We start from the raw sequence: 70,251 nt of genomic DNA, 5'->3' as shown, positions 1-70,251 counted from the left end.
AAAAAGCTTTGCTGTAGATACAATAATGCTAAATTGAAATTAACTTAACAAAGTCCGCCGTTTTTTATTTTTTATATTGCGTGTTCAATTCAAAACAAGTGTCACTGAGGTTATCCAGAACAAAAGAGCCTAGTAAAACAGAACGGTTTTTTGCTTTTTTGTTTGTTTTTAAACAATGAACTAGTCAAAAACAGTTGTTATATTACATAGCTCGTTGATTGAAAAATGTTTATCAGGTGTAATAGAATTTATAAACATTACACTTTATATCGTATATATAGAAGTAATAAGCAAAAATATCAATTCGTTATTAGGAGTCAGTCATTATTAGGAAAATAGACAACCCACAATGTAAGGAATGTATCAATCAATACTCATATTTTTGTGAAGATCACTGACTTTTTTTTGGAACGAAGTTCCTTACGGCAGGCTTGACATTTGGCTGGGTGACCAAACTGAAAAAAATTGATGCTAAAACCGTAAGAAAAATATATAACGGAAGTGACGTAATATCAGTCACACGACTGTATAATATGTAAACTAAAATATTATTTAAATTATTTATGTAATTTTATACTAATATAAATAAAGACACATGTTTTTTTTATTTCACTTAATAGTTTGAATTATTATTATTATTATTTTGTTTGATTTATGTTATTTTACGGTATTTGTTATTTTCTAAAATACTAAATTTCCTAAAAACTTTTGTGTAATTAATTAAAAACCAATCAACAAAATTAAAAAAAATCAAGAACGAGAAAATATATATAAAATTCAACATTTTTTTTTTCAAATTGTGTTGCTTCTATACTATCCGAAGGAACTTCGTTCCTACCTGGTGTCCCATGACACCACATATTCTAATACTATAACTGTTATCATAAAACTAATAAATTTTTATCTATTAGTTAAAATTATGTAGAAAAATAATCTCCTCTTTGTTAGAATTTAGGTTAAGCGACACCAAAAAGGTCAAATCAATACAATTTACATATTTATAAAGATTAAATCTGATCTGCATACATTCAAAAACAAGTTTCTAAATGTTATTTTTATTAACTTTTGATATGAGGTAGTATAATGTTTAAAAAATTCGAGTATTGTTACAAACCTTATTAAATTATGAAAACGTTAACTAACGCGCTCGTCACTAGATGGCGTTTACCTTAGTTACATCACGTTACCAAAGTTATACGGAAGAATGAATACTAATTCCCGACTTCTTTATAACTTCCCGACTACCAATTGTCATTATGAGTACACTAGTCTCTTAGGCTTAGAGGATACACGAACCGGTTGCTCTCAGAAAATCTAACCTCACTGGAATAAATATATTTCTACGCAAATCTTCGTGGCGTCATGCCGTCATGTTGTATCCTCATCATGTCTTCGTACCCGTGTCATCATGTCTTTGTGTCTTCGTGTCATCGTGCCGCACCAGCATCACCGACATCTGCCCTAAGGCACTTTGTTAAAGTATCTAATTAAACGATGTACAAGACAAATATTCTTCTTAACATGAGTGTTTTTTTTTTTTGTTGAGAATAGATTAATAATAAATAATTTACTCTCAAAGGTCAATGCATTTTAACGCACTACAACAAAACAATATTTCGCAGCCCGTTTGACGGCAGTCGACTTCGTGAATCCGAACTTTTATGTCGTGTCGACGGTAATTTTATTATCACGTAAATAAGTTATTTGCCACGCATAATACTTATTAATAAAAGTGAATAAATATCATGTAGTAAGTGCTGTTTTTGATTGTGTTATATTTAATAAAAAATAATAGTAATATTTAAGTTTTTCGAAAGGAACCTAAGCAAATACGTGTAAGTAAAATGTTTTTTTTTTTTAATATTAAATTAATGTACTTTTTGTATAATCAACGTATAAGGTTTATACTGATTAAAAAAAGTTAAGTACTTAGAATTAAATTCATCGTAATTGCTTCACGAATATATAAACAATTAAACAAAACTATAGATGAGTTTGAACTTTAAAAATATACGTTTATTTTTAAAGGATATTTAAGTAAACGAAATTTAATCAAATAACTGAAACTACCAAAAAATTATTGTGCAAAAACATTTTACAAAAACACGTATTTTCCTTAATGATACGATCTATTTCGTTTCAAGAGATATCTACACATTAATTTTTGTATTAAGAGCATTTGAGAGAACTTGAAATAAGGTAACAAAAGTAATATTCGGTCGGTTAGTATATTAAGTTTGCTTGTTTTTGTAGATATTAATCAATTATTGTGTGTGATATTATTTATTGAAGTTCAGTTTGATAACGATCAGACTTAGAAGTTACCGTAATCATACTAAAAAAATAAGTTTCACTATATTCTTAGAGATACAAACAAACACATACGCACTTTATTGTTGCAATTTTCGCTTGCCATAAAAGGTACCATATTGAAGCACATAAAAAAAGTAATCTTGACAATAAAGACAGGTATATTAATTGAATTATTGACAGACAGTTTTATTTGAATGCTCGAAGGTTTTTAACCGACTTCCAAAAAAGGAGGAGGTTCTCAATTCGACTGTATTTTTTTATGTATGTTACATCAGAACTTTTGACCGGGTGGACCGATTTCGACAATTTTTTTTTAATCGAAAGGTGGTGTATATCAGTTGGTCCCATTTAAATTCATTTGAGATCTAACAACTACTTTTCGAGTTATATCTAATAATGCGTTTTTACTTGACGCTTTTTTCGTCGACCACATAACTTTTTACTGGATGCACCGATTTTGATATTTTTTTTTTGTTGGATAGGAGATATCTCTAGTTTTGTACCATGATAAGGAAACCAGGATTTGATGATGGGATCCCAGAGAAATCGAGGGAAACTCTCGAAAATCCGCATAACTTTTTACTGGGTGTACCGATTTTGATAATTTTTAATTTAATCAAAAGCTGATGTTTATCACTTGTTGAGTAATCTTTCATAACGCGTATTTACTTGACTATTTTTTTTTCGTCCTTCGTTGTATTACTTTTCGATGTAATTGAAGTCAGTTTTTTAGTTTGCGAGCAGAAAATAGAGAGAGAAATAATTATAACATGACTTCATTCAAAAATAATTTATATATATATATATATATATATATTGTCATTAGAATTTTGGTTTCTTTAACAATAAAATCAGATATTATCTTAAGTCAAATAAAGTATTTGGATGATTCTCACAAAGATAAGTTACTAAAATGAAGACGACAGTAGAAAAATCTTTAAGCTTTCAGGTTCACTAAAACTATTGTTTAGACGTAAAAAGTATACTTACTATGTTTTTTCTTCAATATGATTCACGATATTTTAGCTTTGTTATAGGCACTCAAGTGTAACTGAGACCAACGACAAACAAGATAAATGTCTCGTTTTACGTTTCGAAAATTGACAAGAGAAAAATTGTATGATCTCGACTCTTTCACGCTTCAATTAACAGCGTTCATCGAACTTATAATCCATTCATCTGAGCTGGAGACAAAATTTAAACAAAGAACACTGTTTTTAAAATGTTTATTCCATTGTTATTATTTTTATTTAATTTAATGTAGGGTTCCCATTTGTGTATCTAGCAGGTAGCTGTAATGTTAAAACAAGTCTCACAAACGTTAAACTCAAGGCTCATAAAAGATGTCATACGGAACGAGTCCATCAAAGTAGCTCGTATAGATAAAGTAAAATTTAAAAAAGTGTTCAGATTTTTTTACGCGGTATCTGTTCTATAATACTCACAGAAACCTACATTTGAAGTAACGCGGTTAGGAGTCGAATACCCTAAATATAGAAGGTGATCGATTTAGCCAACACATGTACTAAATGGTACAATAACATTTCTGTGACTTTGAAATCCCACTACACGTAAAAGCGTGTCACGGTTAAGCACATATATATTTAGCCCATAAAAAATGGTGCTAACGAACAATTACCAATAACGGTATCGGCATTGTTATATTCTGCTCTGTAAGAATCTTGAAAGATGTAATAATTGCAAAATTCTTTATACCACTAGGAGGGTTACGTTATTTCAAATTTGACAGAGAGGTAGTTAATAGTTAGTAGACGTTCACTAAGAACGGGCTTTTCGAGAGTGTTGCACTAAAGAGATCTAAGGGTTCACGAATTTTTTTTAAATAAGTACAATATTTTTAGTGCTACAAGCTTGAAATTTGACATAGATATAGATTGTCGTTGGTAAACGTCTACTAGGATCAAATTTGGTGACAAAGCCACATTAAGTAAGTACTTGAATAGTTTGATGCTTCCAATATTAGACTACGCAGATGCATGTTATCCTGATTTATCGGAAGAATTGACCAATAAACTTGACCGCCTGCAAAATCTCTGCATTAGGTTTATATTTGGACTCAAAAAATTCGATCATGTCTCGCAGTACCGCTCAAAACTCGGATGGCTCCCAATAAAGCACCGTCGTAACCTCCCTGTCGTAACTCTCCTTTATTCCATTCTTTTTCGTACGTCTTCCCCGCTATACCTTAAAGAGCGCTTTTCTTTCCTGGGTAATCCTACATTTCACCTAAATCTTCGCTCTCTAAATGATAACAAGTTAAGTTTACCTACATATAACACGAGCACATATTCCAGTTCTTTCTCAGTAAAGGCGGTAAAACTGTGGAATGCCCTTCCTTCTAAAATCCGTCAATCCCCTACTATATCTGTCTTCAAAAATCGAGTTAAGAACTTTTACAAAACTATGACTTGATTTCTTACACGCATACATTTGCCATTATTTTCCCAAAACGACTTATAGTTGTACCCAATTAAGTATTATTTTTTTATTATTATTATTTATTTATTTATTTATTATATTATACATTTAATTATTTTTTATCTATTTATACTTTTTAATACTGTGAGTATTGCGCATGTGTGGATATATGTATAATATATGGATTGTATATATTATTTAATTATAGATTATATTATATTCTTAAGCTGCACAAGCCCTTAAATTCAACAAGCTCCTTTCTGGTGGGTTGTCTGGAAGAGATCACTATCTAGTGATAAGACCGCCCGTTGCATGCGACGTAATTATTATTTTTTTTCCCTTTGAGCTTTATACTTATGTAATTGTTATATGTTACTGTGCAATAAAGTTATTTATTATTATTATTATTAAGTCAGTCTAATGTCCGAAGGATTTTATAAAAGTCCATTTTTTAATGATTCATCATTATCATTACAGCCTATACAGTCCACTGCTGGACATAGGCCTCCACAAGTTTACGCCAAAAATAACGTGAACTCATGTGTTTTGCCCATAGTCACCACGCTGGGCAGGCGGGTTGGTGACCGCAGTACTGGCTTTGTCGCACCGAATACGCTGCTGCCCGTCTTCGGCCTATGTATTTCAAAGCCAGCAGTTGGATGGTTATCCCGCCATCGGTCGGCTTCTTAAGTTCCAAGGTGGTTGTGGAACCTTGTTATCCCTTAGTCGCCTCTTACGACACCCACGGGAAGAGAGGGGGTGGCTAAATTCTTTAGTGCCGTAGCCACACAGCACATTTTTAATGATTATAACTTTAAAATTGACACAGAGGAAGTTTATAATTATTAAGCGTTCGATAAGAACGGATTTTGTGATAGAACCGGATTGAGGTTCTAAGGGCTCTCACAAGTTTGTATAAAATCTATTCATTTTTTTGTGCTACAAATACTACAATTTTATAGTTAATAGACGTACACGAAAAATAATTTTAAAAATATTTCTCCAAGGGGTAATAGGGGTTTGAAAATTTGTATGACAAATCCGATATTTTATCCAATCAGAACCATGAGATTAAATTTTCGGACTTCTGGTTAAAAATGAATAACTTTTTCAGCTTGTGTGGATATTCTAACCCTAAATGGATGAAATAGGGGATGAAATCTGTAGTTTATGTTAATAAATAAGTGTTCCAGCGTTTTTGGAAATTCTCTATGGCTAAATAGAACATTAATTCCTATCACCGAAATCACCTAAAAATGTCTTGGAAAGACCTTAAAGAAGTATATTTTGTTGTCACGATGACTGTTTCACAAAACGTGATCGAGAAAGAGCTAGCTCTAGTTCTAGAGCATGAAACGTAAACCATAAATGTGATATTATACGTACTGTGTGGCTACGGCATTTAAGAATATGGCCACACCCTCTCATCCTGTGGGTGTCGTAAGAGGAAACTAAGGGATAACGCAGTTCCACTACCATATTGGAACTTATAAAGCCGACCGATGGCGGGATAACCATTTAAATGCTGGCTTTGAAATACACAGGCCGAAGACGGGCAGCAGCGTCTTCGACGCGACAAAGCCATCCCCGCGGTCACTAACCCGCCTGCCCAGCGTGGTGACTATGGGCAACACACATGAGTTCACGACAGTTTTGATGCGAACTTGTGGAGGCCTATGTCCAGCTGTGGACTGCAATAGGCTGAAATGATGAAGATGATGTGGTTTTATAAAAAGAGGCCCTATAATAATTATACATAACTTTAGCCCCTCTTTATTCCTCGTATATTATCAACTAGCCCGTTGGCGCAGTTTGTAGTGACCCTGCTTTCTGCTCCGAGGGTTGTGGGTTCGATTCCCACCCCGAGTCTGGGTGTAATATAAATATTTATTTATATATTTATATATGTATTATTTATAAGTATGTTTATCGAAAAAAAAAATATGTAGCTATATACCAGTCGGCTGTTACCTATAACACAAGCATTAAGTTGCTTACTTTACGAACAGACGACCGTGTGTGTATTGTGTAGATATTTATTTATTTATTTAACTTCTACGCGAGCGAAGCTGCGGTCAACTGCTAGCTGTAAATAATTGTTATAGTCAATTTTAATTGATCTTTTTTAAATTAATTAATTAAATTAGCATCTACATTTTATAATTGACTTTGATGTAATCTACTCAATAAAGTCATTTAAGCGAAAATTGACAAGAATTTATATCAAGAACCTGTTAAATGGAAAACTATTTGGCGTTCTGTAATAGACTTGAAGTTAATTTTATAACTATCTTGAGTAACTTAAATGAACGGTACTTAACAAGCTATTGACGAGATCACTCGTCACAGTACAATTTAAATATAACGTTCTTGTATCAGTTTTATGATACTTTACACGATTTCGGACTCAATTTTAGTATTCTATTCTATTCTCTGTCTTAACCTAGAACAAATAAATGAAGAACACTTTTTGTCCGTAATATAAATATGTGTTAAAACTCTATTTTAATATTATATGTGCAATATAATGAAGAAGTTTAAATTTATTTACATAAAAAAATAGATATAAAGTTTTTATGTTGCACTAAGTTAAGTAATTTAAAGAAGGGAAAACTACGATTGTAAACATCGAAAAAAATCAGTAATAAAATGTTTTCCAAATTCTTCTAAAGAACTATTCTATAAAAATATTTCGTAACTAGTACTCTTACCTAGTCGACTTCACCGTTTTCAAGAATTGAGCTAGCTTTGTGTTAAACATAAAAGTTTCTGTCTTGCAAGGCTTTTGGATCTAATGTCAATAAAATTATGTTATTTTCATTATCATACCATTCATTTTCTTTTTCTTTTTTTATTTTCATTATTATACCATTCATTTTCTTTTTATTTCAGTCTGATTATCGCAGATATACGTACAGTTTAATATAGTGGAAAGTATTATACATACTCCCTACTAATTGGAATTTTGTCAAATTTTTATTACAAGTTTGGTTAAAAATTCCAAATCGAAACATATTTTAAAAGCAGATACGTGTTTGAATTAAGAATATTTAGCCACATATGCAAAAAAATTTACTCGAAAGTAGTATCTTTAACCGACTTCCAAAAAAGGAGGAGGTTCTCAATTCGATTGTATTTTTTATTTATGTTACTTTAGAACTTTGAATAGTTGGACCGATTTCGATGATTTTTTTTTTGATCGAAAGGTGTTGCGTGTCATTTGGTTCCATATAAATTTTATTGAGACCTGACAAGTACTTTTTGAGTCATATCTAATAATGCGTATTTACTTGACTATTTTTTGTAGTCTACCTCATAACTTTTTACTGGGTTCACGGATTTTGATGTTTATTTTATAAATCAAAAGCTTGTCATATGATCCCATTTAAATATGTAATGGAGATATAATGAGTAATTTTTAAGTAATCTTTGATTAAGCGTATTTATGAGACGTCGCAGCGCCAGGTGTCCAACGCCATCTATCTGAATTAGGTAAAACTACTTCAGTGAATATCGATCAAATGATGTTACGTAGCCACATCTACTATAACGTAGTGAGCTGTATTAGCTAGGGACCAGTTTATTTTTTATAAATTATTTTGACGAGTCTTGTTTTAATCGAAAGCGAATGCTCGTCTTGTTGTCCAATTTAAGTATTATCGAGATATAATGAGTACTAATAGGACATAACAACTAAACTTAGTTTAGTCTATAATGACTTTCACTAAATTTGTCTTCATTTTGGACATAGCCGCACTAGAACTTATTGTTAGTCAACCAATTATAATGAGTTCCTTTTATAATATCATATAAATTTAGTTAGCTTCCCAAAACAAACGTCAGGTCATTTTCAATTCCTTTCATGTAAAACATTCCATTGGTTTGTTGTTTAGCTTAACATTATAAAATCCTAAAATTCGAATACTCATAAAAAACTCCTCAGGAAAGATCTTTTGAATTATGACGAGAGGTTGGCGCAATAATCAAATCGCTTGGTTTTTTTTTTTTTTCGAGTCACTGTACCTCTTGCAGTATTTTTGCTTCCATTCCTGTTTGTTCCAAATCCAGTTTCGTTCGGACACAAAGTGTGATTATTAAATAGACAAATTATATTCGCACACACACATATGTATACTACCTATTGGTATACGCTCTTTCGAAAATAATAAAATTTTCTTTAAAATAAAATGGTTGAAGTAATCTATGAAGTGGGTGTTTGTTATTTTCCAATATTTTACTGCAAAAAAATGGAAATAAATAAATTGCTAGCGAACAATCTTTTGTTCCAGACAACTTTCGTTTTATTTAAGTTTGTTATTAAAATGTAATTACAAATGGATTGTTAGGAATTTATTTCTTGTTAAATTGCTGTTGTGCATTTGTGCCGTGTGGTTACGAGTACCGCGTGGTTACGGCAGTAAAGAATATAGCCACCCCCTCTCTTCCTGTAGGTGTCGTAAAAGGCAACTTAGGGATAACACAGTTCCATTTTTTAGTTTTTAGCTTCTTCCATGATCTGAATAGCAATTAAAACTGAAATAATGTGTTAAGTAACTGAAACGTTTTGAGTAAACAAAGACGGGACACATCAGATGACGTCATCCAAAGCGCACGCTAAGTGATGGCTTTTGATCGGAGCAATCAATGTTTTAAATTTAAATTTGGAAAATAATTAAGATATTTTCAAGCCTATTAATATTTTTATCCTCTTAAAAAAACCTATGTGTGCATTTAAGACATAAAAAATCATACGTATTCCCAATTGCCAGGCCCCGGCGCGAGGTGTCGTATGCGGGTACCGACCGTTTCGCTGCAAAGGATTTTTTTTGGTTGCGTCTAATTTTAAATCTGTGATAACTTCTAAAGTATTCATTTAAATAAAATTAGGTAAAGGAGAATTTTGATATAAATTAAATGGCCAAGATAACTAATGTACTTATCTGGTTAGGAGACATTAGCTTTGCAAATAAATTAATATTTTTATATTACTTATTTTGAAAATACAGTAATATTTTAATTACTTGTTTACTGTGATTCAACCTTAGGAGATAGATATATACTGTCACATATTTTTTGTAGGCCTTTTTATGGTACACAATTCCGAAGTACAATATATTGGTGTATCTCATACAGTTTAGCCAGCATTCGCAATGTAAGCGTTCAAAAACTCGTTTTATTGACGGCTTCATTACAAAACATGGAATTTTCTCTGCTATACAAATACTTAATTAGAATATTTTGAAAATATAAACCATTGTGAATAAATTTTCTTAATAAAAGTGAAAACTGCATCAAATCCGTTGCGTGCTTTAAAAGAAGAAAGTATACATATAAGACAGAGGCGGAGAGCAACTATGTTTTATACGGTATGATGATATTCTGATATGACAATTTAATAATAAAAGTAATAAAAGTCTGTGAAGCCGAAGGATAAGGTTTTAGTATATGATATGTTGGTGATTACTTATTGTGTAATAAAAATAGGTAAAAAAACTTTTTAAGTTAAACGGTTTTATGTTAAACATACATTGCAATGTTTAAGATAAATGTACTAAAAACCAAAAAATAATAAAATAGATACAGTCGTGGGAATTATAAACATATGCATAGACTAGACTAAAATAAAACCGTGGGGCACGTCAATTGTCTACAATCGTTGATTAAAATGTTTGTTTTGTAATGTTACACTATAATTAGGCAGTTGTTCAACCGACAAAGATGGACGTGTGATAATTAGGGCTAGAATGTGGAAACAAGCTAGCAAGCTCGATTATAAGCGAGTTTTAGGGTTTCATAGTGGTGAGCGAGTAGTACTTTTATCATATGTTTTGTCGATTAAAGACAGACTACGAGCAGTGAAACGATTCCTCGCCAGCCAGCAGTGTGAATGTCCAACGATAAACTAGTTGAAACATCTCTTTTATTTACATGGAGTGTATAACTATTGGAATTTCCATGAGCAAGAAAATAGTAAGTAATTTCCTCACCGTCTGCGGGCCAACTGCCTATTTTAACGACGAATTAAACGATTCTTCTATCGCACATTAAGTCGATAATTTGTAGACAATTGACGTGCCCGGTGCCCCACGGTTTTATTTTAGTCTAGTCTATGCATATGTTTATAATTCCCACGACTGTATCTATTTTATTATTTTTTGGTTTTTAGTACATTTATCTTAAACATTGCAATGTATGTTTAACATAAAACCGTTTAACTTAAAAAGTTTTTTTACCTATTTTTATTTTCTAGTTTTTAGTTTTTATTTCGCATTCTGTTTAATTCATTTAATGCTTCATTATTGCAAGGCCCATCTTAAATATTGAGGTTGTATAGTGCACTGTATTCTTCTTGTCAAGCCCTTTTATTTGATACCCATATTGGTGGGATTGATAAAAAATTGTTATCAGACATTTGGTAGCGGCGGCCAGCTTAGATTTCAATTTTGCATAGTAAATTGTATTCTACTTGTTGAGACCTTTCATTTGATACCCATGTTGATGGGATTGATAAAACCTAAGTTATCCGCCATTTTGTAGAGGCCGCCATCTTGGATTTTAATTTTATATAGTACATTGATTATACTGGTTGAGCACTTTCATTTGATACCCATATTGATGGGATCGATAAAACCTACGTTATCCGCCATTTTGTAGCGGCCGCCATCTTGTATTTCAATTTTTTATAGTATATTGTATTCTGCTTGTTGAGCCCTTTCATTTGATACCCATATTGATGGGATTGATAAAACCTACGTTATCCGCCATTTTGTAGCGGCCGCCATCTTGGATTTCAATTTTTTATAGTATATTGTATTCTGCTTGTTGAGCCCTTTCATTTGATACCCATATTGATGGGATTAATAAAACATAAATTATCCGCCATTTTGTAGCGGCGGCCATCTTGAATTTATAATGATAATGAATAAACATAATTGTATTGTCACCAAAATCCAAAGTGTATACAAAATTTCAGATTAATCGGTTGACAGGAAGAGGGTGAAATTTGAATTACTAAATTTGACCCAAGAATAAATAATAAATAAAAAATAAAACAAACGGGGTGAGCTAAATAAAACCGTTTAAAAAAAATATGCACGGACAGAGGTCGCCAGTATAAATATATCGTGTGACTGTTAATAATATTAGTGAAACAAATTTAATATATAAAATTCTCGTGTTGCGGTGTTTGTAGTTAAACTCCTCCGAAACGGCTTGACCGATTCTTATGAAATTTTGTGTGCATATTGGGTAGGTCTGAGAATCGAACAACATCTATTTTTCATCCCCCTGAATGTTAACCCTTAATTAGGCGCATTAAGAAAATCACACAATTAGTCGCATGGGGTCTCGAGTGACCCCAAAAACAAGATTGAAAAAGGAGTGTATGAAATAAATAAAACAATGATTGGATTATATAAAATATTAGTGTTCTTTATTATCTTTAACTTTAATAAACACAAATATAGCTCTGACTTAAAATTTAAACAAAAAATGACAAACTTCTAACTACTCCTAAAACTACATAATTTTTGACTTAGCCGATGCGCTTATTTAAAAAAAATTAATAATAAGTCTCATTAGCCGATTATTTTTATCTACAATCGACGCAGTATACTCTAAAGTGTTATTAAGAAATAAATTTACAACACTTATGACATTTGGTTGGCACTTTTTTGTCGTTATTCCTAGGATACAATGAGCAACGTCCGCGCTTAGATATTGACTGATGCACCGTCTTTTTCATATCATGTGCTTCACGGAGCCATTTTTTTCTTGACGCAGGGACAGAAAGCTGCTAATACGATGCTTTTTGTGACTTTCTATAAGTGCTGCTGCCAATTTAAAAAAAAAAATCTGTCTTGTATGTGTAATATTCTAATTAGCATTCGATCTGAGTATGACAAATGCGTTGATGCCAGATAACTTTAGAAGATGACAAAATATAGCCAGATTTCTACTTCTCTTCCAAAATTATAACAAGTACAAAGTTGTTCATTGCAATCGACATCACTTTTGCCACCGATGATTCAGATGATATAACTTGACTATCTGCGAACTCTTCAATTTGACTACCAGAATCATATGGGAACTATTCACAGTGTGGCCGTTTACTAATTTGTCTTCCGAAGCAGAACTAGCAACATCTTGCTCATCGTCGGCCACCTCTAGCCATTCCAATAACTGCCTATTATTAGCCACTTAAAAAATCAATAAACTGAAAATAAAAGAAAAAGTCTGTGCAAATAAACACAAAAATAGGTAAATTAAATAGCCGGTATATAAATACATATATACTAATATAAAAAATTACCGATTTACGAATATAAACGAAGTAAAAACATAAAAATAAAAACTTACCTCCGCAAAAAAAAATCACGTAAGTGGTCGCATGGGGTCAGCGCTCTAGAGAAAAGCGACCAGTGCATATGCGTAGATGTTCTGGAAGCGGCTGATTTGCGTACCCTGAGGGAAGTTAGGAAGCTAGAGTGAGCGTGGGCGCGCTCAAATCTCTCAAAGATATATATTTTTCAATTTGAAATAGCCGTGACCCCATGCGCCTAATTAAGGGTTAAGGGTAGTCCACCGCTAATTTTTTTTTTTAATTTTTAGATAAATTATTTATTTTTTATTTTATTACGATTTGGCGTTGAAAAATACATACAACCCTAAATTTTCACCCTTCTACCACCAAACCCTATTTTTAAATAGCGTTTAGCGGCAAAACAACGTTTGCAGAGTCAGCTAGTAATATATTATATAAAATTATCTATCATATTATAAAGCCACATTAAATTGTTAGCTCTATTACAAAAATAATAACACATAGACAAAATAACATAAAACGTCACCAATTACTAACGACGACAAATTGGTAATGTTATCGACATTGGTATTGAATGGTGACGACGTCGATATTAGTATCGACAATCTCAATTCATATTTATTAGACAATTGTTTTAATAGATAATATGAATATTTAACTTAAGCAAGTAATTTTTATAGTTTGTTATTGTTTGATAGGTGTAGCTTTGCTTGAAGTTTTATATACCCTTTGTCGTAAGGGAAAAAAGTATAATTATGTGTTTTAAACCTTTTTTGGGGATTGCACCCAGTATACATTGGACTTCTTTATAAACAGAACGATACATTAAGATTCGTAAGATTAGTTAAGAATTATTTACTATTAAATAAAAAATATATCATACAATTAATTATATTGTGCTGTGTACCATCCCTAATAAAGATAATAAATTTTTATCTTAATTGCAATCGACTGACATTGTTTTGGTATGCAATTTAACGTCAAATTTACGTTTTATATTTGTGATGAATAAATCTAGCTAAAATATTACTACATATTTTATGGAATTCCATTATAACAAAAACTTGTATCAAAGCGGTTATGATGACCTTGAAACGTTAAAAACGAAATAAACAAGGTACGCTGATTAGGCACGGTCTTCATTCACATTAAACGTTAAATTATTCAAATTATTAACAATTAACGTTTTGTTAAGAGTTTATGGCGCTGTTATAAGCACCATATCTTAAAAATATTGAATTCAAGAACACAAGGAAAATATCTCTTACTAACTTACTTGTGTTGGATATATACAGTGATATACTGACGAAAGTCTGATTGACGTCCTAGCATATATTATAATAAGGTATTAAATCTTAGCGTTGAAATTTGGTAAATGTAATAAATTATTCCTTAATATAATACGGGTATTTCGATTGGGTAGTATGAATATGAAATATATAGCCTGATTGTTGAAACACACACACACACATATATATATATATATATATATATATATATATATATGTGTGTGTAATTAATATATTTTAGTCATAGTTATATTCATCATTATAGCCTATACAGTCCACTGCTGGACTTAGGCCTCCACAAGTTCACGCCAAAAATAACGTGACCTCATGTGTGACAAATGTGACATGTGACAAAGCCAGTACTGCGGTCACCAACCCGCCTGCCCAGCGTGGTGACTATGGGCAAAACACATGAGTTCATTAAACTTATATTAAAAAGAAGAAATATTTGATTTTTTATTTGTTTCTAATTGATACACTCAAACTAGTTGACCGATTTTTAGAATTCTTTCACCAGGAGAATGCTTGGTTACCAATGGAAAGGGTTGCATTAACGGGAGAAAAAGAAATAGCCATAATTATGTGTGGTAATCTATACGGACGAAGCTGTATTACGAAAAATAGTGGTACAAAATGATGGTTTACTTGTTACATTATATTAATTATGTTTGTGAGGATGGCCGGACAGTTGGATGTATGATAGTTAATCTTTCACGTAAAAACTACTGAATTTATTGTAATAAAACTTGGTATGTAGGCTAGCAATACAGAATAACATATAGGCTACTTTTTATCCCAAAAATACCAATATTATTTAATTACGCGAGAGAATTCGCGAAGCATAGCTAAACTGTGTAAATAAGAATTTTATTAAGCACTAAGTGTATTGCTAATTTCAAAGCTCGAGAATGGGCCGAAACGTCTAATTTTTTAAAGTACCCTAACACTATGTAGACCATTCTTAAGAAATGAATTGTTTTTGTTCACAAACAAAAAAAAATGACTTCAATTCACATCAACAAGTAATAAAATGAGAACATCATAAAAGTACACGGAGTCAATTAAGTACGTATTACTCGAAATTACTCAGAATTAGTGGTCAGATATTGCTTTAATTTAAATGAACTAGATGAGAAAAAGAGACATATATGTCAGTCCCGGTTTTTGTCAAGAACGTTTGATAGCATCATAGATCATTTAATATATTTTATCCAAAGATTTATTTGCACGTGTTTATTATTTGTTTGTTTAGCAGATAGTTTTAATATTGATAAATTGATATAATGCTACCTAATGCTACATAAATTAATTTTTAAATTAGTAATTATATATATGTATATATATATATATATATATATAAATACAGATGCCTAAACAAAAATATAGATATATACGCAAAAATTATTTAAAAAGAGATAGATGCGTACAGTAAAAATAGGCAAGTATAGACGTGCTGTTTAATCCAGAGTTAAGTAGAAGTTCTTTACACGTTTTTTGAAGACAGAGATACACGGGAATTGACGATGGAAGTGCATTCTACACTTAATTTGTTGTCCTTTTTGAGAGCGAAAGCATAGGTGAAGAGAAAGATTGACGAGGAAAGAAAAACGCTCTATAAAGTAAAGTTGTGAAGTAGGACAGAAAAGGGTTGCGTAGAGGAGAGACAGAATATGTAGGTTACGTCGATGTTTTACTGGAAGCCATTCGAGCTTTAAGTGATACTGTACAACATGGTCAAACTTCGTCAAACTGAATATCTGAATATCTTATACATGTTTTATTAATTAGTTCCTTCGTCAAGTCTGGATAGCATGCATCCGCATAATAAAAGATTGACATCATTAACGACTATTGTCTAGTGATACTGTAGTCTTAATCGGTAAATGGAAATTTGCATAAATTCTGCGACAAATTTCAGCGATTTGCGGACGCCAAGAAAAAGAACTGATAACAATAATCCCTAGCTTTTTAATCACGTTGGAGTAACATACAATGGAGCCATGGAATACAATGACAAGAACGTTATAACTATATACTTATTTTTCCAAACAAAAATAATCTCTATTTTATTGGATTAAATATATATATTTACATTATGTTCTATATTTAAAAAATTAATCTCTGTTTCCCTTGATCATGCCATAACTTAAAATTGGCGTAACCTATTTAATTATCTTTTTATAAAGAAGTTAAGTGTTTTGTAAGGGGGTAGTTAAAAATGAAAAAAAATGCGCAGCAAATTGTAATATTTCACAAAAACTTAACGACTATTTAGATAGGACTAGTCAGGAAAATGTCTGTTGAGTTAACTAGTACACGAATAAAATAAATAAATAAAATTTATTATTTTGGTAATAATAAATAAATAAAATTTATAAAATTGGTAAAATATATGTATGGCTATAATACAAAACAAAATGGTTGGAATAAACATATTTTAGACAATATAGTTAATAAGAACGTTATGGAAAAGTTATGTTAGATTCCGCTTTCCTTTCAACTAAAAAAAAACCAATAAACTTGAGAGACTTCGAAACGTCTTTATCTGATATATTTCAGAATTATGAAAAAGCTCTCCTTTAGTTAAATTCGTTAAGTCTTTGACTTTGCGGAATCAAGATAAATTTTACAAATGTGTTTGTATATTATTAAACTCGTCTACGCTTGTTATTTGAAGCATAAATTTGAATATCAGAAGCTGTTAAACAACACCTAAGATCCTGTAAAGTTTCCCTTTAATGGTCAACGATTGGTGTCAGGTATTGATGATAACAATACAAAACTGAATCCCTACTAATATTATAAATGTGAATGTAAGTTTGTTTGTTACGCTTTTACGCGAAAACTACTAACCGATCATCATGCAAAGTTGTAAACATATTCTTGGAGGTATTATTAGTAACATAGGATACTTTTTAATAATAATAAAAAAATCAATGCGAGCGATGCGGGTAAAAGCTAGTATTTCACATTTATGTGCTATTCGAGGCAGTAGGAAGACCCAAAAAACAAGATTGTGCCGTGAGCGGGAATCGTACCTACCACAAATGATGTTAAAGCGATCATTTACACCACCACACCAGAATGACTTTCGATTATTTTATATTTACAACGTATTTATTTCTATGATATGCTGAGAGTTTTTATAATTTAATATATAAAAAGTATTCAATATTCAACCTTTGTTCCATAAATGCAAAAAAATCGGTATGGTAAATTTAACTTAATCTTTTGTTTTAAAATAGGGGGCACCGGAGCAAAGATTCTACTTAAAAACTGGAAGAACATGACTTCGAAATAACTTTAACCTTACCGAAAATTACAGTTAAATATTAGAGCTATCCAATATTATTGTGTGTTTAGTACACCGTGGTTACCGCCAGATCTCCTGGGTGACTCGTGACTCTTATTCATAGTCTAAGGTAATAACTAGCGATCAGATATTGTACGTTTGATTGCTACCTAAGTAGTATAAAAAATCATATGGGCTTTACAAGCAATCGTATACCACGTCATATTTTCGTATTTCCAAGGACAATATACATTGTGCCACTAGAAAATTACAAAATAATTATGTCACCGCGACAACAAAGGTGCGTTCACACGCGCTCTTTCCACTTTTGCCCGTTTCATCATTACAGCCTATACAGTCCACTGCTGGACATAGGCCTCCACAAGTTTACGCCAAAAATAACGTGAACTCATGTGTTTTGCCCATAGTCACCACGCTGGGCAGGCGGGTTGGTAACCTATTTATTCGCCCGTTTATTGCATCGCAAAATTTGACTTTTATAAAATCCAAATACATTTTTAAAAGGATGAATACGGATTTGATGATGATAATTAACTTTTGTATATTTCATTACAAATTGATATGCAACAAAAGAAGATTAGTAATCAATTTGTAGTTTTGAAATCCTTCTATATCATTAAAATCAAGATACTTCGTACGGAGAATCGTACTAAGTATATAATATTATAATGGTCGAATAAAAAATTGTAATCAAACTTTTTTTGGATCTAACTCTAAGTGATTACTATTGAAACAGAACGACTAGGTTCTTTATTATTAAACATTATTTTTATACAATTTTGTTGGCAAAAAATCGCACGTTCGTATCAATTAGTCTCGTGATAGTAAAAAAAGGTATACGAAAATATTATACAGATACTCGTACCATGGCTGTGATGATTTTTATTTCATCTTCGTATATAATTATTTCATATACTTAAAAAAAGTATAAGAGATCTACCTATGAATGCAAAATAATTTACATAAGTGTGTTAGATAATCAAATAAAAAATCAATAAAAAATCTTTATAATATGTGTTATTTGTAACGAACGGATCAGATTTTTGAAGCTATGCTTCTTTTGGCGTGTTAGGAAAAAATTATGAGAGTAAATTTTTACGGTGCGTACACTGTCACGAAAAAACTGACACCTTGAAGTTAGCTAGTCAACGAAGAAGAAGTTAGCAACATGAAGTTAACTAGCCAATGAAGTATAACTCACTAGCATCGTATAATCACTGGCATAAGTACACATATTTTTTTTTTAATTTAACACACTTTTTTAAATATATACTTACATTATTATAATAAAATAACTCACACGTCAGTAATTCGTTGGTTGTTAACATTAATGATAATAGAGACATTATAATAAAATGAAAATAATTTCAATATTTTTTGCTATGTAATAAAACATACTCGTAAACCAAACTCCTAATAATCGCAATTACAGTTGCGTTTATTTCTGTAAGTTTTGTGTACAGATATTATGATCTTACCCTTCATATTATTTCTTGTCTCGCCTATAAATTTAGTTGTATTATTTTGAAAAATAAATGATCTTAAATGTTAAATATCTCAAAGATGTAGGGTACGACTTTTAGATATAATTTTTTTCACCTATTTTCTGGATAAGATTTTGTATTGAAGTCCATTATATAAAAAATATCAATCTTTATTCTTAGACCTAGTTAGGCACTGACTAAAAATAAACGAGTTAGTATTCCAGTACAAAATTTTTACGTCTCAATTTATTTTAAAATTGATGATAAAGTTTTACGCACGTAATTTCAAATGGGAACAACCCATCTTATATAACATAATAAAATTAAAGACGCCCAGCTGAGCCTGTTCAAATGATTCAAAGCTCCTTTTTTAACTGACTTCAAAAAAAGGAGGAGGGTACTCAATTCGACCGATTCGATATATATATATATATATTTTAATGTATGTTCGGGGATAACTGCGTCGTTTATGAACCGATTTTGATAATTTAATTTTTTCGTTGGAAAGAAGATATCCCTAGTTTGGTACTATGATAAGGAAACCAGGATCTGATGATGGGATCCCAGAGAAATCGAGAGAAACTCTCGAAAATCTAATCTCTCATCCTATCTTTGAGAGACACCGATATATCAAGTGCGACTCAGTGGCGACGATGACCGTTCATGTCCAAGACCAGAGAACAAGATCAATTTCCCTCCAGTGTGGGGTAAGACAGGGAGATTATACAACACCGAAACTGTTTACAACTGCGCTGGAGGACATCTTTAAGACCTTGGATTGGGGGGAACGAGGCATCAACGTCAACGGCGAATACATCTCTCACCTTCGTTTCACCGACGATATTGTCATCTTTGCGGAGACGTTGGATGAGTACGGCCAAATGCTGGCCGGCCTAAACGAGTCCTCCCGACGTGTTGTTCTCTGCATGAACTTGTACAAAACGAAAGTTATGTTTAACAACCGAATCATACCGAGACCGGTATCGGTCGATGGTACCCTTCTCGAAGTTGTTCAAGATTATATTTACCTAGGCCATACTATCCAACTAGGCCGCAACAACTTCGAGAAAGAGGCCGATAGAAGGATTCTGTTGGGCTGGGCGGCGTTTGGCAGGCTTCTTCGAGTCTTCACTTCGAAGATTCCGCTATGCTTGAAGACAAAAGTCTTCGAGTCTTACTAAGAAAGCTTTTTTTCTAGGAAATTTAATTTTCTTTAAGAATACGCATCAATTTTCATACGCTCAAATTTTTTCAGATTGATAATTGACGAGTTTCGACTCAAAAAATGCAATTACTGCTAAAAACCTATAGTCGTAACAATACCCTCCTAAATATTAATATATAATCTTTTTAATCGCCATAAATGATACTTTCATAGTATCTTAAAAAAAAATAGTAATTTTTTTGGGACAGTCTAATATATATATTAGACGGTGGTTAAGACACGTACATGACAGACGCATCACTACACTAGAGCGGAAACTAAACAAAAGCCGCTCTAGTGTGGTGATGCGTCTGTCATGTACGTGCCTTCACCGCCGGCGGTTATGCGGGTAAAATTCCTGCTCGGAATGGATATTTGTATTTGTACAAATATTTCCTTCCAGTTTGGATATCTGTCATCGTGGGTCTGCCCACTGTGTCTTGGAGAACATGTTAAGCTGTCTGTTCTGATTGTTACTATATACACCAGATAGCAATTGTTACTCATAGTAGGGAATATCCACCAACCCACAACGGAGTAGCGTGATGGATTGAGTTGCAATTCTTTTCCTACACAGAGAAAGAGGCCTATATCCAGCAGTTGGATATTACAGGCTGAATGGTTAAACATAAATCAAAACATTTACGTTTAAGTGATTAATGTAGTTTCAATTGTACTTAAAATCTATCATGGGTGCATTACCTCTAACTTTTTAAGGCAGTAGGTTAAAGTATAATCTATCACGCTGCTCTATTGGGATTTATCGTACATTAATTCTGATTTATACACGACACATTCGGCTTTTTTTACAAGATTATCTTCGTCGCATAATAATATACTTTTTTGATCCTAACACTTGAATACTTACTAACTTCTAGCCCGCATTTGATCTCGCAACCGTCATTCGGTTACGTTTTATCATTGTGTTATATTTAGCAGTAATTTGCTCCTTATATTTTAATTTACTTGCTAGGATCGCTAATCTTATTTTATGATTTACGTATGATAAAAATGGTAGGCGTTTATTTTGACATTAACTAAATGTTAATGGTTTCATTAATCATCGTATTAGTTATTTAATTTACAACGAATATATTATATATTTGCCCCGTGATGTCACCTGCGTTATTTAGAAGATACAACTTAATAAAATATTAAACTGATTATAGTCTTTCTCTAGAGAAGGAAAACTTCATTTGAAACCCGGAATGGGGTCTCCTCCTCTTGGGGCATTCGTGGCATAGCTCTAAAATGCGAAAGAGTCCTGCAGCCGAACTAGCTCCATACGTATCGACTCGTAGTTCCTGTGGGCCTAGCCATTGAGGTCGAGAGGGTGGCGCAGAACTTAGGCAACTCTGCGTTTTCTTGAAGAGTGTCCAAGGCAATACAGTGTCTTTCTGACACTTAACCTTAATCGTCTGCCATAGACGGATTGAGGCCAATAATGATTCATACGATATTAATAAAAAAAATCATCGTATTTTTAAATGTGCATACCGTATTTAATATCACTGTTGAAATAATCGATAGATGTAGTATAATAAAAGATGAGAGAGAAAACAATATATGATGTAATATTTTTATAAAAAATCTACAAAAATGGAATATAATTTTCTACTGAGAAGAGAATTAATTTGTTTCACTTTGATCTGTATATATTGCTTCTTTATGTACATTGTATGAATTATTGATAGAGCATTCATTAAAAGTGCTCTTGGTCAGGGCAGTAACTCAGAAATATAACGTCATTTGCAATACCCAGTTGTGTACTTATCGTAACTTTATTACCTACGGTCGAAAGTTCGGTACGGGTCCGATGTCGAATATATATTTTATCTTCTCCAATAATTCCTATAAATAACAACTATCCTCGAAAAGCTCAATGACAATTTAATGGACATGTTTCTTATCATTTTCCAAATTTGCGTCGAATAGTCTCACGGCTTAATGCAACTTATGATCTGATCTGATGATACTGGATCTTTAGATCAACTTTAGTTTAGTTTTTGTACGTGAACAAATAAGTCTAATTATTTCTTCTACTTTTCAAGCAGAGAAAGAATGTTTCAAACTATAATAATACTATTTTTATATTTATACATTACAAATTATATTTTGTCGTTTCATTTGTGATTATCTATAAATAATAGTGTAATAGTAACACAAAAATTGTCCGACTAATTTGAACGATACTGAAAAAGTATAATAAAACCAAATTTTATCTAATCTACAACCATAAATAATAGACAGAATAAGGTAAGTTATAATTTACGTAACACGTGGACTAAATTTTAAGCTCAGCGTCGGCGCGTAAAATCTATATGGTTAATAGAGCTACGGCGGTTGTAGCTACAGTATCGAGCCTGTAATTGTACAAATAAAACTAGTGCAGGCACATATAATTACATATTGAAGCCCTCCTTATTGGAATCTAACATACCAGTCTAATATTTCTTCCCCTTTCGAATTTTTCATACTTACTTAAATATATAAAAATGGAACAGAGCGTTTTCCACCAATGATACTTACAAGTTTTTCTAGGAAATGAGATCCGAGACTGATCACTCTAACACTAAATATTAGCAACAAATATTATCAATTAACAATCATGCTTTGTAAGCCATTGAATATTTTAGTAAAGCTATTTGAGTGATAACAATGTGTTTCCTAAACAGTTAAGTTCTGCACATAAACGCTATGTATTTTAAAACATCATTATTATGCAGATGTCAGGGTGATGAATAAAACATATGATTTTTTTAAATATCTAGTGTGGCAAACAAGCGTACGGTCCACCTGATGGTTAACGTAACTTAAGAGACGCCTACAATACCAGAGGCATCGCAAGCGCGTTGCCAAATCAATCCCTGACCAAGAACTATGGCAACCCCACTTACCACAAGATTACAACACTACTTGAGAACAGAGTTAGTAAGATATTCTATCCTACTTCCAGAGACGGACTGCTCCAGATTTTGATCGGGATATTTCCTGCTGTGCCCCAACTCAACGATGAATTACCTCAATGATTAACAAATAAACACGATCATTTATTCCTAATATGGGAAATTATGTTTATATCCATTTTTTTAAATAGTAGCCGAGGTGTATGTATATTAGCAATTTGAGACATGAATCGAACTGATAGCCCTGAAGTGAAAACCCACCACAAACTGTATCAATGGGCCAGTCAAAATAATACTGTCATATGAATTTTTAATATATCCATTAAAAAGATTATTATGAAGTATATTAATACGTAATTTACCAGTGACATTTTAACTAAAAATTTAAGCCGACTAAAAAAGAAGAAGATTCTTAATGCGACTATATATTTATTTGAGTTACCTGTGAGATAGTTTTTACTTGGGGGGGTAACCTGTTTTACACTGAAAGCTTGTGCTTGTAATGTGGTTTCCATTAAAATTTAATCGGGATCAGACGAGTACTTTTAATTTATCATTTATCCCTAAATAATGTGTATTTAATTGATTGTTTTACTACCTACGTTATATTACTTGTAGATGCAAATAAAGTCGTTTTATGGCACATTTAGAATTACATTGAATGAAATAACAACATTCTAATTAAAAAAAGATACAATGGCGGTCTTTTCACTAATTTATAGCGATTTCTTACAGAAAACTCTTATCAATAGAGAAAATATGGATAGGGGTTGTCTATAAGAGATTATCTATTTATCACAAAGTATCACAAATCTTAAAAACAAAATATAACTCAATAAATTTAGTGTATCGTATTACATTACACTACTTAAAAGTACACAAGAGAGGACACCAGCAAGATGGTCTGATGTCATCAAGAATACAGTGTGAGGCAGCTCGTACCGTACAACACATGCTGCTTACGATCGCCTTCAATGAAGACGTATCATTCGTGGTCGCGATCCTCATCATTGAGGAAATGAGGAAGAAGAAGAAAACTTAAAAGTAACAATTACTTTAATTACGTGTGTATTTGTAGCCCAACATTATTATTTTGATTGGATTGCGTAAGGAAGCATCTGAAATAATTAGTCTAATAATTACGAGTACGTCGCCAACCTGCTGACGTGTAAATTAGAAGTGATCGTAGAGCTCTTTGATACCCGATACACACGTGGTAAATTTTTCTGCTTTATATGTCGTGATAATAACGAAAATTACTATAATGATAATAATAAAAACTGCTCTTTTGTAGTATTTCGTGTGCCATGTACGCACCTAAACAGCGGTGGTATGCGGGTTCGACTCACACTAGGGATGGATTAATTTTATTTATTTATTTATTAACACTTACGCACACCAATACAAGATTTTAACAGTATTACAAATTATATAATTATATAATATATGTGCTGCTGTTTAAATGTTTTTGTTTATTATTATTAAACTATTATCGGACAAAAAGTGACAGACTCTCGTATTGTTACAGGTCTCAAATGAAAGCGTAATACATTTTAAATGTAGAAATATGGAGGACGTAGGCAGTAATGCCACATACGGTGGCCTACTTCGTCCGAACGAGCTTACAATTCACACGGGAACAGAAACTTGGTCTATAGAGAAATGTATGAAAGAAAACATTATAAACAGTACAGTGAACAGTGCACTAAACCTCGCTTACGTTTTTAATGGAACTCAAATAACATGCTTGGAGCATGCTCCTGTCCTGACAAGAAGCACAATTATACGAGCAAGTGTGCTCTCTGGTATAGCAGTTTTGTCGTTCTTTGGAAATTGTGCAACTATGATAAGTGTACAAATAGGTAAACGATGTAGAAGGCGAGCGAGGCCATCGTGGACGGCAATATATAGTCTCATATACCAACTCAGTATAGCCGATTTACTTGTGACCATCTTCTGTATAGCGGGAGAGGCAGGCTGGTCGTTTACAGTCCAGTGGTATGCGGGAACAGTCGCTTGCAAGCTGTTCAAATTCATGCAAATGTTCGCATTATATTTAAGTACATTTATACTCGTACTGATTGGAGTCGATCGCTGGTTGGCTGTTAAGTATCCAATGAAAAGTATGGCTACTTCAACGAGAAGTGTTAGACTTGTAATAATAGCTTGGGTCCTAAGTTTTATTCTAAGTATACCACAGGTTAGTTTATTTTTTATTAAATATTATTAAGCTCGTATATATCATTATGCTTATATTCTCTACATTTAATTGTTATTATTTATCTAAGCCCAATTCAAATTACTTGATATTACCTACATACATGGAATTACAGAGTACCTTACTTTTGTTTCTCGGCTGTAATAATGTTTGTATTAAGTAATACTGTATCATGTACAAACAAATTCATATTACAAAATAAGGTTTTGTTTATTTCGTCACAAACGTAGAAAGTTAAAACTTTTTTTGATGCTTTAACGATTCGAAAAATCATATAAAAGTCACTTGACAATATTATGTTTTAAATTTCCTGTGTATACTTTACCTTTCTTTTGTTGCGTATACATATTATTTACTTACAAAATCAAAATATACTATCTACTACAACAGATAAGCATGTTTACATTTACTGCATAAATGTTAAGCTTTCTACACTTTGTATCCTCCTCCTCGTTCTATCCTTAATGTGACTAAATGAATAAATAATAAATACATAAATAATAAACGCCACACACTCAACGGCCCTCACTAGGATTTAATCCTATGTCGGGGTCTGGAAACACACACAACACATATGCACAGGCGCCCAGACCACGGCAAACATCTGTATGATCAATACAAATTTTTACCATGTGCAAGGTTCGAATCCTTAACCGCCAGCGCAACAGCCACAAAGCAGTCATATTATGACCGTTACACCAATGCAACTTCACCGGGAATTGTCAAGGAGATGAATTCATTAATAAACTAGCTGATCCAGTAAGCGTTGATTTGCCATTTATATTATTTCTGAAATATTAAAATCGCTATTCAAATATAGGTGATGGTGGTAGAAGGGTGAAATTTTAGATGTGTATATATTTTTAATGCCAAATCTTAATAAGATAAAAATAAAAAATAAAAATAGCAAAAAAACGAAAAAAAAATTGGGGTGGACCCTTATGAATTAGAGGCTTAAAAAATACCAAATATGAATTAAAAAGATTCATAAGAATCCGTCAATCCGTTTCGGAAGAGCTTGGCCCCTAACACTGTGACACCAGAATTTTATATATTTGATTAGCTAATTATTAGAAAGTTATACGTTATATATTTGCGTGAACAGATTTATGTTAACTAAATTCAATGGAGCGAATTTCTAGTTCACAAGTGTTTGCTTAATGATGCTTATATGATTTTAAATTTATACGATGACATTATTTACCTATGTAAGTACATTTCATTCAGTTCAAAAGCTTAATTTTGTAATGTGTTAAAATAATTAAGAATATTCGCATGTTCACCCGTTAAATTGAATTGAATTATAAAAAACACAATACACATAATATAATCTGAAATATTATTAAAACAAACATTAAATATTGTACAAAAAAACATTATAATATGGTTGTCACTAGAAATATTATTGTGTTTGTATAGTAAATGTTAATATTCGATTTAGGTAGTATTTGTTTCAGGCCGTAGTCTTTCGAGTGGTGAAAGGTCCGTTTGTAGAGGAGTTCTATCAATGTGTGACGCACGGATTCTACACAGAGAGGTGGCAGGAACAAGCGTACACGACGCTCTCTCTCATACTCATGTTTATCATACCACTTCTAATATTAATATCAACATATGTATCGACAGTGAGGACTATAGCAAGTAAGTATAAAACAAATATAAGGAGCGTAACTCAAGTGTTACAGGAGATAGTACTCCAGATATAAATAATTATTACTTCCTTTTTAAAAAAAAATTATGTGCTGTCATGGGACACCAGGTAGGAACAAAGTTCCTTCGGATAGTATAGAAGCAACACAATTAGAAAAAAAAAAGTTGAATTTTATATATATTTTCTAGTTCTTGATTTTTTTTTTTTTTTTTTATTGGTTTTTAATTAAGTACATAAAAGTATTTAGGAAATTTAGTATTTTAGAAAATAACAAATACTGTAAAATAAAATAAATCAAACAAAATAATAATAATAATAATAATTCAAACTAATAAGTGAAATAGAAAAACATAATTATGTCTTTATTTATTTTTGTCGACAATATAAAATTACATAAATATTTAAAAAACATTTACTAGTAATATTTTAGTTTTACAAACGTCATATTATAACAGTCGTGCGACTGATATTACGTCACTTCCGTTTCATATTTTTCTTACGGTTTTAGTATCACATTTTTTTCAGATCAGTCGCCCAGCCAAATGTCAAGCCTGCCGTAAGGAACTTCGTTCCAATATTTAAATCAAACTGCGATCAAAACATAAGTACGTTTTTATTTATACTAGTTGTCGCCCAGAGGTCGAAATTTGACCATAATTGAAAATTTAATTTAAAGAAAACCAAAAAATAATGAAAATAAAGAACATTTAAAAAAAATCAATTTGACTACAGATTGACAATCAACAAAAAAGTATAATATGCGCGTGTGTTTCAAATACACTGTAGTGTATGTAATATTTTTTTGTTGATTTAATATAATTTTATGCATAATTTTTAAAAAAATATTAGCATTCTACACTTATTCTCTATATAAACTTTAAGTGTATGAAATTTCATATTTCTCCATCCACGCAATTTTCGTGAAAAGGGGTACAAAGTTTTTGCTTTACGTATTAATATACAGATGGTAGTTCATGCGATTGTCATTTTAAATGTCCCGATATTTCGAAGACGTTGCAGGAGGCATGTTCACGACATGTTCCCATAACGTTGTTGCTTAAAAACTTCTATCGAAATACGCCTAAGCAATAATGTCTTATTTATGTGATAATTTTTTAAAATTTCCAAAAAGTTAATTTTCCAAAGCTGTATTTAGTTTTACTGCAAGGCTTAAAATAAATAAATAATAACAAATAAATATCTTATAACATACACACAACACGATCGCCTGTTTCTAAGGCAAACAACTTAATGCTTGTGTTATAGGTCGATTGATATAACTAGTTTTTTTTATTAATATAGAAATAGTACATAATTACATAAATACATAAATACAAATATTACACCTAGAGTCAAGCGGAAATCTTACCCGCAACCCGCGGAACAGAAAGCACTAAAAACTGCGCCAATGGGCTAGAAAGTATTAAACAGGTTTCCCTAATATCATATTATTTATATTATTTTTTACTATTAAATAAAGGTATAACTAAATTACTTCATCATTTTTACTAAGAAAACTTGTTATTACATTAGAAGGCTTAGAATGTCAGAATAAAACGAAAACATAACTAAATTGAGTTATTACATAATAACCTTTAAAAACAACCACTTTGAAGGCAACAGTCTAGATTCGGTAAACAAATATAATTAAAAATTGAGCCCCAAGAAAATTGTTTATACTTAGTCGTTATTTAGCAATAATTATAAATCACGGTATCGACAAGCAATTTCAGAGCTAAGTATTTGTAGCTACTATGTTTATATGTGGTGGTACCATTGAAAAGGGAGGATCCTCCGACCAGACGGGATTTGAGTCTGGTGGGCTACTGCCCCGACGGTTATGCCGGGTTCTTGTATATATATTCAGTCGCTCTGATAACTTTGATATCGCGATGTAGGATACGTCAGTTTTCTCTAGTTTGTATGTTGTGCGATAGATGTCGCTACACTCTTATTGAGAAAAAAGGCTTCTTCTTGGTCTCCTTTATTCATTTTCTTCTTTCGGAATTACATAAAAAATTAAAGGAAAAAAATAACAAATGTGTAGCTTGAAATTAGTTTCTGAGCTTTTCTTGTGGGCAAGCTATAATCACGAAATCGAACAAAAAACCTTCAAAAACTTCTACTGACAAATTATACCCATTCAAAAAGGTTAAGCTTAGCTTACAAGCTTAGTACTCACTGGGCCACTTATTATATTAATATACATGCTTTGGAGAAAAAGAAATCTATTCTAAATATGTACGATTTTATTTTTGTGTACCCACACATTAGGAATTCTAAACATTTTTGAATATGAATTTCGCTCTAGCGGGTACATCGTTCCATAGCTTAATTGGCTAGAGCGCCGACACGGTCAGTCGGAGACGCGGGTTCGAATCCCGCTGGAGCGGTCGATATTCAAAAAAAAATCTATTCTAAATTTGTAATATTCTAATTATGTATTTGGTTAAAATATGAAGCACAAAATAATTATCCTGTGTAAGTAGACGGCAACAATACAACGAATAGCGTTGTCCTAATTTTAAAATAAAACCCAGAAAGCCGTAGATACTCAAACGTTTGCATAAAGTTTAATTAATAAATGTTTAGAAATAGACCCATAAAAATGCAAATGAGAATTATCCTGAAGCATGTAAAAGCTAATCGTTTAGAACGCCTCTTATAACTGTTATGTTATTTAACCAAATCGCTATACTAACGCACACAACTAATTATACTAATCGCATTTAAAGCTTCACAAAAAGCATTATTTAATTTATTAAATTTCTGTAAAATTACACATAATATGACATGCTATGACAAAGTGTCATTGATAATATTAAAACAGTAAGTCGCATAGCAGTATTGATACTGCTAATGTGAATGAAATTATATCATGATTATCATCATCATCACTTCAGCCTATCGCACTCTACTGCTGGACATGGGCACCCAAATTTTGCGCGAGAAATCCCGGTTTTCCGCAGTCCTCATCCAGCCTACATCGGCAAACTTACGTACATCGTCAGTCATGCAGGCCGGAGGACGTCCCACACTGCGTTTGCCAAGACACGGTCTCCACTTCAGGACACATATCAGATATAATTATAATGCTAAAATAGACAAAAGGCGCCATATGAGATTAAAATGTTGCCGAAAGCCACTTCAAAAAAGAAGGCGGTTCTCAATTCCACTGCTGTTTTATTATTTCATCATGACAGATCAATAATCGTCAATAATAATTAAAAAGGCAGTGTCTTTCTATAAATTCCGAGTCATATATAAAAAATACATAACAATTATTTTTGTTATAAGAAAATGTTAATGGAAGCGTAAGAGTGTAGTACTTGCAATTTGTTATTCTGCCTAATTAATTTTAGTTTGATTACTGGTATTTTTCCCACACACGTAGGCGTCGTAAGAGGCGACTAAGGGATAACACAGTTCCACTACCACCTTGGAACTTATAAAGCCGACTGATGGCGGGATAAGCAGCCAGCAGTGGGCTTTGACATAAACAGGCCGAAGACGGTGTCTTCGATGCGACAAAGCCAGCCCTGCGGTCACAACCCGCCTGCCCAATGTAGTAACTTTTGGCGCGGACTTGTGGAAGCCTATGTCCGGCAGTGGACTGCGATAGGCTGAAGGGATTTTTATGTACGAGGTTGTGTACATTACCAAACTAAACCCACATTTACATTCATTTTCCTAAATTTCAGTGTTATTTTAGAATTCCTTAACCTTATTCTTGAAATATTGTTATTGGGCGTAATTAAATTATTAAAAATTTATTGTTTCTTACAGAAAGTAAAAAGATTTTTCAACCAGAAGTTTCGAGACAGGAAAAACTTTTAGCGACCGATTTGAATAGACGACGACTCATCGACAGAGCTAAGATGAAATCTCTACGGATGTCAATTGTCATAGTCGCTGCCTTTGTCATATGGTGGACCCCGTATTACGTGATGATGATTATATTCACATTTCTCAATCCCGGTAAAGACGTAAGTTGCACTAATTTTTAATATTTATTTTTGTCTATAATTAAATTCATCTAAATCAATGAAATGTAAATTCAATATTGAAAGTTGTATAATTTTGTGCTTACACAGTATTTTCAGATTATGTGGGCAAAGATATTAGTCCTATATTATTTATTTTATTAATCGACTTCAAAAAAGAGGAGGTTACATATACGTTATATATATATATATATATATATATATATATATATATATATATATATCTATATATATATATATATATATATATATATATATATCTATATATATATATATATATATATATATATATATATATATATATATATCCCTCCGAACAGACATGTATTTATATATATGTCTGTTCGGGGATAGCTTCGTCGTTTATGAACCGATTTTGATCATTCTTTTTTTTGTTGGAAAGGAAATATCCCCAGTATGATACCATCATAAGGAAACCATGATCTGATAATGGAATTTGCAAGCAAACAATTATTACTCTATGAAAACGTGGAGGAATCTATTATTTACAAAATCTTCTATTTACCTAATCTACATACTAATAAATGGAGAGCCATTTTTTGGTTATACTGCGAAAACTACTGAATCGATCGGAATAATACTTACACTATAAAATGCAGCGTATTTCGGAAAAGGTTTTGTTATATGATATGTTGATGATTACTTATCGTGCAAAAAAATATGGACGGACAAATGCCGCTAGTGATAAATGTAGCAAGGGTTTTGCGATAATAAGGCAAGTACTTGCGATGGTAATTAGCAGTCTCATTTCAATTTTAAAATAAATTAATAAATAAAAACAAAGAAAAATAAAAACTAAAATCAAAAAGACAAACAAAAATAATTAAGCTTTCTACCAATTAAAAAAGCCTTATCCCGATATCACGACGTCTAAGGCGATTAATAAGCTGAAAGTTATTATAAAAATTAGTCTACGATAAGAACTTTTTTACTGTAATTTTTTATTTGTATTCTTTATTTTACTATCTTGATAACGCGTCCACTGACATTTGCTTGCTACATACACTTGACATCATAATTATATTCACAAGTTTTATCATCTCACATTGTGAGACTACGAATTTACTGAAACAATCAGTGCTTATACGGCTTAAATTTTTATTGGATAGTAAAATGTCTTGACCAAAACCGTAGATATCGTTTAACACGTTATGGTTGTTGTGACTTTATTATATACTAGTTGTACACTGTAGTTTGCATGTGTGTTGTAGTGTTGTTGTAGTTAACTTAAGGAAAAATAACCTTTATATAAACACTTACAGCATTTCTCGGTAAATAGGGTTATCGAACACAAAAATAATATTTCGATTTTAATCTGTTCCTGAGATTAGCGCGCTTAAACAAACAAACTTAATTAAAAACACAAAAATTATAGTTATTTATTTATACTTTATTGCACACCACAATTATATTTTAAACATTAAACATTTTTTAAGACGATTTATAGACTGTGAAGTACAATGGGTAGACATTTCTTTCAGAAAAACCAATATATTTAACATTAATTTATGTGTACATATTTTTTATATTTTTATTGTTACATAGTTATGTTATTTACTTCATTTTTTAGACACTGTTACTGTGTGAGTATATTTCCACTGCTGCTATAGTGTCTTATATAGTGTCTTATGTATAAAGTGTGTTTGGAAGAAAACCCTTCCGCGTGTATATATAAAATTATTATTAATACCAGGTATTAAGCGTACATTTTTGAAAAATAAATACTCTTTTAAAATGATCATAAAACTTTAAATTAATTCAAAGCAAAAAGTTGCCTTTAATTAATAAAAATAATGGGTATTCACATATATCACACGAAAAAATAACTATGAGTGGAAAACCAAATTATAATTGCTTAGCAAGACCCGGATGCTGTATTCAAAATATTTTCCGCATCTTGCGTATAGTTGTAATTTGCGAGGTATTCAGGTGTTGCAAAAACATAAATATCTACTAAATTACTTACTTTAAAGCGTTTTACTCGATAAAAAATTGTTGCGAAGTAAATTCCTTAAATACTCAAACTAACATTAATAGCCAAAAAAATAAAATCACTTCAAACGGAACTCTGGCAACATAGTAGTTATCGTACTATAGTAGAGCACATGCTTAATATAAATAACCTTATATTTAATAACTCTAATGTCTAAGAATGAACACTATAAATTATAATAATTTTTATGGTTTCTATATATTAATACGTGAATCAAAAACATTGTACCCCTTTTTACGAAATATGCGCGGACGGAGGAGTATGAAATTTCGTACACTTATAGTTTATATAGAGAAGGAGTGCAGAACGCTAATATTTTTTTTTAATAATAAAAATACATTAAATCCATAAAAGAAAAATTACAAACACATGTATTTGATACACAAAAGAATATATACCGTTTTGTTTAATGTTCAAACTTATAATTTAAACTAATTACGGTCGGTATGTATAAACACATCAAAATCTTAAACATGGACAAAAAAAATGAAATATAAATTGAAACAACGTGTAGCTCTGCAAATTATATTCAATCTTAACTTACAATTAATAATAGTACAATAAATTTTAATATTCTTTTTACCTATTTAAGTATACATAATTGGTTTAGCATTTATTTCCAAGTACCTATAAGTTTAATATTTTGTGACCATATACTTTAAGCGTATATTATAGCTAATTTAAGCTTATATTATAGCTAAATCGTATATAAAGAAATTTTATTTTTTAATTTTTTTTTTCATATTAGAATAGGTAACTCAATCAATTTTATCTTACAACAATGTTATTTATTATTTTTTTTTTTTTAAATCTATTTTATATTAGATTAGTGCTAATTTATTTTCGGTTGTTTGTAGATTTACTACCTGTTCTTCGATAACAAAGAAAAAATGTGAATAAAAAGTTGAATAATAGATAAAAAATACAATAACAAATATAACATAAATTAGTTTATCTAATACGTATTTCTTCAGGCCTAAATTGAATGAAATTACAGCAGCACCGACTGTAATTTAACATATAACGAAAAAAATTGAGCTTATTCGCTCGTGTAAAATTAATATCTGTCTATTTGCGTTAAGTCATGCAAAACGAAATAATCGCTATACATGAAATATCTTGTAAAGTGAGTTAAGTAATCACAGAAATGTCTTTTTTTTATACAACACGGTCGTTAAACAAGCGTACGGCTCACCTGATGGTAAGCGATTACCATAACCTATAGATGCCAGCAATACTACAAGCATCACAAGCGCGTTGCCGTCCCTACCCCTCAAGAGTTTTTTGCCGCCCCTACCCAAGAGCTCTGGTCACCTTACTCACCTCAGAAACATCCTCCTGTGCTCTAACATGTAGATACATGATACATATCTATGTTGACTTTACTTACGTACAATCTTACTACGACGCGCTAGAACTATAAAAAAAGTCTAACTAACCAAAACGATACTAAAAAAGAAAAACGACACAAAATACTTAGCGGAGAAACAATAGCCTTAATTAAGAAACGCTATGAACTAACTATAAGAAAGAATAAAGATACTAATACAAAGAAAGAACTCAGCAAATTATATAAGGAAACTAGCAAAGCGATCAAAAGAGACTATAGTAAGCACAGACAAAAGATAATAACAGAAAATCTAAACAAATCCAGAAGCACAAGGAAAGCATTTAAAGAATTAAACTTAAAGAAAACTTGGATACAAAAATTAGAAGGCCAACACAAAGAAACTAAAACAAGAAAAGAAATCATACAGCAGGCAACTACTTTCTACCGAGAACTATACAAAAATAAAGATACAAACATCGAGAAAGCCAACGAATCACAGTATTGTTATAACACAGAAACAATTAGACCAATAGAAGAGAAAGATATATACGCTCAGCTGAAACAACTAAAATCAGATAAAAGTCCTGGTCCCGATGGAGTAACCAATGAAGTTTTGAAAATAGGTGCACCAGTTTTAATTAGACCTCTTACAAAATTATTCAATCTCATACTTGAAGCCGAAATCGTACCAATCCAATGGTGCACATCAAATATCATACTACTATATAAAAAAGGAAACCCTCTCGATATCAACAACTACAGACCAATTAGTTTACTAGGAAACATATACAAAATCTTCTCATCTATAATTCTGAAACGCATATCACAAGAGATAGAAAATGCACAACAAATAGAACAAGCTGGCTTTCGCTCTGGGTTTAGCACATTAGATCACATACAGGCACTCGAACAGGTTATAGAAAAATACGAAGAGTTTAATAAGCCACTCTATCTAGGTTTTATTGACTACAACAAAGCATTTGATAGCATAAGCCACAACTCTATATGGAGATCACTAAAAAATTTAAACATAAATTTGAAATATATAAACATTATAAAATACGTATACAACAACAGCATAAGTAAGGTCATGCTAGAATCTACAGGTGATGCAATTAATATCGAAAGAGGAGTCAGACAGGGGGACCCCCTGTCACCTAAATTGTTTATTGCGGTTCTAGAAGATGTATTTCAAAACACAGACTGGGAAACTAGAGGCATAAAAATAAACAACAGCTATCTAAGCCATCTCAGATTCGCGGACGACATAGTCATACTGTCTGAAACAGCAAATGAATTACAAGACATGCTCCGCTCTCTTGCTCAAGCAAGCTCAAAGGTAGGATTAGAGATGAATGCTACAAAAACCAAAATTATGACAAACAGTATAGAGCGGCCCATCAACGTAAAAGAAAAATCTATAGAATATGTCCACAGTTACATCTACTTAGGCAAACAAATATCATTTTTGAAAACGCGCAATGAAGATGAAATTAAAAGAAGAGCAAATATAGCCTGGAAGAAATTTTGGTCACTCAAAGAAATTCTAAAAGGAGACTACTCGATAAATCTTAAGAAAGTGGTATTAGACACCTGTATACTGCCTCGTCTGCTGTATGGTTGCCAAACTTGGATTTATACGAGAAAAGCAAAACAAAGGATCACAACAACACAAAGAGCTATGGAGAGAAGTATCCTAAACATAAGAAAAGTACAAAAAGTCAGGAGCAAAGTAATCAAACAGAAAACAAAGATAACAGATGCCCTCACACAAGCTCTTAAGTTGAAATGGCAGTGGGCAGGTCACGTTTCGAGATACACAGACAGCAGGTGGACAATTATCACTACAAGATGGAAAGGGCCAATCGGCAAAAGAAGGGTAGGGAGACCCAAAAGACAATGGGCAGACGATATAACCCAATTATTAGGAAAAGACCGGCCAACTATCAGCAGGGACAGAGATGAGTGGAAAGGACTGGAGGAGGCCTTCACCCGAGGAGGGGTCCATATCCAATAGCAAAAAAAAAAATAACTTACTAACATTTAGACAATAAGCAGATCATTCATAACTAAACAAACACTGACAAACATTTGAAATGGAAATTAAGGATAAGGAAATAAAGGCTTTTTTATTTTATTTTATTTTATAACTATTGTTAGATTAATATTTCATTTTTACTTTAATATTAATGCTACACTATTTTTGCAGCTAAGCGAGGATCTCCAATCAGGAATATTTTTCTTCGGCATGTCAAACAGCCTTGTCAACCCAGTGATATATGGCGCTTTTCATTTATGGCCGAAAAAGAAACGTTTCAGAAGCAGTGAAAGGTAATAAATTTACAATCCAAGTTATTAAATTAATAAATTGTTGACTTATCTTAACTTAAATAATAATAAAAAAAACAATTTATTTAGCAGTTGTATGTAAGCCTAGAAGATTAAATTAATTTCGTATGGGGGCTAATTTTGTAGGTTTGACTTCGTAAGTAATGACATGATAACATCTTGCCAACAATCAAGTTTTCAAACATTTCAAAGGGAAAGTGGTTTCTCTCAATACAATGTAAAATTAAGTCGTAAGTCACTCGCCGGTATTAAGCTTGAGGTCGTCCTTTCTAATCAGCACGAGTACACTTCTTAGTTTCAAAGAACATGATTCGAGGCTGTAAATTTAAAACGAATGTTAGTCTTTATTTACGAAAATTTTACGTTATTATGTAACGTATATGTGCGGTTGTGAATAAATAAATTAGTCACTTTGACAAACTAATTTTCTTGAACATTGGACTGTACATCTAGGAAGTAAGAGGTCAGAGTGATTAATTACAATCTAAAGTAATACAAGATAGTTATTAGTTAACGGGGCGGATACTAACTTCTTAGCATTTGATGGATTCACCGTGCGGGTGGCGATTTCATTGAGTGGCAGGGGGAAAAACTCGAAAAAGCAGTTCCTAGGACATGCGACCAAGGTGTAGGTTAAAGAGGCCCTCTTTGAGATGCGCATCATCGCCTAGCCAAATTATAGATCGTAATATAATATCTAACGTTGAAAGAGTCTAGGTTAAGCTACTAGCTGTATACAACAAGTGCGTCGTGCTAAGCTAGAGCCAAGACTGCTTTAACCGCGGATGCACTGATCGTTTTATACACATAAAATGATTCGAGTAACAGAATGAGTGAGGGTAGGTAAATATCGAACGATGTGCTAGGTAGCGTGATCGGTGCATCTGTTGTTCATAAATCTCTTGCTAATTGCCTACGACAGCACAGGTGGCGACTTATATAATAGGTACTTATTTATTTTTAATCCATTTTAATAGGTTTGACGGTTTGATGACTGCAATTTTAAATAATTATACTTATAAAAATACTTTTTCATTAAAAGATTAAATCTTAATATCATTGGTATCTCGTTAATAAAAGGAAACTAGATTGCTTTATATTATAAACCGACTTAAAAAAAGAAGGAGGTTCTCATTTGACTATTGTTTTTTATGTATGTATGACCGTTTTCTATTATTCCTTTTTTTGTGTTTATGGAGTTTACTCCCTCAGAATCGATTTTCATATAAGGCGTGAAAAAAAATATTAGGAGTAAAATCTATTGAAAGAATGGCCTCTTTACGTTTTTGTTAACGCCATCTATCTGAACTCAATAGGGTTCCGATAGATGGCGTTATTTGATTCGTTTACTTACCATTTGATATGATATTAATTTTTTTTTTCTTAGACTAGTAAGCCTTAATAGTAAGCCTATTTAGACAGTCGATCTGAAGACGTAAACTCTAGTAGTGCGTCGGAGCTGACACACACTTTTTTTAACAAAATGTGGTATGGTCGTCTAGTCTCATTTAAATTTAATCGAGATCTAAGAAGTACTTTTTGATTTATCTTTATATATCAATATTTTTGTGGACCTACGCTATATTATAACTCCTAAAGTTCTACTAGGAGAACCGATTTTGGTGATTATTTTTTGTAGTAGTATAGTAGTGCATGTGATCTCATTTAAATTTGACCGAGATCTCTTTCAGTATTTTTTGACTTATTTCTAATAATACGTATTTACTTGATTAATTTTTCATCTACCTACGTTATATTACCGGTCGATGTAATTAAACAAACATAATTATTTCAATAATAAAGTAATCAGTATGTATTTGAATTAATACTTGATATAATATATTATTTTAATACATATATAATACTACTAGCTTTGCTTGCGACTTTTCCGCATAGAATAATGCCTTCACATGTTCAACGTGATTCTTTAAATTGTCATAGCTTTTTTATTTATGAACCGATTGACATGAAACAAACACTAAATGTTAAATTAAGCTTGCCACAATATATTAATAAAAACCTAACTAGGATTAGAGTGCACAAATGCACAGACAAACAGACAAAAAATTCAATATATAATAATATTTAATTTAAATTAATGTCCATACGGTGACCCGTTACATTTTTATTATATGTATTAATTGATTTGTACTAGACACCAGCGCAGTTGTACCGGTAGGTACTGATTTTTAGGGTTGTTTTTTTTTGTAACTGTAATACTTAATATCATCTTTCTTAAATAAAAGAGTTTCTAATACAAAATGTAAATAGAAATGTAAATTCAAGCATGTCTGTTTTTCATGATAAAATATATACAGGATGTCCCAAAAAGTAGTGATAAGCGGAATTCCAGAGATAGGGCACCCCTTGGGGTATCCGAATCACCCCTATGTATGTTCAGCGATTTTGCATAGTTTTCGAGTTATGAATTTTTTTATATGTTTTTGAGAATTTTCCACCTGAACAACTTTAAAAATTTCTAAAAAAAAAGATTGAAGACTTTTTAGAATTTTTGTTTTTGTATCTAAATAGTCATGAGCTGTAGCTTCCCGCTTAAAAGATTCAGCTTCTTAACTTTGATGGAAGTTGTGAAAATCTAAGTGTAAAGTGAAAATTTTACGTTTTGAGAACTATGACTTCAATTTTCAACTTAGAATTAAAAATCTAAACAGGCAATTTTATGGTTTCTAATTAGGCTTAAAAACTTTTCCAAAGTCTCAGCTTTCATAATCATAAATAAAAAGTTGTACTTAATGGGGCTACTTTTGCTAAAATTTGCCTTCAAAGACATCAAGGTGGAAAATTCTTAAAATTACCAATTTGAATAAAAAAAAATTTTTTGCTCAATTTATTATTCCTTTAAGGTTAAATAGTTTTGTCGGCGCTCTAGCTGGGTCATACGTATAGGATTCGTGCGGAGGAAAATGATAAATCCGTAGACTGAGTGATATGGTTCCAAAACGATGGTGCTCCATGCCACTTTGCAAGAATAGTCAGACAACATTTAACAGAAAGATTTAGAGACAGATGGATCGGCCGTGGAGGGCCCATTGCATGGCCGCCGCGGTCCCTAGACTTGAATCCAATTGATTTCTTTGTCTGGGGATATTATAAAGAAATAGTTTACGCTAAAAACATTAGCAACGTAGCGGAGTTAAGACGAAAATTGAGGCAGGCAGAAGAAACAATTAAAAACAACAGAATAGCATTCGTAAGACTCAAAGAAAACTTTTTAAGACGATGTAGAACATGTATCGAGCACGAAGGTCGACATATTGAAAACTTATTATAATAAATAATTTTAAGACGATTACTTTTCGTTTTATTAAACCTAAATAACCTCCAAATGTTTATTAAATCTTCGATCTTAGTTTTCTTACAATCTTTTGGTTGGTTAACAGACTAATTAACTTTTACGAATGCTATTCTGTTGTTTTTAATTGTTTCTTCTGCCTGCCTCAATTTTCGTCTTAACTCCGCTACGTTGCTAATGTTTTTAGCGTAAACTATTTCTTTATAATATCCCCAGACAAAGAAATCAATTGGATTCAAGTCTAGGGACCGCGGCGGCCATGCAATGGGCCCTCCACGGCCGATCCATCTGTCTCTAAATCTTTCTGTTAAATGTTGTCTGACTATTCTTGCAAAGTGGCATGGAGCACCATCGTTTTGGAACCATATCACTCAGTCTACGGATTTATCATTTTCCTCCGCACGAATCCTATACGTATGACCCAGCTAGAGCGCCGACAAAACTATTTAACCTTAAAGGAATAATAAATTGAGCAAAAAATTTTTTTTTATTCAAATTGGTAATTTTAAGAATTTTCCACCTTGATGTCTTTGAAGGCAAATTTTAGCAAAAGTAGCCCCATTAAGTACAACTTTTTATTTATGATTATGAAAGCTGAGACTTTGGAAAAGTTTTTAAGCCTAATTAGAAACCATAAAATTGCCTGTTTAGATTTTTAATTCTAAGTTGAAAATTGAAGTCATAGTTCTCAAAACGTAAAATTTTCACTTTACACTTAGATTTTCACAACTTCTATCAAAGTTAAGAAGCTGAATCTTTTAAGCGAGAAGCTACAGCTCATGACTATTTAGATACAAAAACAAAAATTCTAAAAAGTCTTCAATCTTTTTTTTTAGAAATTTTTAAAGTTGTTCAGGTGGAAAATTCTCAAAAACATATAAAAAAATTCATAACTCGAAAACTATGCAAAATCGCTGAACATACATAGGGGTGATTCGGATACCCCAAGGGGTGCCCTATCTCTGGAATTCCGCTTATCACTACTTTTTGGGACACCCTGTATATCTTATAACTTTTTTCAGATATCGTAGACTTTAGAAGCTATTGTATTTTTATATGCTTTCAATAAGAAATTCTGAATAAAGAACTTTTTCTGAAGTCATAGATATCTCTGACAAGGAATTTATTCAGTAGAATGTAAAAATAACATTTATTAATTCAATGACTTATACTTTTATACAAAAATAGCACTAGAATAAAAATACCACTAGAATTATAATCAAGTACTTTTACACTTAATTATTTACTTACATACTATCTGAAATTAAATAATTTCTGTGCAAAATCGTGCAAAATTTAATCACTTCTATTTATTACTCCGATTCATCACATAAATGTATATAATTCCCGTGTGTGATTGTGTAAGGGGTTAGGAACTCTATTTTAATTGTTTATTTTAAAACCGTTTAACGTATGACTGTTAAGATAACCATAACAATGCAAGATGTTTATAATACCTAATAGACATGGACGAGAGCCCGTAGTTGTTTTATATTTTAATAAAAATAAAAATAAGTCCGATTATTTGTTACAGATACTCTGGGCAAGCTTCTTTACATCGACGCGGTGATCACACTTCGTCTGTGAGGCTAACAACCGTAAGATCTCTCAGATCATCCGCAAAATATTCAAACGGGCAGGCAAATATTAATTTATCATAACCTGTTTGCGACATCGGAATGACTTATGTGAATGACATGACATGTGAAGAATTTCGTATTGAAAATTGTTATGTAGCAGTGATAACAAACTAGTCATTTTTATAAGAATGTATATATAAAGAATTGTACTTAAGTAAATAGTTAAAATTATATTTAAAAAAATAGAGTGTATAAAAAATATTAAAAGAAAAAGAGAAAGAAGATAAACTAATTTATTACAGACCAAATAAACTAAATGATATATTTGTGTACATGTATAAGGATATTATAAGTTATATAATTATATTTGTTGTACATATGTACCCAAAATTAATGAAGAGCAATAGAAATATAGGTACCTATTATGTTATAATAAAGATATGAAGTTAATATACCATACCAAATGAGATACTTGAAACTATATCTGGGTATAAAGATATATCAATAGTTATTAATAATACTGTTCATAAATAATAATGATAAAATGTAAATATGCAAAAATAATAGTTAACTTTAGTTTTATTTCATTGAATAAAATGTCGACTATGAAACTTTGTTTTATTTTTAATTATACTTTTTTATATCTATTAATGTAGAACGAAACCAGAATGTAATTATTATCGATAGACATTCAAGGTCAAATTATCGCTACAAATATGTGATCCTTCTGACATGGAATACTAGTTTACGGTGGCAAATGTTATTAGACATAAACTTTTATCTTTTTCTTTTTATAATAAACTTACTTTTTCAAAATTTTACTTCTGAAAACAAATAAAAATCTTTTTTTAATACATTGCACACACCTACTCTGTATTAACTTTCCGACTATTTCAAATCGACGCAAAATCATATATATGTATATGATTTTGCGTCGATATATAATCATTATAAATAGTACTAACAACATCGTTGACAGATATCACAGAGATCTACAGAAAATACATAGAATAAAAAACGCTCCACTATTCGAACACAAATTTTTCAACGGCCCATAAATCTCTTTTGAACAACACTAACATGTATAGGTACTCGTATATATTTTATTTTGAAAATTGACAATCATACGTTTTTACAAAGTGAAATGTATTTTAAAAAAATTCATACTTGTAGGAAAAAAATATTTTCATGAATTTGAATTTTAGAAAATATATATACCATACTTTACTAAGACAAATCAACAAAGAAAAACTTTTTCACGAATTTTTGATATCATTTTATACTCGATTGACTTGAAGTAGCTAGAAACTTTAATCATAAATCGGCTAGACTAAAATTAGATTTGTCTGTAGGAGCTTAAAAGCTTATGCCAAACAAATTTCAAAAGGAACTGAAAATAAAAATATGATACAATTTCAATTTACTTGTTTTGAAATGTTTTTAAGAAACATAAGGAAACTAATATTTTGACATTATGAGCAGTCTAGTTTTATTGTTATTATCTACGTCTGTGACACACACGATATTTGTGTTACCATTATATTTACACGCGTATAAAACTGAACTCTGCTTTTCTATCGCATAAAAAAAGAATCAAATAGTCATTTTTTTATTCATAAAGATAAGCTAGTTAAAAATATTTTATTTTTTACTAGTTACTTTTTACTTTTATCTTTTACTTAACAAAAATTTCAATATATATTTTTTCCTATTATTTTTAAAAATATAATATAGCCTATGGCATCCACGGATAGTGTAGCTTTCCAACAGTGAAAGAATTTTCAAATCAGTTCAGTAGTTTCGGAGCATGTTCAGTGCAAACAAATTAACAATCAGATATTTCCTTTTTAACCGACTTCAAAAAAAGGAGGAGGTTACTCAATTCGACCGTATATATATATATATATATATATATATATTTATGTATGTTCGGAGATAACTTCTTCGTTTATGAACCGATTTTAATAATTCTTTTTTTGTTGGAAAGGAGATATTCATAGTTTGGTACCATGATAAGGAAACCAGGATCTGATGATGGGATCCCAGAGAAATCGAGGGAAACTTTTAAAAATCGTAAGGGTGACTAGTAAATTTAATCATGTTTTCATTAAATACTATAAAGCACTACTATTTAATAAAGGTCTAGAGTCGATCTGATGATGGAGAAGAAAGATAGTCGAGGGAACTCTTCAACGATTTATAGCAATTACGTGCTTTTTGAACTTAATTCGTTTCTATTGATGAGAACTTTGCACCTGTATGAGTTATAAGTGCCACTACAGTCTGATGATGGAGACAAAAGTTAGTCGAGGGAACTCTTTAACGATTTATAGCAATTACCTGCTGTTTGAACTTAATTCGTTTCTATTGATGAGAACTTTGCATATATATGAGTTATAAGAGCCATTTCAGTCTGATGATGGAGACAAAAGTTAGTCGAGGGAACTCTTTAACGATTTACAGCAATTACCTGCTGTTTGAACTTAATTCGTTTCTATTGATGAGAACTTTGCATATATATGAGTTATAAGTGCCATTTCAGTCTGATGATGGAGACAAAAGTTAGTCGAGGGAACTCTTTAACGATTTACAGCAATTACCTGCTGTGTGATCATCTGTGTCGCAGAACCAGGTTTGATGATGGAGCCCATAAACACTCGAGGAAATTTCTCAACAATTTACAGCAGTTACCTTTTGCTGTTTGACGACCGCTTTGATAGAATGGTGCATGTGCCGTGTCGGCGGCGCCTAAACACCGACGGTCGCGGGTTCTGTTCCCGCTCGGAGTGGATATTTATGTTTCTACAAATATTTATTTTCGGTCTAGTTGTTAATCCTTGTGGTTCTCCCAACCTAGCCTCGGAGAACACGCTAGGATGTCAGTCCCGGTTGTTATTACGTACACCTGATAACGAACTTTACTCATAGTATGTCGACGCGTTAGCGCAGCGGTTACAGCACCGGCTGTTGCGCTGGCGTTAGTGGGTTCAATCCCCGCGCACGACAGACATTTGTATTGGCCATATAGATGTTTGTCATGATCTGGGTGTTTGTGCTTGTGTATTGTGTATGTTTCCGAACCCCCGACATTAGAGAAAAAGCATCCTTGTTAGGTCTACCCATCACTAAAAATTGTAAAATAAAATAATTTTTAACAAAAAAAACCGACTTCAAAAAGGAAACTAAAAAGTGAAAAATAAATTTACTTAGTACAAAGTAATTCGTATTTTGATTTAGTTAATCAGAAATGATTAAATAAATATTTTATAATTTTGAAGTTGGTGCCAAGTAAATACTACAACAACCTAGCTACAATAACAAATACAAACAACACACACACAACAAACAAGTACAAAAAATATTATTAGATATGTCAAAACAGTAACAGAATAATAAAAGTATTCAAACTAATAGTCAATGAAACAAATTATGAAAGAAAACTGAATACAACTTACGAGAAGATACTAGAGTAGTTATTGTTTTACTTGGCACCAACTTCAAAATTATAAAATATTTATTTAATCATTTCTGATTAACTAAATCAAAATACGAATTACTTTGTACTAAGTAAATTTATTTTTCACTTTTTAGTTTCCTTTTTGAAGTCGGTTTTTTTTGTTATTATAATATTATAATTGGACGCCGCGTTGGCGCAACGGTTACAGCCATGGATTGTATCTGTTGCGTTGGCGGTTGCGGGTTCGATCCCCGCACATGACAAACATTTGTATTGGCCATACAGGTATTTGCCGTAGTCTGGGTGTTTGTGCAGTCCTTGTGGGTTTCCCCACCGTATCTTGGAGAGCACGTTAAGCCGTCGGTCCCGGTTGTTATCATGTACACCTGATAGCGATCGTTACTCATAGTAGGGAATATATCCGCCAACCCGCATTGGATCAGCGTGCTGGATTAAGCTCTGATCCTTCTCCTACATGGAGAAAGAGGCCTATGCCCAGTAGTGGGATATTACAGGCTGAAGCGTATAATATTAGTATAGATAATAATACCTAAGCCAGACAAAAAAGCGAAAGTTTTATATGAGTGTGCAATTTAAAATTTTAAATTTTAATAAATCTTTAAATGTATATTTCGAAATATAGATCGCCCGTAAATTAAAACGATCAGCGAAATTACACATGTCACTAATATAAATGTTTCTTACTGACTAAAGAATAATAGTATGAAAAAGAAATCGTTTAGAATTCGTTTCCACACGAAATAATATTCTGTACAACATCACAAACAAATAAATCAGAACGAAAACACCTAAATTAAGATAACACCTGTTTTAACACAATACTTTAAATCCTGAAACATAAAGTGCTGATTTACGACTAAGCCTGCATACAGTTTAGCTTTAGCCTTAGCTTTGCATCCAGATTCCTAATCATTCGTGCGTCTTACTTAACTTTTGACCAATTTACATCATTATGCTTATTTGTTTAAGATTGTATACCTATTATATTTTGTTAGTGGCAAAGAAATTCAGGCATTCTATATAATGCTGAAATCAAGTAATGTATGAAATATTGTTCCTATTGTTAATAAATTTCAACGCGGTTTTTTAAATATATATATAAGAAATTCATATATGATGAAAATAAACATAGTAAGGGTGGGAATCGAGTCCACAACCCCCAAAAAAGAAAGAAGTATCACTATAATCTATATAATCTAACAGGCTAGTTAATTGTGTGTAGAAGGTTGTTATGGAATGTTAAATTAAGAAAATTTCTCAGATAATGAAGAAAAAAAAATTAAAATATGTAAGATTAATTTGAACTTCAGGCGTTCAACAGTTTACAAAACAATGTAAGTCGGATCTGCTAACAAATAAATAAAAGTAGAATAAAATTGCTAGTGTCCTATGTCTAAAGGTTATCTGGAAGAAATAGCTCATCAGCGAAGATTTTGTACATCATATTTTATTATTATTCGTTACTGTTTTATTTGTATTTTGGTAAACAATAAAGATTATTCTATTTTACTTCTATATTTCTTCCTTTAAAGAGACAAATTAAAATATTTAAAAATATAAAAAAATCCTTCTCCTCCTCCTTTTATTATTAAATCTACACATGTGACAACTCTATTTAAATATGACTGTCTTGTTGTAAATAAACTTATTTATTCTCCCCCTGTTTCTCAATTTATTTTGTATCCCACTGTTGGGCATAGGCCCATAAATTATATTACATATCATTTCATATAAACACAGTTAATTTAACAAACAGTCGCAACTCATAGATTAATTTGCCAGATAAGAATATTTTTATTACCTTACGAAGCTAAACAGTCATTTTGCAAATTTAAAAAAAGGGAAATTAGTTTTACAGATATATCAAATAATAATTGTATGCTAGAAATAGGCAAAATAAATTAGTGGAAGATGAGTAAATTCATTAGGACACGTAATAATTACACGTTAATTAGGGAAATGTTCGTTAAATGCAAGTAGGGTGGAACATTACACGTGACTCAGCATCCTTTCACTATACTGTTGTCACTCATGCTATTTTGAGTCATACAAATTACCAAGCAAAATATTTGCAGATACTTTGTACATTTGCCAAATCACATCACAAAGTATTACAAATGGAAATTATTAACGACAGTACGTTGAAAATACTACAGCCTGCAATATCCCGCTGCTGGGCATCGTGCTCTTTCGCCATGTAGAAGATGGATCAGTTGATTGTTGCTCCAATGCGGGTTGGCGAATATATTCCCTACTATAAGTAACGATCGCTATCAGTTGTACATAATAACAACCGAGACCGAGCGATGGCTTAACGTGCTCTTCGAGGCACGGTGGGGAGACCCATAAGGACTAACAACCAGGCGGGAAATAATAAGTTTCAAAAATACAAATATCCATTATAAGCGGGAATAGAACCCGCAACCGTCGGTGTTTATACGCCACCGACATGGCACACGCACCATATGTTGAAAGCAACAGAATAATAACAGTGAGCGATCTACGTAAATTAATGCTAATATGTGCCAACACTGCTAAATATTTACTACTGAAATAGTAAAACTCTAAATCAAACGATTGCTTACGGTTTATGTCCAATCTTTGAGACTGTAATAATTTAAGTGCTATCTGTTTATTTATCCTCAATTCATGTTATTGTAACGTATTGGGAAAATAATGTTGTTCCATTTACGAACACAATTGTTTGAAGAAAAAAAAAGAGATCTAGGTATACGTCATAATATAGATACAAAATAAATAAAGATAGAAAACTTCTTAATAAAAAAGTACCCTTTTTGCTCAGTAGATTTAAATAAAAGGGATGTTTACGAAGTAAATATCCTGTTTTCCCAAATCAGCGAAAACAAATTGTCTACGTATAGCATTTTATCTCGGCTAAAACAATAAGTAGCATTGTTGAATTTGAGTAGGTACCTACAAATATATAATTAGACATAATCTATACAAGTAAATAAAATTGAAATGTATGTTTGTTATATTAAAATAACCGCTTTTTACTAAATAAATATTGATGTTTACACGGTACATGTATCAAAATGACATTTTAAAATTTTTGTCTGTCTGTCTGTTTGTTCCGGCTAATCTATGAAACGGCTGGACCGATTTTGACGGCACTTTCACTAGCAGTTGATGTAGTAAGGAGTAGCTTAGGCTACTTTTATTTTAGAAATTTATTTATTTTATAACTCTGTGAACTAAATAATAGCTTTTTTGGTTAATTCCAAGCGGACGAAATCGCGGGCACAGCTAGTTTTTTAGTTTTAAACTGAAGAGTTTGTTTGTTTGTTTGAACCCAATAATCTCAGGAACTACTTGTCCGATTTGAAAAATTATTTCAGTGTTAGGTAACCCATTTATCGAGGACGGCTCTATATTATCAAACTAAGACCAATAGGAGTGAAGCACCAATGAAGAATGTTTCAAAATCGGGACCTTTTTTCTTTTTGAGAGAATCCGCTGCGTGCGCTGCAGTTTCGCAAAAATCCTAGAAGAAGAATAGAGAATCCTAGAAGCTAGTAAAATTATACAAATGTATATAGAAAGAAGAAGAAGAAGAAGAAGAAGAAGAAGAAGAAGAAGGAGAAGGAGAAGGAGAAGGAGAAGGAGAAGGAGAAGGAGAAGGAGAAGGAGAAGGAGAAGGAGAAGGAGAAGGAGAAGGAGAAGAAGAAGGAGAAGATGAAGGAGAAGATGAAGGAGAAGAAGAAGGAGAAGAAGAAGGAGAAGAAGAAGAAGAAGAAGTCTTCTTCTATCTGTGTACATATCTGCGTGTGAGTATATTTATACATAAAATAAAATAAAATCCGTTAGCGTCGGACCACGTAGCTAGCATAGCATAGCTTTATTAGGCAGTCACAGGACTCGACGACGTCGATTTTTGGTTCGAATACTAAATCACCTGTGGTATTATAATGCATAATGTTTAACAAGCATGAATTTTGTTACAATTTCAGAGCCCGTGGATGATAATTTACAATTATATTTGTTAATAAATATATAATAGGTATATACCACACGTAGCTGACCGTCACACCATACTCCTATTTGTTATAGAACACTCAGTCAATCCTGACTGTTTGCTATTTATCGTAAAGCCTTTTTTAATATCGGAAACTATTTTTAGTTAAGTGATACTATTGTGTTTTCTATTTCTGTATATTGATGTAATACCGTTTGTTTCCAAAATAAAATAAAACAAAAAATAAAAAATCATATTGAAATTATAGTTAATGTGGCCTTCTGCAGGTTTGTTCACTCAAAACTAGATCATAAGTGTATTATGAATGATAAAATTAAATTATAAAAAAATCTTATTTTAACCGTAGATAGATAACCTATGTACGTCGAATCGACGTAATCGATTTTGAAGATCGATATAACTCCTTTGTTTTTCGCGTCACTAAGCTGGCCGTTCATACCAACTCAGTCAGCTGTTGGAGCATGTAGGACACACCCATATCGCTCCGGTAAGTGCAGTACTTTCGTCAATATTTACCTACCATTATCTTTAGTGTCAGTTTTTGATTTTTTTAAAAATATGTTAAATGTACATGTTTATTATTAGTTTGTTTTTTTACTTGTTATAGCCCACGATAAAAAGTACACAATATCGTCACAAAATCATGTAGACGATGCAGAAATCAGTCGGTTATTGCATGAAATGTGCTATGAAGAGATTCAGGGGTCGGACAGTGAAATTGTGACAATTTATTATGAAGATGAAGTACGTGAATTAAGTGAAAGAGTGATACGTATATTTATTTATAAGGTAGCGCTCTCTTGGTATCCTCAGCCCATCGGGCCGGAAAGAAAGCACCCTGCAGTGGGCACGGCCGGTGAGGAAAAGCTCGGGTAGGCAGGCTTAGCCTAGAAGCCCGTACCCTGACAGGACCTAAGGCCTGTCAGGACGATCCAGAGACATTATATAAAGTTTGTTACATAATGGAATTTTCGTTTCTCAAATAAAATGCAAAATTAAAAAATACTGTTAGATGCAAGCTTTCTATTTTTTTTTTAAAGATAGAAAGAACTAAATAAAAAAAATCTGTTATTTTTACCCGATGATCCTTGACGATGCCTTGATGATCTGAGTGACACTGGGTACATTAAAAAAAAATTCAAAATGGCGAATTTTAGAAACCATATTACAAAAAAAAAAAAAATTAAACCTGTCCTGTGTGTGATTGGCTGATGTCAGAAATATATAATATATATTATTACCCTTTCATCCAATGTGGCGCTCTATAGAGGTCAAAAATAATAATAAACTCTTTATTGTACAACAACAACAACAATGACAATCAACACAATAGCATGTTACAAATAAAGATTACTGTAATATTTTTTTTTAAATTTCACCCACGTTTTTTATGTTTTACGCTATCACTGTGTAATTTAAAGCCAAATATTATCAAACTATAAAAAATACTACTATCTATCTCGATTAGGCTTCAAACCCAAGTCACACGTTTATGCGGAGTTATTATACTTGTATAATATAGTTAGATAATATGCAAAATATAGTACCATTAGTAATGGGACACCGTAGGTATTGAGATTGGATAGCGAGTAATGTTACACCGTAACATCAATGTTAATAACGGCCTAATTAATGTTGCTATGAGAGTTGTCCGAAGTATAGAATGGCCAGCTCTTTGTACAGACCAATTAGAGACTGGGGAGTTGTCGCAAGCAGTGTTTATACAATTTACGAAAATCAAAGAGGAATAGGTGTACGTATTGAGCCATATGTGGTGGACTTTGACGCGCGTCGAGGGCAAAAAAAAAATTGAACGTCGAATGTCGCCTCTGATACTTTGCTGTGCTGTCACAGTACACAAGTAACAGGAAACGACACTGGTTCAAGCCGTTGTGGACTTCGTTTCACACATATTACATAAGCCTGTTACGTGGCTCTAAGCTGACCTTTTTTTTAGAACTTTTTTGTCCCCGTCTACAATAATTTGAAGTATGTAAATAAATGCATCATAAACACATTAAAATATCTGTAGTTCATGAAAGTATCAAATGGAATACAATACACTTTACTTCACTCCACACTAAATTGTTTTCCCTTTGTAGTTGTTATTTGTTGCAGTCGGGCTTGTTTTTTAATAATAAATTTTTATAATCAATAATCTTTCTGAAATCTGAATCGCAGATTTCATATAAACGGTTTTTAATCTTGTACTTGAATCATCCATCTATTTTTTTTCTCTCTGTCAAACCCCAAATATAAAAGTTCCCGCTTCCGACACACATTCTTACCTTCCTTTTTTTTCTTTTTTTTTTTTTTAGAAGAGGGGGCAAACGGACAGTTGGCTCACCTGATGGTAAATGAAAACAACATCCACAGACACCCGCTACATCAAAGGATTAGCAGGCGCGTTGCCGGCCTTTCAAAAAGGAATATGCTCTTCTTTTGAAGGTCCCTAGGTCGTATTTGTTCGAAAATACCGTAGGTGGTAGCTGGTTCCAAAGAGGGGTCGTGCGTGGCAGAAAATGGCGCAAAAATCGAGCTGTTGTAGACTTCCAGACATCGAGGTGATGTGGATGAAATTTTGAATTTTGACGCGATGTCCGGTGGTGGAATTCTGCTGTAGGTATTAGTCCGAACAATTCCTCAGAACACTCCCCGTGGTAAATACGGTAGAAGATGCAGAGTGACCCGACATCTCTACGCAGCGCCAAAGAATCGAGCCGATCGGAGAGAATCTTGTCGCCAATGATTCGAGCCGCTCGGCGTTGAACACGGTCAAATGGAAGGAGCTGGTACTGGGGCGCCCCAGCCCATAGGTGAGAGCAGTATTCCATGTGGGGCCGGATCTGTGCCTTATATAATTGTAGGCGGTAGCAGGGCATGAAATACTGCTTCGCCCTACTGAGCACACCAAGTTTCTTCGAGGCTAGTTTAGCCTTTCCTTCCAGATGACCACGAAATTGCACATTAATCGATATGTCGACGCCTAGTATCCCAATACTGGCCGAGGCTGTTAGGGGAGCGCCTTCAAATTTGAGAGGAACGACGAAGGGTGATTTTTTTGCGGTAAACGCGTAAACTTGTGTCTTATTAGGGTTGAACTGGACCAGATTATGTCGTCCCTATTGCGAGACTTTGGCTAAAAGAGATTCCTTCCTGATATGAAATTCTAAAAACCATGTGCCTCGCAAGTAATTACGTCTAATCAAAAGGTCAAAACTTAAGTTTTATCTTTAAAACTTCAAAGAAGACGAAATTTGATATAAACATTAACCCCTTCTTATACCCCTTCAATCTTTATTAATGGATGTATATACGAGTATAATATGTTATTGGCCAAGTGATTAATATGGCTTTATAAAAATAGATACGCAGTTTAAAAATGTATATAATATGAGAGAGAAGTTTGATAACAACTAAAAAAATAATCAAATTGAGCGGGCATTATATGCAATACTCGTCATGTATAGGGCTGTTTATTACTATATTCTATTTTATTATTAACCGACTTCAAAAAAGGAGGACGTTACTCAATTCGACCGTATATATATATTTTTAATGTATGTTCGGGGATAACTCCGTCATTTATAAACCGATTTTGATAATTCTTTTTTTTTTTTTTGTTGGAAAGAAGATATCCCTAGCTTGGTATCATGATAAGGAAATCAGGATCTGGTGGTGGGATCCTAGAGAAATCGAGGGAAACTCTCGAAAATCCGCATAACTTTTTACTGGATGTACCGATTGTAATGATTTTTAAAATTTAATCGAAAGCCAATATTTATCATGTGATCACATTTAAAATTCATTGACATCTGATTACAACTTTTGGAGTAATCTTTGATAATGCGTATTTACTTGACTTTTTTTTCGTCTACCTACGTTGTATTACTTGTCGATGTAATTGAAGTCGGTTTTTCTTCGTTTGCCTGCAAAAACAATATTTTTTTTTTGTTTGCGAGCAAACACACATATATAAATAAGAATCTCGTGACACCTTTACTATGAAAACCAGTACTCGTGATATCTATATCTATACATACAAATAAATAAATTTGGAGTGTCTGTTTGTAATATTAAAGTAACCGCTTTTTACTAAATGCATATGGATGTAAGTAATGGATGTGTATGTTGGGGTTCATACCCCAAAATAGCATTTTTTACAATGTTTGTCTGTCTGTCTGTCTGTTTGTTTGTTTTGGCTAATCTATGAAACGGCTGGACCGATTTTGACGGCACTTTCACTGGCAGTTGATGTAGTAAGGAGTAACTGAGGCTACTTTTATTTTAGAAATTTATTTCTTTTATAACTCTGCAAATTGAACAATTAATTTTTTGTTAAATTCCACGCGAACGATGTCGCGAGCACAGCTAGTTGTTCAATAAATCATTTCTGAAGAGCGCGAGTACGGCGCTTAATAGAAAGTGGATTCGTGAGGATTCGGTATTGGTATATGTTTCTACGGCTTCAGCCCAATTCTTGCAGTAGAATTGACTCTTGCCTTAATGTCGTCTTTAGTTTGATATTGCTTATTTATATAAATATGATTTGATTTTAATGTGTATAACGTATTTTGTACTAGGAAAATGATGTTGGGGTTATTGTATATGAATGCCATTGACACTCTGGTACAAGTATACTTTAATTATTATATTTTATATTTGATAAAAGTCGCTTGGTATCTTAACTAATTATACATTCATCAATTGCTTTGTTACTATTGGATTATTCCGTTACAACTCATTTCGATTTTCATGATTGGACAATAAATGAAGGAGGTATAAAATACGTGTAACAAAATCATCTTTTTCTGTATGTCAATCATGTAAAAACGAGTATTAAAATAATCTGAAGGCTACAAATGTGAGTATTATACATATGGTACACACAATAAGCATTAAAACGTAGGTGAACCTACCACGCCATCCCGCCGCGAGTTGTTGTATAGTTTCCTTGTCAAGAGTAATGATCATTATTAGTAGCCAAGTATTAGTGACAAAAGTTAGACCGATGGCTTTACATTCTCCTAAGGCATGGTAGAAATTATGATAAAACGTAATGATTAGTTAATGGAACAGAAAAAACTTTAGTACGAATATCAGCTCAACACGGGAATTAACTGTCAATGTCAATGGAACTTCCGCACGTGTACATCGGAATCGTCATCAAAATTTCTAAAGTAATCAAATTAATTTATTTTGAGTTGGGGTACGCGCCAGTACATCGTATACTCTACCAGACTTTCATATTGTAAATATCGTTGTCGTATAGACTTGTTATTTATCGCTTCAGCCTGTAATATCCCACTACTGGGCATAGGCCTCTTTCCCCATGAAGGAGAAGGATCTTGTTATTTATATTTACTCACTAGCTGACCCGGCGAACTTCGTATCGCCTAACTGTGACTTTTAAGTATTATCACAAATCTTTTGTATGGGAGTATAGAAAAGTGTTGTTTTTAGACTTTCTCAGGAAATTTTAAATTTTTTTTTTTAGCGAATTAGCGAAATCGGTCCAACCCTTCTCTAGTTTTGCGCTTAGCAACACATTCAGCGACTCATTTTTATATTATAGATTACTTAATAAAACTTAGTATGTTTTTGTAGTGTATTTAAAACAAACTTAACTTATATTTTGGTCAGTTAATTGTGTCTAAAGTTTAATCAAAGGCAAGGAAATTGAAAAGAGATTGCAAGGAAAAACTATATTGTCATTTCTAAAGAAATATATAAAACTGTTTTACAAAATAGGCTGCAGCATTAAATAGTCTCTGACGTAGGTTAGCGACGAGACTCAAAAAAATAATATTAAGAATTTTGTTTTTAATCAAGCAATGAATGAAATGAAAACTAACTTAGCTATTTCTACTTTGCACTCGACACGTTACAGGCGTTACGTTTACTTATTTTAAATAAAGATTAACTAAAAAAAAAAGTAAAATATTACTTCCAATCTTATTGTTTGAATATAAAATATTTTACATTTTATTTGTTCTCTTTGTGCTAAAGTTTTTTTTTTACATATATGTTGAAATTATTACAAAGTCATGTTACGCGCCTTTGTGGTTGGACAATGCCTAACTGCCAAAGGCAGATCTTTGTACGGAGCTTAGTTGCAAAAGCAAAGCCGGGGATCAATACCTTCAGTATAAAGACGTCCTTAAGCGCTACTTATCAGCTTGCTGCATGGCTGTGGATTCGTGGGACGATCAAACCAATTACATAAAATTTTCAATTTAATCGCTTAGCAAGCCTATCAGAGCGTACGCCAGGCGCTCAAAGACGGTCACCTTAGGCAGTTACGTCTTGGAGGATATCATCATCATCACATGCTTTTATGAAAACGTTGTATTTGGAATAAAGTTAGATAAAAATAGCACACACACACACACACATACTCTCACACACACACTTACTCACACACACACACATCAGCCTATCGCAGTCCACTGCTGGATATAGGCCTCCATAAGTTCGCGCCAAAAATGGCGTGAGCTCATGTGTTTTGCTTATAGTTACCACGCTGGGCAAACGGGTTGGTGACCGCAGGGCTGGCTGTGTCGCACCAAAGACGCTGCTGCCCGCCTTCGGTCTATGTATTTCAAAGCCAGAAGTTGGATGGTTATCCCACCATCGGTCGGCTTTTTAAATTCCAAGGTGGTAGTGGAACTGTGTAATTCTTTAGTCACCTCTTACGACACCCACGGGAAGAGAGGGGGTGGCTATATTCTTTGCAGCCGTAACCACACAGTCTCCGTAACCACACATCCTGATAAAAATATATTTATATATAATGTTCGAATGCCAATTTGCAGTTGAGCAACGTGTCGAAATAAGACAGGAGTCTTTATTGTACGAGTCTGTAACCTTGTAACGTACTAAGTTTTATTGAATTGCAATTTCTGAGAAAAAATATTAGTAAAACACATTTAATATGACGTCACTACATTATAATATTATAAACTTAAGAAAAAGGCCTATTTAAAATGTTTTCGTGATGATATCACAACGATTGCTTAAATGAGTAATTAACTTCACTTCTAACGCGTGTATCAAGATTAAACCAACTCCAAATTTTAAATCAAATCACTAGAACTGATAAACCAAATATAGCATTCAAATACGTTTCACTTCAAAGTGTCTCTAAGACTTTTCGAAAGCTATATATTCAATACTCAAGTTTAAGTCTATGTGTGTTTGTTTTATAAACAGTATCGCTACAAAAGAACAAGTCACGCCAAGAACCTTTGCGGTAATATTGCAAATATCAAATGAATAAATGTTATTACAGTTGAATTGATTTTATAATTATGTATTTTTTGCCTTCAAGGGAAATACATAAATTTAGATTTCGCTAAATATATAAAAGGATACATGTATTTTAGCCAAATTAAATTAATGCAAGTTGAGAAGCCAAAAATCTATATGTACGTTTAAGTAAGATAATTCCGTTAGTAAACATGTTTTTATTTATTTATTTGGGATGGTACACAGCAAAGAAAATGTATAAAGAAACAAGAAAGAAATATAATAATAAAAGCCAAATAAGACCATTCATCCGTCTAAAATTAAATTAACCAACGTGACAACAAGAAAAGAAAAAAACAAAACAAATAAGACGATAAAAACAAACAAAACAAAAACAAAGTTATTTGCATAATAAATTAACAAATACCCTTGAGAAGTTCAAATTACAAACAATTAACGCTATAAGATATAAAGACGCAAATTTAATGTTCTTCTATAGAAAAGTGTTAGGCAATTCATGTAAAAAGCCTATATATAAAAGAAAAGATCCTCAGCATTCGATAATAATAATTACTCTGACTGTTTTGGAATGCTCTGTTGACGTAAAATACAGCACTCTGCGTAGCTAACATTCTATGATGTTACGTATAGCTTTATCAATACTTAATTTACAATGTTCTAATGTCAGATATAATAACAAGATAATGTGTACTTTTCCTATGAATAAAGTAGTTACCAAGTCCAATGTAGTTTACTATAAAAGGTAAGAGCGTTAAGAATGCCCTCTATATTTAAATTAGTAATAAGTTAAAAAATTAATAATAATTTTTTTACTAATATTTTATGTCCACATAATTATAGAAAGGAGATGATATGAAAATGGTATCAGTTAATGTATTTAGGCTTATTTATCCCTCGCTGAAAATTTCCTATATTTTAACTATCTGAGAGCGTAGTTATTAGACGTTTTGTTAAAGTGAGGTTATGTTACAATATCTATAAAAAAGCCCGATCACTAAGTTTTTGAAGCACTAATGTTTATTATATTTAGTGAAGAATGTTTGAAAACTTATTACAATAATATACCAAAAATTAATATCAATATCATTATATTCATAAACCATAAATTAATATCAGGTGTGCACTCAGAACGCATCGGAAAACAGTAAACACGAAACGAGTGACGGGACACGGGAGGGGAATGGAGTGGCCAGTGCGGAAAATAAACGGCTAGTATCAATGTCAGTCAGCTGGTAAAACTGTCATTAAAATTTTGATTTATCTTAAATCAATACGAAATCGATAATAATTTTGATTTATTACATATTGATTGATATTTTCGCTATTAATGTAAGTAACTTTATTTAAATGCACTTTATTGTTTACAGCTTCAATCGTGCATTTAAATACTTTGAGTTAGTTAACTATTAATAAATAAATAAATATCTACACAATACACACACGGTCGTCTGTTCCCAAAGTAAGCAACGAAATGCTTTTGTTATAGGTAACAGCCGACTGGTACAGCCTCAGAGCAGAAAGCAGGGTCACTACAAACTGCGCCAGCTAGTCAACTAGTGCAAACCTTTTCTTTTTAAATTATATAATCGATTATTTATTGTTGCATCGATACCCAATTAATTTGACGAAAACTATCTTTTACATTTTTACCCTCTTCCAGCTTCAGAATTAGCTGATATTTTAAAATAAAAAATATGACCAATTTTTTAAACCATATTTCTACTTACTACATTTTGGCCCAAAACTCCCCATCTCCTTTCTTACTTTAAATTGAGGACAAAAATATTAGCGCATTGTTTGACATTGAACCATGAGCCTAGCCAGCCTATTGAGATTTGGTACCTTATGATGAAAAAGAGGCTTATATTGTCCATGTTTCCTAATTATACCTAATAATGGAACGCCCGCCTCTAAATCCTCTTATAAATAACATAACTTTTAATAATAAAATAACTTTTAAGAAGATTCTCTCAATCTTTACTTTGTCACGTATTGTTATTTTAGCTCAAGATACTCAAAATTTAGCGGCACATAAATTATTATGAACGACGCTCTTTCGATATTCGTATGAAAATATTTTGCTTTTATGAAAAGGAACTTTTGAGTTGAATTAAAAAAAATACTACTAGTTTTACAGATATAAATAAGCCGAGTAGACGTTAAACATGTGAAACGACACTAGACTTAAATGATGCAAAACTGATCAGGTGTCGCTGGATTTTTGAGTGCTAAAATCATCATTTCGAAATAAACGTAAATAACAAATAAATCGATAGTTACTGGTTTTTAGTTTTGCTTTAGTAAGTACGTTTATTAACTGCTCTGTGATAGTAAATAAATTATTGTAGACACATCAGACTGATAAAATAATTTGCGAATATTCATAATAATTTCTAAGTAAATAAAAAATGCGTGGTGAAAATGTATGGAAAAATGTATGTTCTCGTATTAAACCAATAATTTATAAGAATAATCTAAGAAAAATATGAAGTTAGAATCTCTACAAATATTTCATATTATATAATTATATTTATGAATGAATATTCAAATTATTTATATCACATATAAATTTGATATGAAAGTAAAAAAAATATATATTACATAATTATTTGGCAAAATAAATTTAAATCGTACAAATTCTATTAATATATTCACGATAAAATAAAAAATTTAAGCCGAATTATAATTTGTTATTCATCTCTGTGTAAATATAATGCAAACCCTACATTCCCTAGCGCTTATTCAACTATTAAAATTTAGAATGTATTCAAAATCAAAATTAAGTTTGACATGAAAATCAGGTCCTTAAAATGTGAGTAAAAATGGACAACCATTGTTATACAAAAGAAAATCCTCGACTTCATAAATATTTCATATTGTTTCATACATAAATACCATACTCATTCATAACTTAAAGTAACATATATATTGGTTGTTCTGAATGTAGTCGTATAATAGTATTTCCCTATTGAGGTAGGGCTAAGCAGGGTATGTGCTGTTCAAAATCTAGATCAGCCCGTCTGGGGAAGTACCGCATCCCCATAAAAGATCATAGCTAAATAACACTGCTCTCAAGTACTGTAATGTTGTGTTCCTGTTGTGAGTAAGGTGGAGAGCTCCTGAGGAGGGTTAGGAGTAGGGTCAGCAATATGCTTATGATGCTTTCAGTATAGTCTATAGGCTAAGGTAACCGGTTGCCATCAGGTGGGCTATGCGCTTGTTTGCCGACCTTTTTGCTTTAAAAAAAATCTCGTACTGATAAAAAGCAAAATAAGTTTACACTTTTTAATCGCAGCCCCGTCATTATTTTATTTTAAATTTACTTTTATCGATGTTTTGATCTAATTGCGTACCCACTTTATATATGTCAATCCTAATCTACTCGATCTCTGGGATCATACAAGTGTCGTACTTGTCTGATCCCCGTTTTATAAAAGTCCGTGTATTTTTGATATCTATTAGTGGACATAGTATTATTGTCCGCCTCTTTACGTCGTAGGTAATAGGGTTAAAGCTTTATAATGGCTTAAATGGGTAGGGGTGGGGGAAATCATTAAAAGGGTTTTTTAAATACAATTATTTTTTCGATCGATTCCAGCCTTTCAAGTTCAAAATGAATAGATGTATCTATGTCGATAGCTTTTCATGTTATCGTTTTCATGTTATAGATACTCGTTTCTTCGGTAATCTAAAGGATTCAATATTATTTTTTTGTTGTTGTTGAAAGCGATTTTGGTCAGTTAATTTCGTTCATTTTTTTCTATTAATTGTCAATATTATTATGTAAACAAGAAAAAATTGTTATGGGTCATTAGTTACCTGAAATAAAGATATTATCATTATATTATTGGTAAAGTCAAGAGGCATTATATATGGAATTAATACGTCCTTTTAATTTTATTATAAAAAGAAATTATTTTGTGAAGATATAAGGTATAATTATGTGTATTAGTTAGTGTGTTTTTAACTTATGGCATCATCTTGTCAAAACGAATACGGCAATTAGGTAAGGCTATAGATTACCACCCCGGTACCACTGTCACACTTCGAAACCCCGTGGTTATGGAGATATCCATAGTTAAAGTTTTGAGACTAGAAAAAGAATTTCGCAGCTTTCACACGTTATTTTCACATTTCAAGAGCATTTTTTACATTTCATACGTTATTTTCAAAAATTATTTTCAAACAGTAGTACGTAAAAACGATCTCGACCCCAATATCAACAAACGATACAACTTACATTACTCATACTCCGTTCCATAGCTTTCACATGTTATTTTCACATTTCGCACATGATTTAACATTTCAGTTAATTTAACGTTTTCACACGGTTTTTCAACAAATGATACAACTGATGTTTAACGACTGAGAGCTAGATGTTTTAGTAAAAAATGGCGTGCCACTTATCGTTTCGCTCCAAAGCAATTTAAACAGAAATCAAAGTAATAATAATATAAGCATTTAAGCATTTTTTGAGAAGATTTATTCTTTTCATGAATCGCAAACAGGTAAATACTAAAAAATAGTTATTAAAATACAGAAACGCGCATGTAATAATATTTTTAACTTCTTTTCTGGATTATATAAAAATCTTTAACTAGTTGTACAATTTTCTTAATATTATGTACGTCTCGATTAAATTTATCTTGACACTTCCTGTAAAACATGAAAATAATTAGCGTATAAGTGTAGCTGTCTTTAACAGAAATACTTAATAAAACAAGTCAAGTATATTATACTTATAATTCCAACTTGTTTTATTCAGAAGCAACCTTCTTACATAGTATTGAAAGAAAATAGCTATTGATTTGAATAAAAAACAGCCATTACTAATGCTAGTAAGGCACTCTTAAATAAAACATGAACAATAGACAAATAATATAGAATGATGAGTAAGTACATCAGAAATTAAATATAGTCATATACCCTATATAAGTGTGGTTTAATTTATGTCTTTCTTTCATATTCCGTTTTGATAGTCCACCCTGTAGTCACTAGAATTTTATTTTCGTAAATTATATGTATTATCTATGACGTCCACTCTTATGTTGTGGTGCGCGTGCCACCCTGGCGCCTACACACCAGCTGTCACGGGTTCAATTCCTTAACTAAGATGAAAATTCCTAACTAAAATACTATAACTAAAACTTATCGACAACTAATTTTTTCCAAATAAACAAAATGACAAAATGGGCCGGGTGCTGGTATGGGATGCAACCTGTTCAGACACGCTGGCTCCTTCCCATTTACATGGAACCAACAACAGAGCTGGTGCGGCTTGTGAAGCGGCTGAAAAAACAAAAGCAGACAAATACAGAGGTCTAGGCTCCGAATATGATTTTGTCCCATTCGGTGTCGAGACCCTTGGTCCGTGGGGTCCTAGTGCTATAACAATTTTTAAGGAAATAGCAAAAAGGTTATTCGACGTCACAGGAGACCGAAGAGCTGGCAGCTACTTCGGACAAAGAATTAGTCTAGCTATTCAAAGGGAGAACGCTGCCAGTATCTTCGGAACCTTGCCTAAAGGACTCCTTTTAATAATATTTTTTAGTCATTATATTATGTATATATATATATATATATATATATATATATACTTAAATTTTTTTTTAGTTTAATGTAATTTATCTAATTATTATTATTATCTATAACATATTTGATTTTCTAATATAATATTATATTTGTTACTGCGAAACTTATTTACTAGTCCATACAGTTGTAAATGACAAAATAAGAGGACTTAAAATATGGGATGGTTATCCAATAAAGGATCCGAGGACCTAATCCAAGTATGTAGGAAGGATAAAAATTCGTAATGAAGTCACGCACAAAACGAATCGTAATCAATATAAAATATAATTTACAAATCCTCAATTCAATCAATTAAAAAAAAAACCATCCAATTAATTTAAATTTGGTTTTACTGCGCATATAGGAGAACTCTTAAGAATTTTATTAATATTCAAATGTACCACCTTGAAACTAACCTGTTGTAATTGGTTAAATTAGGTGTAATTTTTAACTAAAGATTATTATAAATATAATTTTTAAGTACAATTATTATACGAGTATACTAGCTGCCCGAACAGACTTCGTTCTGTCAAAAGTTAATAGTAAAAATTAACTAAATATAACGTAATTTAAAAAAAAAAAATTTAGTATCAAAACCTTCCGTGGCCCTTAAGGATATATAAAGAAAATAAATCGCGAGAGAGTTATGCGCTTAGCAACATTCATTTTCATTTATATAGAAGATACATGACAAGCACCACCTCTCGATTAAAAAAAGAATCATCGAAATCGTTCGAATCGAAAGCGGTTTCTTGAGGTCTACAGGTTTATTTTATTTATTTTTTATTTATTTATTTAGAAAACCAACAGCTTTAAACAATGTATCTTACAGCTAGGTATATGCTATAGAATATAGCCAATAACAGGTTTCCCTTAGAATAATTAAATTATGGAATGTCCGCTTGCAACATCAAAACAACCGCCCCCAACTAAATGCGTAAAGATGCACATCACACATATACTAAAATAACATCCCCTACAACCAGAGGCGAAGTTGATACAAGATTGTGGCTGATAAAAATTATAAGTAACCGACTACAAAAAAAAGAAAGGAGGAGGAGGCAACTCAACTCGACCGTAAATACATATATACATACACATACACATATACACATTAAAAACACACACTCACCCACACACACACACACACACACACACACACACACACACACACACACACACACTCACACACTCACACTCATATAAAAAAAACTCAAAAAATGCGTATATACTTGACTATTTTTTCGTGAACTTTTTTAATATTACATAAGCAATTACCTTAGCTTATAGACATCTGCAACATCAGAAGCATCGCAAGCGCATTGCCCACCATATTCCCTATTGCCCTCCAGGAGCTCTGGAACTTTACTCACCAACAGGAACACAACACTGCTTGAAAACATTATTATAAAGCTGTGATCTTCTGTAAGGCCGAATTAGTGCCCCAGTCAGGCTGCTCTAGATTTTAAGCAGGATATTTCCTAATGCGCCCTACCTCAATTAAAACCTACCTTTTATTACTGGTTTTAATTGATCGTTTGGATGATGATTTTATTATACAATTAATTGTAGATTAAAAAAAGAAAGACGTATGTTTCGTGCAAAATTTACGGGTAAACATACAAAATTAATAATAGTCGTTTGACAGTAATTCATAATATACATATGATGCCTTAAACATATAATTTTAGATATTTATAAAATTATAATTCTAATGTACTTTGATATAAGATGAGACCCTCACAACAATATTTTCTTCTTAATACATGTGTTCTCTAAACATTTACGTCACGTATATAATATTATAAGGCCTTCTTTGTTTGTTTTATATCTAATTCTGTCACGTAATACTTCCTATGTTGATCATATGAAATCCGGACCATGTTACAGGTTTATATAATGTCGTGTAATAATTAAGTTACAAGATACCTACTATGATGTTTTTTCTGCAATGTTTATTTATTTTGTTTTATCCGTTACTCTTTACTCTTTGTATTTGTTTAGCTTCATTGCTAAAACTATCTAGTGTGCTTTTGATACGCAACTGCCTTATAATATTCAAAGGGACTAAATACATCTTTTAATTTACATAAACAAATGTCCATAAAAGTACCTAATAATTATTATTCTATACAATCGGTCATCATTGCTATTAAATATGTATTTATCATTTTATTTATGTGGAAGTGAAATAGCAAATTTATTACGTAAATCTAAGGTTTGTGAAATAATTATGGTAGGTGACATATCTTTTAAGTCAAAAGCTATATATAAGTATATACATATAGTGTCCGATATAATAGTGTACGCTAATACTTCTATCATTTATTTTCTTTTACTAAAAATAAATAAAATAAAGACTTATGGATTTTGTAAAGTGCAATCCATGTTTATCTTTGGAATAAGAAAGAGATATATTCGCGATTAAATTGGTATGTAGCTCCAGATGCAAGGAATTATTACCATATTCACTACTTGATTGATCTTCTAGAAAATATTACACACTGTAAAATATCTTGCTTTCTATGAAAACGGACCATTTTTCAATAATTTTTGATGAAAAGTTATGAAACAAAGCAACTGGGTGATGTATAGATCAATACAATAACATACAGTTATAATAAGTACAAAATAAACCAATCTACCTGTTATTACAAACACGCTGCTTATGGGTCATCTGAACCCAGCCGTATTTATAAATAGATTTTTGTTTATTTACAAACCTACAACTTCTGTTCTGTTTATACGTTGTAATGTTTAAACTAATGGTATCAAAAGTCACGAAATATAAAGTTGTTGTTTCAAAGAGCACCAGAATAATTGACAACGACATTTTAAAATGGGTCTTTTGACCCCTTTCCGTCTTTCAAGTGCTAAAGGATTTATAGATAAACAAAGCTTACGTTTTTCTTTTTCACCAAAGAAAAATGCTGTAGTCAGTACGTTGACAGCAGTTTTTTTTAATACTAATTACCATATTCAAATGTTATATTAAAATGGAAAAAATCAGTAGATTAATTTGTTACGAAGGAAATTTATAAACACTACTTTATAGATCGTTTTTTCATGAAATCATTAAATTAAATCGGAGACGATTTACCTCACAAAAGATTTACAAGCTTAAATATAAGTATTTTCAAATTATAAGTTGTATTTGTATTGAGTTTTATTAACATTCAAATTATAGTATCCGCGATATTATTATAAAGAAAAAACAGACAGGAAATATGTAATTTTAGAATTAAAATAAATACAATTCACCGTAGGTAATACGGTCGAAAGGTTTAAGGTAATTTTACAAATTTTAATATATTTTTAACACATCGATCAATGTCTTTCGTGAGTTCTCCATTCCAGTAAAATTGAACGTGCTTTACTGGTACAGTTGAAAGCCATTAATGTTTTTTTTTTTTAATCCAACAGTGACAACTAATCAACCAATCAGATAAATTGAAAATATTTGATTACGTTACACAAAATTATCTATTAACAAATAAGTGATATGGTTTAGCAAATTTAGTGTATTTCTGTATCAATTATATTTGGGTAGCAAATTTTAGTTTTTAAGTTAGTTTATATCCTATATATTTCTCGAAAATCAAAAATGAAGAAATATACATAAAGGATATTCAATCACAAAGAGAGCTTACAGCAAGTATGTTTGTTGCAATGATACATACTCACTCAGTCAGTCAGTCAGTTCAGCCTATTGCAGTCCACTGCTGGACATAAGCCGTCCAAGTTCGCGCCAGACATTCCGGTTTTCCGCAATCCTCATCCAGACACATACTCGTACACACTAAACTTTTATTGTTACAATAGTATCTTGGTACGCAATTGAATGGTGTATTTTTCGTTAAATCGTCAATAAAATTATTTTTTATAGTTGCGTTTAAAGAAGAAATCATAACTTAATAATGTTTAATTTATGGTAGTTCATATATTTTTATGTACTTTAGAAAACAGCTGGTAACGTAAAAAATGTGAATAAATAATACCAAAAGTAAATAAATAGTTAAATAAGACAGACCCCACTAGAATTTTCCATAACAAGGATTTTCGAGTATTTCCAGTATTTTCGAGTATAAAAACCGTGAAAGGATGAGAAAACAGCCGATAATTCTTTTTATTTCAAAGAGTTGTGACAAGTCTTCGAAATTAAGCACGCACTTTTATTGTCACAACAAATGGAGATACACTAAGTAGGTGCCGCAATTAAAACTATACAATTTAATTAAATCGGCAGTCAGTAAATAAGTTTATTTAATTATATAATTACACGTTATAGTATACGTAAATTAACAAATTAAAGTTAAAATTAGTTTATAGAAATTGGTTTCATTTTACTGTGTTTTATTTACAAAAACTTAACGTAATAATATAATAATGGAACTAGGATAAATATTTTGGTGTAAAGTCTTATAGCCGGCCCGGCCCAGTCGGCTTTTTCGAGGTGTAAATTATATTATGGGTTAGCGACCTTTTTGATAGGATAAAAATTTTATTTGCGGGTAATTTTAATACTGTACTATATTCTAAAATCTACCTCTCATTTAAATAATAAAATACATGAGCTAATTTCAATGTCTTTTAAACGTCTAAGGCTACTAAGTTAGCTAATATTTTCATCAAGCATTATACTCCTATATTATAATAGATAAAAATGTAAATGATATAAAGATATGTCTAAAAGTAAAAAAAAAACTTGTAGATTAAGCAAACTTTTTCCAAGTTTTTACGGTTACTCTGAGACTAGAACGTAGAATGTTTCATCTCCTATTGTAAAATATTTTTAGCCTTGAGGTCTTGATTTTCTTGCTTTATATCGAAATTATCTTCCTTAGTTAAGTACCTATCTATACGAAAGAGAATTGACGTAATTGACTAAGAAACAATTTCTTGTTATAATCGTTGCAGTATCATATCATTATCCGATGTCATCGAATTTTCCACATATCAAATTATAATATTATCTCATCTGATTTTAATTAACACACCCACAGAGAATGGTTTTGACAGGTATTTATCTTGTTAATTAAATATTTATAAATATAAAGAACCAAAGAGACTGAGATTAAAGATAAGTAAGTACTTCGTGAACAGAAACGGATGTTATTAATTATCTTTCTACTAGGAATGAAAGAGTTTGACATAAGTCGTGTATACGAAAAAGTCAGACACATGGACTATAATGAACCTTAGAGAATAATTATATTTTCATTCTGACTAATGTAGTTTATATTTTTGATGATAATCTTAGAACCCTAAGGGAGCATTTAATGAAAAATGGATAATTTTGATTTTCATTTTGTAGATAGACATTAAAATTAAAATCGTTTTTCTTTCACCGCCCCGTACTCAGGACGCAATGCGACACCCAGCAAAAGCCATGAATATATAACAAAATATATGGTAAGCCGCAGAGATGTGCGTGTATCATCGTCATGACAATTTTGATCTATTATTATTATTCTTGGGCTTAATGGCTTTCAGTTGTGCCAGGGGCACTGTCGATTTCGCCAATGTCACGTGGGATAGAAAAGACACGAAGGAGAATGATCAGTGTGGTTGAGATTGTAAGCTATACAATTTTGATCTATATGCGTGTGTATGTTTTAACTCCAGATCTACGAATTCAAATATACGAAAAACAGCTTTGATGTTACCATACTTGCTTTGTTTAATACTATTAGTAAGTAAAAGTTTAGTAAATGAAAAATAGTTCCTTACATTTAATTCAGTCCACTTCAGAAAACAAAATGGAAAATCAAAATACAGACATCACTTGGTCTGTTAAAGTGCCACTACTTTTGTGACGTCACAGATCGTTCTCTGTAGAAGTTGTTGTCGCCTGAGGCATTGAAAACTGAACGAAAAGTTCTGTAGAGATGAGAGTATCACTAAAACTAAACTAACTACAAACTAAACCCAATTTTAAACTAAATTTACTAAGCTCAATTCGATTTAAATACTAACGGCTTGTGTTTAGCTAAAATAGCTTTTTATAACTGCTATGGCTTACTCCTGGTCTGGTGACTCCGGTCTATTGTTCGAAATTCTCTTTCTATAGATAGCTAAACAAAAATATTAAATTAGTAAATATAGCTCATAATTATTATATATTATAAACTAAAAATTAATATATATTTTTATATTCATAAAAAATATAATTCTAAAATTAGATCGACTTTATAGAAAATTTTAAGACATACTGTGACAGCAAAGATACATAATACTTCCTCCTCATCTCCTTCTAATGTATTGGTTCCAAATGTTGGGGTTGATAAAAAATCGTATTACAGGATTAGGTTCTTATTATTTCGTAAATAGTTACAATTTATGTTTATGTTTGCTTCATTTTTTTTATATTATGCTCTACAAATATCTTACTGTGCGACCGCAATTATATTTAAAAAAAAAAAGGATGCTTCAAGGCTTAAAAAAATGGCGTCGAGAAAAAAAAACGTAGATCGTGAAAAGAAAAATATTTTTACGTCTTAAACACTGAATTATTATTTTTGAATGAATTTATATTCATTCATCAACCTGGTGAGTCTTTCTATTTTTATTTCAACTGGGATGGCTAATGCTGTGTAATGAAAATTGTACATAGTTATGTTATATAATGTATGTGGAGTAATTGTGAGGTTTTTTCTAAAGGGGGGGGGCGATCATTATAACCTTAGCCTATTAATATACTTGATGATGACATATGATGGCTTTAATTTTGAAAAAAAAAATAACGTAAACATGATTGACGGTTGATTGACGGTAAAATTGTTTGTTCAATTTAAAATCAACCTGCGTATAAATACTTTTCGTATAGTGACGCTTTAGCTCAACGCTTTTGATACTTGCACCTCTATGTCAATTTTAGTAAAATATTTCTTCACACTGGAAAATCAAGCAGAAAGACGTCAAAGTAAGTGAGCCCGACTCGTGAACACCTGAGCAATGAAATATAAGATTTCTATACTTCGGATATTGTTTATAAATTAATAATTTTTGCAACAAAGACTAAAATTTTTTTTTGTAATTTTGTAAGTTGATAATTATTATACGTATTTAGTGCGAATTATTCGCACGGGTATTGCTAGTATTTTATAATTCATTTATTCGTTATTGGGAACATAATATGACTATTATGTTTGCTTATTGTAATTAATTAATGTTTCACAGTCGATGTCTGTAATAATTAATAAATTTTCTCTCGATGAAGTTGCTGTAGATATTATGATAACACATCTAATCTAATTTGAGAAAACGCTGACTAATTGTAAATAACCACACTAGTTATAGTAAGTAAGTAAAACAAGTAGAAACGCCAAATTGCGAAGTATGTAATTATGTAGAAGACATACAACATATTTTGACGGAATGCGTCCGTTACAAACGGAGCAGACGAGACTTGGTGTCCAAGGTAGGCCTGAATTTATTGGAAGTCGGTTTGTTCAATCAGATCTTGTCTGAACCAACTTCCCAATGTACCAAATTTATACTAGAGTTTGTAATTAGTAGTATTAGGTTAAGATCTAGTAATAATTTAGTATTACAATTTAGTTTATTTAAAAATGTTAAAATTGTTAGTTTTATAATAGATAAGTTTAGTATAGGACTGTCATGTACATATGTATAAAAGTCCCTAATAAAGATATTAAAAAAAAAAAACAAATTTAATTAATGTAAATTAACAATCGTTACAACAAACATATAAATAAATTTATTATCTTAATTATTTATTATTATCTTTCACTAAATTATATAGGCCATGATAATTGATTTTAATACTATTTGTCATCTTTTTTTTTTCTAATTTAAAGACCTCATTAGTAGATAATCAATTATCTACTTTATTATATATATTATATCTAATTATATCTATTATCAATAATATAATATTATATTTTGATAGTTGTGCCATAGGTCACAACTACCAGAATCATTTAATAAAACAAGTTTATCGAATTTTATCGCGGTTTATTAAGTTTTTTAGATGCCCGACGTTTCGGATACTTTACAGCAATTAAGGTCACGGGAGGACATGTATATGTCTAAGAAAATACTTATTAACTCTATGGCCGGATTGTGTACAAACCTGTGACAAAACTAGTTTTCACTTAAAATTTCGAAAGATAAGACTATTTCTCTTATTAAGGAGACGTTTTCCGCTTAATTACCCTAAGTTGTTTCACTTTAAATACTTGTA

At 31.7% G+C, this 70,251-nt stretch overlaps 1 protein-coding gene across 1 annotated transcript; it reads left to right on the top strand.

Moving 5' to 3' along the window:
- Nucleotides 1–24,919: 24,919 nt before the first annotated feature.
- LOC123659082 (gonadotropin-releasing hormone receptor-like) lies at nucleotides 24,920–42,268 on the top strand. Its single transcript, XM_045594349.1, has 5 exons — nucleotides 24,920–25,471; nucleotides 26,947–27,130; nucleotides 30,927–31,126; nucleotides 36,698–36,819; nucleotides 41,685–42,268. The coding sequence occupies exons 1-5, from the start codon at nucleotides 24,938–24,940 to the stop codon at nucleotides 41,809–41,811; spliced, it is 1,167 nt and encodes a 388-aa protein (XP_045450305.1). The 5' UTR covers nucleotides 24,920–24,937; the 3' UTR covers nucleotides 41,812–42,268.
- The last annotated feature ends 27,983 nt before the right edge of the window (nucleotides 42,269–70,251 follow it).

This window comes from Melitaea cinxia, chromosome 13 (genome assembly GCF_905220565.1).
Source record: "Melitaea cinxia chromosome 13, ilMelCinx1.1, whole genome shotgun sequence".
Taxonomy (NCBI): domain Eukaryota; kingdom Metazoa; phylum Arthropoda; class Insecta; order Lepidoptera; family Nymphalidae; genus Melitaea; species Melitaea cinxia.
This window is presented reverse-complemented; position numbering and strand designations above follow the sequence as displayed.

Bases quoted from the DNA above. Each gene is read 5' to 3' on its own strand.
- LOC123659082 (XM_045594349.1), top strand. From the start codon at position 24,938: ATGAAAGAAAACATTATAAACAGTACAGTGAACAGTGCACTAAACCTC. The intron at 25,472-26,946 runs GTTAGTTTATTT...TATTTGTTTCAG, and splicing joins TTATTCTAAGTATACCACAG to GCCGTAGTCTTTCGAGTGGT. The intron at 27,131-30,926 runs GTAAGTATAAAA...TGTTTCTTACAG, and splicing joins GACAGTGAGGACTATAGCAA to AAAGTAAAAAGATTTTTCAA.